Source organism: Empidonax traillii, unplaced genomic scaffold (assembly GCF_003031625.1).
Source record: "Empidonax traillii isolate 1590-97213 ecotype Southwest subspecies unplaced genomic scaffold, ASM303162v1 scaffold65:size4453928, whole genome shotgun sequence".
Taxonomy (NCBI): Eukaryota; Metazoa; Chordata; class Aves; order Passeriformes; family Tyrannidae; genus Empidonax; species Empidonax traillii.
In genome coordinates, this window is record NW_020955258.1 from 3,416,971 (window position 1) to 3,489,059 (window position 72,089).

Consider the following 72,089-nt stretch of genomic DNA (forward strand, 5'->3'; position numbering starts at 1 on the left):
AGCTAGGTGGCAGTGCGAACTTAGCAAGCTGAAGAAACTTCCTGCAGTAGCAGAGCAGTGGTTTGATCCATGTTTCTGTTCAGACATTTGCCTTCCCACCCTTGCGTTGCTGCTGAGGGTGCCTGTTTGGAGGGTACTTATCTGACAGCTTCACAAGAACCCAAGCTAGCTCTCCAAATGACTTCCTTATTAAGTACTTTCAGGTAAAGGTTGGCATATGTAAAGATAAAATTTGGCCCATTAAGGTTGGCAGCTGGAGTCTCTTGGGTATGCATGTCTCTGTTTTGTCAGGTGAAGCCTTTTTTTTTCTGGGTTCTGGAAGAATGCCAGCACTAAATACTACTAGGATAAGTATTATAGAAAAATCTTTAAATAAATAAAAATAAATACTTGCTTTAAAGAAAACCCACATAGAAATAATTCATTGGAGAAGTCCAGAACATCATGGCAGCACTATCTGAGAAAAGGATGAAGCAAGTAGTTCTGTCATGTTTGCAAGTACCATGTGAAAGATGGCGACAAATTAGGATCTACAATACTTTACTCTCTACAGCTGCATATCCAGGCTACCCCACATAATTCCCTGCTCTGAATCCACCCTTCACCTTCCTGGTTCTGGCTTGCCTGGGTGTCTAAGTCTCTTCAAAGATGGGGTTGTGCCTGTGAAGCCAAAGCTTATGAGGTTACCTTCAGAAGCCCAAGAGAGCTTCTGACAGCCCTTTTCTACATCCATGTGCTCTACTTAAAATTGTTCTATTGGTTTAAGCTAATTTACCCTTGTTAAACTGCCAAAGCAAGATGAGAGAGGATTTCTTCTTGAATGTCTAATCCAAATATTATTGAAACTTCAAAATTACTAGAATAACTTATGCTAATGTGTTTGAAATCTTGACTTTTCAGGATTGGCCAAAAATTATTACTTTTAAGAAATGCTTCTTTCTGGTAAGTAATTCTTCTTCTCTTTAGTGTTCTTCTGTCTATATGAAACAATGTATATATATATGGCATTTCAAATACTACTGTGAGACTTCAGAACCAACTGTTTTACCACCTTCATATTAGAACAACAGTACTGTAAGCTGTAGTCCTCCGTACAGTTCAAGGAAATAAAGTGTGTTTTGTAAGAGCGAGTGCGCTCGAGGCCTAGTTTTCTTGTTGCTGATGCTTCTTCTGTGAATTAATCTGAATCTTAATTTCTTCATTTTAAAATCAAATGTTTATTTGCCATCTTAGTCATCTTTGTTCCCAGTTGTAAAACTCCAGCTGTCTCTTCTGTTCGTGTCTTGAGGGACTGGTTTGTATTGCCTTTTGAAAAAGCCGATCTGAAATACATAATTTTGGAATCTGTTGTCAGCAACTCTCGGTTATCAAATCTAAACCATAAAAGATGAATGAAAATAAAAATGCATATATATGGCATTTATGAATTATGGTACTTGCAATTGCTCTGCCATATAAACTAATCAAGTGTTACTCATCAATCAAAAAAGTAGGTTTGCTTTTTCTTTTTTTACTTTTTGGGAGGCTAATGCTCTTCTGCAAGAAGTAATTGTGAATTGTAACAGTCCACAGAATCCAATATCTTTAAAAATGTGAAGTAATAAAGCTTTCCTGTTACATTTGTTTAATTTCTACACTTCCATGAAAAAATGATGGATGGAGAAAATCTCCATCTAGGTAAAGAAGTGAACAATCTCTTAATTGCTTGTCAGAGAAACTGCATCTCTCATAGTTTTCTCTTTCACTTATGCACAGAATTTTTTTAGTATTTATATTGCAGTTTGAAATCTTCAGCATTTTATTCTGGTATGAAATGACGTTGTAGACTGTTAGTCATCACATGAAGTGACAGCAAATGTGGAGCACCATCCCACAAAAATGATCCATTTGATATCATTAAATTATATAAATCATTTGCAAATGTGAGATGTCACATAAAACACTGTAAAAGGATTTGTGGTGTTGAATAACAGAAAATGTAGAATATGCAGAAGATAAAATAGAGAAGTACCTTTGAAAAAACATAAGTTACAGGAGGAATTATCTTTCTTTAGAAAGGACAGATCATAATAAAATGTTATTCATCCTTTAACCTGTATTAAGAGATCCAAAAATCCTCCAACAGTGTGAATTCCTGAGTTGAGAACAACTAAGAAATACTGAAAACCTACCTTCCATAAGATAAATGAAAGAAGCAAAAACAAGGTAACACCAATTATTAAGCCTATGGCAATAATTAGCACAGTAACATGGTATTTTGGCTTTAGGTGGTGCATTCCTTCCAAATAGACCTGAAAAACAGAAAATGAGTTTAGTGCTAACTGGTTATTTTTTTCGCCCCTAAAAGATACTAAAGCAAACTAGGAAAAATAGTTACATTCTCAAGTAATTAATAGTATATTCATTGCCTGTGTATAGATGTGCAAAGATTTCCACAATTTTAATTGTTATTAGTTTTTCTACTTTAACAAGTTTATCACAAGTTCATTAAGAGAATCCTTACATATGCAACTTGCTTGTCCTTATGTAGTTCAATAACTTTTGCATTTTTTTCTGGCCAGGCTGTTGCTCTCACTTCAAACTTCAATGTTGATGCATCATCCTGATTAAAAAAAAATAATTCTGTCTTTTAAAAAATAACTTCAACACGTTGATTCCTGCCCATCAGAAACAGTAACACAGCTGCTCACAGAAACAGAATCCCATAGAAACACACAATGGTGCCTTTTTCTGATCACAAAAGAAATTAGATCAGAAGCTGGAATGAAGCCAGGCTGGATTTTACTTAAGTCCACATCCACACTGCTTTTCTTAGAAAAGTACAATTATGAGTTGAAATTAAATCCCAATCCTACATAACCCAGCCAGAATAGGCAAAGCAATACATGCCATAAATAAAGTGATAAACTGAAATACATATTTTTCAGTTGTTTTCATTTTTCATACATCACCTCGAGCCTTAGCATTGAAAACATAAAATAGGTTAAAACCCCAAAGCTTTAGATTTAATCATACTGTTTGCAAAAACAGATTAATAACTAGAATTTGTATGATGAGAATACTGCAAATATGCCCTGAAATATTCCCCTCAACTATGAAAAATTAATGTGTTACCATTTCTAAAAGTGAAGGAGTAGCCTCCAGATGCAACTGAACAGTCGCTTCTTTTCCACTTTCCATGTTGCCAAGCTTGCAATGTATTTGTAAGCAAAGGCTGTCATTTTTCATGCAGTACTGTAGAAGGGAGGGGAAAGGTTAAAACTAAAGTTATCAACTTTATAATCTTAGTATTAAAGACACTCAGGAACCGAGTAAAATAAAAAGATCTATGTTTGTTCTTGAAAATGGAGGGTGTAGCTGCAGGTTGTCATCCATCACTGTCAGTCCACAGGTGCTAAAGGTACAGTAACAAGGGACTGACCCAATTGTTATAAAAAACACATAATTTTTCTAAAAAAATTCAAGTTTTTGTAGACTGAAAAAGAATGGTTTTCATAGTTTGTTTATATGTCTGGTTGGGGTTTTTTTTTGCACTGTTATTTCAAATCAGCTTTTTTCAATAATGGTAAATGACAATAACTCTATGCTATCTGGTAAAAACAGAAAAATTTTTAATAAGAACTTCCCAGCCAAAAATTATTTCCATATATTTTGTAATTCTTATGGACTTTCAGTCCCATTACCTTGAAGTGAATTTCTTGGAATTCACTTATTTTTAGCATACATAATACCCTTCAGGAAGAACTTCTACCATGAGTACTACTTTTGGGGTTTTCTTACCTAGCTCCTACTAGTTACATTTCACAGCATTTTTTGATGTATTTGATCTGCGTACTTCATGTAATTAAGATAAAGCCTGGCTTTGCCTCATGCATGATTTTCTATTTGTTATTGAATGTCCTCTGCCACTCTGTTTGCCCACTCCTTCAGTTATACACCCCTTTGGCAGTTCTTTTTAGGTGACTGTCATCCACTGACTTCAGCAACATGTCATTAATTAACCTTCTCATTTCAGTTTTCACCTCTTTCGCTAAAGTCACTTATGACTACACTGAACTTACCACAGGTCCCACCACAAATCCTTGGAAGACTGCTCTGGTGACCTCATTATACAAGATGTACTGTTGTCTTAAGGCTTATTCATACAGTCATTTATTTCCCCCTGATGCCAAAAGACAGACCTTACCATTTGTCTCTTAGTAGGCTTTGAAAAGAAAGTGACGACATCCTTTAATATATTTTCATTTTTTTCTGCTGCAGTACAGTTTCTGGGATACGTATTATAGGAGCACTGTCCAACTGTTGTCTGGAAATAAATACAGCATCATTAATTTTAGAATTTTAAATATCAGATAGTAATCAGAGTACAGATTTCTGAAAAGCTCAAAAGAAATATAAATTTTATCTTCAAGATTCTGAAACATATGGGGCTGAAGATAATCCTGTTCTTGTTCACTCTGCTTCACCATAGCTAGCAAATCAAATTTATACTCAGTACCTAGTTGGCTATGCTCTGCTCCTCTTTTTAATAGAATTCATATAGCTAATAATATATGATGTAACCTGTGCTTACCTTGATACTCAATGTGTTGAATAATTTGAAGTCCCTGGGTGGAAAAGCATTTGGTATCATTATCTCTAAGTTAGTGTTTGGAGACATGCTGGGTCCTGCACTTATAACCTTGTGGGGAAAAGTGTTAGACAGTTAGAGCTTCAGTGGTAGCTATTCAAGTAACAAATATATATATATAAATACAAAGAACTTCACAGAATAGGGTAGCACCTGTGCTGTTATGCTGTCATGAAAGTGGATTCTGCTGGGAGTTCTACCATTTAGTTTCATTCATTCTGAACCCTTCACTCCTCCAAAGCCAATGAGTAAGTAGTGCTAATCTGTGATGACTACCCTGAGGTCATACAGCCTGTTCCAGGAGAATATGGGAAAGGAACTAGGAGGGATTAACGTCTAAACTCCTGCTTTTAATCCACTGGACACAAATTTGATACCTACAGATCCTCTTATAAGGAGCTCCTAGTTCCTTACTGTAAGATATGCTTTTTAAGTGTTTCTTAATAGAAAAAGTGGCAAGTCAGAACTGCATTACCCCTTTTAATCCTTCTTGTGCTAAGAATTTTTATTCTGATCATTCAGTGGAAGATTTTCCAGGCCAAAAAATGTGTTTTAAGTGGGATTAACAGCAACTTCCCACCGCCAATGCATGAGCTACTCACTGTGCCCTTGTGAGTAAAAGAGAACTTAAAAAGTTCCCCTACAAGTTCCCTTCTGACTGCACAGACTGTCACTAGATACACTGAGCATTAACCTTCAAAACAAGGACAACAGCATTTACAAAGGAAAACTCTTACATGGAAAGTGAAGTTGATATTCTCCTTCATACATGTAACTGGTGAATCCTTCTCTTCTGTTCCATAAATAAACAAAGCTGGTGACACAAACCTGCAAGGGTTTAGAAGTTGTTAAATAATGGAATTGCTGTATATCCTTAGCGTAACTTCCTGTTCCATGCTACCTCCATCCAGTAGGATTAGTTCTAAGAAAATACCTAAGTTTGCATTTGAGTAAAGCTAGGAACACAGAGTAGAAATCCTCTACCTTTGGAGTAGGAATTATTCACATTTTTACTCTTCCCTCTTAAAAAGGCAGATGAATCAGAAAAAAATCATAAATCCCCAAATCCCAAAACTATGCTTAATGAATGCCCCACAACAAACTAGAAGTCCATGTTAAGCAAGGAATCTGAGCATCTGCTATACTCTTATTAAATACCTCTTTATATATATTAAAAAAAAATCCCTGTCTTTAAAAAATATTAGTCTGTCAAGAGACAAGTTTGAAGCACCATAGATCCCAATGGGGTCTCATCTCACAATTGTGAAAACAAAATCTTAGAAGTGTATGGGTCAGACCCCAGGATGGCTGTGCCATGTCATTCCCAGCATTTTTCAGCCACATCACCTTCTGCTTAAAAACTTTGTGAATTTAGAATAGTAACACAACAGTTCTATGGATGTGCAGGTATATCAACAGCTGACTTACCCATGAGTATTTAACTCAATCTCGTATTTTAGAGGTATAGCTAAAGTTAGTGAGTTATCCAGCAACATGTTTTCATCTTCATTTTTACTATAAAAACACAATGAGAGAAAAATCTGTGTTGAAGGAATCATCATATGCTATGCATTATTTCTGTAAACAAATACTAAACAGACCTTTCAGCTTCTAAAACCCAAAATATTTTATTGGTAACAACACTTCAGACACTAAAACCCCCCACATTTTGTACAGGCAGAAACCTGCTGGTTATTTAAATATCTATTATCTGGTTTTTTGGATCATTTCTCTTTCTCTACAGATAGGCAATCATTGTACTTTCTTGCAATTGTGATTTGCTAAGTCTTTCCAGTGTTCCCTAGTCTGTTTTCCAAAGCTAGTAGTATTTTTCATTGAGCAATTTTTATTAGACTTTACCAGGTAGCATTAACAATGATGTTGAGGTCCTCCTCTGCTTTGGTAAATGAGCTTGCATCCAAGAGGAAACTATAATCCAGCTGTAGAACAAACAAAATTTTGCTTATATATCATAATACAGTTTAAATAAAAGTATTTTATTAAACTAATTTATAATTTCCCGCTCTAAAAAAATTGAGAACTAAGAAAACGCTTGCTTTTTGTGTCTTCTACTCCCTTTCTATTGACTTTACATATTTGTTTGTAGCCTTAGTCAGCTCACTGGTCTAGAACCCAAGCACAATCGGTTGATACATAACACATTGTTGTCCCTTAATGAATTATTCCAGACACTGTTTAAGCAATTAATTTTAAAAGTAGCAGGAGAGATACAGATACCAACATGATAAAATATGTTAGTTGAGAATGAAGAAGAGATTCTGAAAAACAAGGTGTTTTTTTTTCCCCAATCATAAGTCCTCATAACATATTTAGGGTGTTTCTAAGGCCAGGAACTTCACCCATAGCTTACCTTTGATTTTTGATCTACATATAAATAACCAACACTGCACTCAAGTTTTACTGCATGAATTTCTTTATCTAACACATCACAGTGTATCTGTTTTTCTTCCTAAAATAAAGAACAAATTATTAGTCATTAAAACAAAACAGTTTTTTTTTTCCCAGACATTTAAAATTACATGCACACACTGAAATTGGGTGCTTTATATTTTCCTGCAATACACATTTGTTATTTCACTGATGCAAATACACAAGACATTCATATCATTCACAACCACTTTAACATAACATTTTGTATGGATTACTGTATCTGGTTACTTCGTCTGCTGCTTGCTTATAGTGAAGCTAAAGCACATGCATCAGACTCATGTTAAAAGCAAATCTCAGAAAGGTGGATCAGGGGAATTCTACACAGACAATCGTTATTTTTAAAAGGTAGAAAGAGTACAGTTAGGTTTGTGACTTCTTATAAGTCTGTGTATTTGTGAAAAGGACAGATTCAGGGAGATCTTTGTGATCAGTGAGAACATGATCATCAGACAAATAGAAGCCATAACATCCTGAAATACACTTATAAACATCTTTTTTATTATTCTTTTTGTTACTGAAATTATTTATGTCATTGCATTGATTAAACTGCACTTGATTTAGGTAGCTACAAGTCTGAGAACTTAAAAACTGGTGTTTTGTCAGCTTTTTTTTTTTGTGTGTAGATTGTCAGTATCTAAAAAAACTCAACAATCTATAATTTGAAAAATGCCTAGCTGAGAAAGAAAAATATCAAAGGATTACTGGAAAAAGACATTCTTTTTCCTTACCAATTCTAAAACTCGAATGAAATAAAGACCTTTAGGGATCTGAATGTGGAGGACAGTTTCGTATGCATCATCTCCAACATTAAGCAGAGAAATGTTCAACAATAAAGTCTTCATACTTCCAACAACAAGATACGTTTTCTTATCATGAGGCCTGAAACATAATTATCATAATATAAATTAAAAGTAATTCTATATACAGGTTGTTTGCAAAAATTTTCCTTTGCTGCCCTTTTAATTACTTTCAGCTGGTTCTGACAAAGCTCTGTTGGAGATGTAAGGAAAGGTTTTACTCAGTCCAGTAACTGAAGGTACAACACCAGTTAGAAGATGGTCAACCCCAGTACTGTACCTTTTAAAACCTGAAGTGGTTAATGCGAGAGCAAGAAAATTGTTACCAGCCCAGTTGTGCTTCTGGCCTTTACAAGATCAGTCCTTCCCTTTACAGCCCAGAATAGCAATGCACCACTGCTACAGTATTTCCAGACATTACTTCGAAATTCACTCTTTGCACCCAAGATATAGGATTGAGTTAATATGAAAGTTGTCACAAAGAGGGCAAGTGAACATGCCTGGCTTATGATCTATGTGATGTTCTATAATCATGTTACAAGTACAGACATCCTATGGGGGGCTAAAAGTAAACTTCAGCTTGACATTAAAGTTTAATTAAGACTTGTAGAAAGGCTGCCTAGAAATAGACATTTATCAGATATTCTGGCTTGAAACCAAAGCATTAGTCACTGAACACCTTTGGGAAAGAAGCTGGCACTGAGAAAAGCAACAGAAGGCAAAAGCACTGCATAAGCAGATAGGTTCCAAGACAAAAGCGAATTAAAGAAAAACACAATGTTAACATTTCGGTAGCTTGTCAAATTTAGGTTAAATTTTAACATTGTTTTACTAGTTATATGCCTACCATTCCGCCCTTTTCTGTGTGTTAAAGCCAAGCTCTCATTAACAATATGCTGTCACAGAGATGCCTCCCAGCTTAACACACAAGAACACAAAAGCACCAGGTGCACATCTGGGACTACAACAGAGCTGAACTAGAGCTTTTCCCTGGTAATCATATTTCATTCTTCATTAAAAAAATGCATGATGCCGACTAGAAATTTACCAGGCCAAAATCTAAGCAATTTAAACAAAACATGATCGTGTGTACATGAAGACTTGTAACTCAGTAAGGAAAGCATTACATTGCCACCCCTATTTGATTTCATTCTTTTAAAACCAAGTGTTTGCTCTGCTCTTCAACGATAATGAATGCATTCTGTCTAGACAAAATAAATTAACGCTTCACAGCTAACTAGTTTTTAATCGAGATTCTAGGGGCACAAGGTAATTTAAGGTGATACTTCACACTTTATCAAGATATTTAGACTATTTATTTACACTGCAAATCTGCTACTGGTACCTAATGTCAAGCAGGTTTGTTGTAATCTGTTTTCCTTTCTTTGAGTTTTGAAGTAAAAAAAAAACTGCATTGCTAATTTCATGAATGAAAATGCTGCATAATCCTTCTTTCTGAAAAGTTTATGAGCATTCAAATAAAATAAACATCCAGCCTAAGAAAATTAAAGGGCTTATGACTCATGCTACAGGCCATGTGTTAAAGTAGGCAGAAAGATACTTATCTTACTCTGAAATCTATGAATATGAAAAAGCTTGTGCTCAGGATCACACAAGTGTGATTAATCAGCATTATATGATTGTCATCTTTCAGTGTCATTTTAGGTTGTTTAACCTAGTATTTTGATTCAAGTAGAATCAACTTTAAAAGTGATAAATTACACAACAAAATCCAGGTCACATACAAAATACCTAACTAACTGAGATTCACAACAGGTACAATTTCTCTTTTTGCGCTCTGAACCCCCACACTTCTTACTTTAAAATAGTCAATAAAGACAAAGGTTGTGATGATAAAATATAAGTTAAAATAATTAAGTGGCTCTTTTTCCTCATTTATTTGAGAATAGTACATCTTCAGTTTTATACTGAGACTTTGTACAGTGAAAATACAATATCTTCAGAAGATCAGCAGAAATAAGCAATAGCTTGTCAATTTCACAGTAGTTATGATGACTGCATATTGAGTATGCTCTGTGCAGTGTATCTTAGCCCAGTTATATATGAAGTGCGGAATACAAATCTATGTTTTTGGGAAGAAGATATATGTTGAGCTGTAAAATTTTCTAAATATGCAGTAACAGTTCTTCAATTATATAGACTTCTGTCACATTTCCTGGAAGATTTACAGTTTAAAAATATTCTTCAACTAAACACAGCTCTAATCCTTGTATTTTCACAGGGAGTCCACAATCTACTTTTGCAAATTAATGTTATTTATATGTAAAAGATTAATTAATAATTTAGATAAAACCTTACTGAATCCTTCTCCAAACAGTGAAAGCTACATTATACTTACTTTGGAAAAACAACTTTTCCAGAAACTCTTAAGTCAGCAGAACAATTTTCTTGGGAGCAATGTCGTGCAAAAATAAACTGTAGAAGCCAAATTAGAAAAAAAAAAAAAGAAGAAAAAAAAAAGGCACTTCAGTGTATTATGCTTATTATAATCAGTAACAGTATTTAACAGAAAGAAACCTATCATCTAGTAACTAAGTATCTGGAAGTGTCTGATAGCTCTTACTCCTAAAAGGCAATTCCATGAGTCTATGATTTATCATTCTGTGCATCCAGAATAACAGTGGAGAGGCTTTCCAGACTCAGCCTCTCACAGTCAAACCAGTGGGTGTATGGTCAGAAAAATTTTTAAAAGTAGTACATAAAGAGAGCAGAGTGTTTGAAAAGATCCAGAACTGATGTCTCTGCAGTCTCTCCTTTGACACAAGATTTTCTTTACACAACCTTTACTTATCATACTGTCAGTAAGGTTTGATCAGAGTAGAGACATCATGAGTTGCATGTGTCTGTGCCTCACTTATCAGTGTGCTGCTACAGAGCATGTTTATGTCACTATATTCAACAACACCCTCTTTATTTCTCTATAATTCTGAGGTTACTAAAATAAAATTTTGAATGAAGATGAAAAGGCAAAGCATACCATATAAAAGAAGCTTTCACATACCTCTAGAGTTCTGATGGCCAACTCTATCTTAATTACATTTACTATTTGTGAAAAGTTATAATATGTTTATGACCATTTGGTAGTTAAAAATTCAGTGCATTCTGGTTTTTGCTAAAGTCAAAGTCTATTAACTCTCAATAAGTGTTTTTTTTTGGGGAGGGGGAAGTTAATTTCATATTTATGAAAGGATACAGAATATACTCTTTTGTTCCCCCCTCAGACTGTGTTTGAAAACTTGCAATACCTTCAAAGAACTAATATTTCGGCAACATTTCAAAATTCAAGATAAATACCAACATGATATTGTGTATTTAACACAGAATTAATTTGAAAGAACTATTTTATACTGGAAAGTGACTCATACAGTATAGTTATGAAATAAAGCATATTTCAAAGAGTGAATTTCATACATGTGTGATATGGGGTATATAATGTTATATATTCAGGCAAGTTCTCTGCACATACCTTTTATTTATTTTTAAATCATAATGCAGATTGTATACAAGTTCTGCAAACATTTTTTCAGCAAAAAATTAGGCATTTTTTTAGCATACTAGTTTATTAATTAAGATCAAGGCACTAGGTGTGGGTCTGGAAAATGCATTCCTGGAAAATGCAGGCTATGGATCTGTGAAGCACTATTAACTGAAGACTAAAACACGAATATTTACTTACTGCATAGAAAAAAAGAGAACTCATACACTAACCTTGCTTTTTATAATATCTTTTTCCTTCCTCCGTTGAAGAACAGGTTGAAGTGGTGAAAATTCTTGAGCATTTCTTTTCTGTAGAATATGATGCCCCAGACGATAACTTGCTTCAACATGTACAGGAGTCAAGATATCCCTTACATCTTTCTATGAAAATTGGAAACCTAATGAGTTAATCATATAAGACAAGACATGTATGCTTATGTTTTAAAGTTATAAGGTTGCCTAGAACTCACTAAAACAGTAACACTTATTTTTCACATGTAAAATAATTCCACTTGACTCATATACTTCTCCAGACATCTCTGCTGCTGAAGGAGTTAATCAGAAACACAGAAAAGTGTACTCTGTTCAATGACAGAATCAGGCTTTTCAGAACGGGAGATTCTTCTGTTATGAGAAATCTTATCTAATAGTGAACTTACTGCCAATAATACTGCCTTACACATCTATGAAATGCTGTACTGCCCAAGCAGAAAAATAGGTGAGAGTTGGCTAAAATGGAGAAAGCCAAGCAGTGGGATAATGCCAGACAAAACCTGTGGGTATTTCTGTATGAAATCAAAAGGAGTTCTCCAGTGGTACCACTAAATCAGGGCTTGATTGCATTTTATTTTTATGCCTCTTTATTTCTCATTCTGTATTAAAAAGATTGAACTCCTCAATAAATGACTGTTTTGTACATGAAGCCTTGACTGCTTAGGAATGTTGCAGATCGGAGTCCAAACTACCTACTTGTGAAAACTGAACAGCTTGAAGCACCAAGTACTAGCAATAGCAAACCTGATTAAATTATTCCCTAAGTGTAGGGGATAGATAGACACTGATTGTCCCTCCACATGGCCACTACTTTAATTCTTATCTGCAAGCTTGTGTTAGCCAAATCACATATTATCTAATTCATAATAATTTTCCACAAGGTCTTTCTCTGCATCTGCTTTATATTACTTCCATTATACTAATTAGCTATTAATTAGCCTTTACGCAAAATACATAAAATTTATATTGTCTCTTGCAAGGACTGTACTTGACAGACATTCACACTTACTTAACTTTAGGAGCTTCAGTGGGTGGAAGGAGATGCTTATAATGCTATTAATTAAGAACTAAGAAGAAAATTGAATTATATGGAGGAAAAAAATACTAATGATAGACTATAGGAAGTGATGAGCCAAATCAATTCCTTCCTCCTACACAAATGCCTCTGATGCTGGTACAGCAATCTGTACAAGGTTGGCTGTCAATCAGATCCCTCTTAGTTTACAAAACTCTTATAAGTAAGTGGCAATTTTCCATTGCTCCTGTAAGAAACATTCACTTAGGTGCCACTACCAGTTGAGATGCATCTGGGCAATTTTCCAGTAGACAACACAAGCTTTCCTTTTTACCCAGAAGCTTTATCATAAAAGAATTGGCTTCTATTGGTGTCATAAACAAAAAGTAAGTGAAAGGAAGGAAGAAGAAAAATACATGGAAGAATTTTTCCCTGCAGGTTTTTTTGTAGCTGTAGAAAATTAGGTCTCTTTTCCAGCCTCTGTGCAGGATCAACTGCATCAGTCACACTGATAGATGTTTGTTTCAAAAGGTCACAGAATTGCTACCTTGAGGATTTTAAAGAAAAGGCTAGGCAAACTAGTCTATTATTTTATTACCCTTGTTTCCCCTTACATCTAAATAATCCCTGTCCTTAGTATTTCTTTAAAGAATTGTTTTTCCCCTTAGATAAGGTCTTAAAGCAAATAAGTCTATTTTTTTCTAAGCTTAATGAAATATGATCCCTTTGTGACCGTTGGTTTTTATTGTTTGTCATGGTTTAGGACTTCCAAGTTCTTCCCATTTATTCTCCCAATTTTTTGTTGGAATAGACAACCTTCTAAGATGTTTGACAGAATTAATCACTTTTACTCTTCCTTCTCCATTGAATGGCCTTAAAAATATTATATCCTTGTCCTGATTTCAGGGTTTTTTTTCCACTTTCAAGACAAGTTCCTCATTCATCTTTCAGAGGGATACATCAAGCATGAATACGACATTCAATCCCTCCAGGGCAACAGTGACTTTGAGACTACTTTGCAGTTAAGATCTTACTGACTAGATTCTTAATAACCTATATCTAAGTCAGTACCATACCCAGTTTGAAAGGATGGTTGCTGTTGAATCAAACTCTACTTCTGAAACCAACAGCCAGCTTCCTGCTGCTCAGCAGCTGTGCCATCTCTGTTACTGGTTGGGTACAGGCCTCCCCGGCCAGCTGACACCCTGCAGATCTCCAACAGCCTCCTGCTCAACACCCAGTGCTGTGGCAGCACTTCTACCTCAGTGGCTTCTCTTCTGAAGCACTTCTACCAGCAGATTTCTTCTACAACAAAGTTGCCTCTACACCTTGAGACGGAGAACAGTAACTTTGTTCACTACAAAACTCATCCAGGAGAGAGACATATCTGTGCAGGCTTCACATTTGTAAGCAGACAAGTAGAGAGATCATTTTTTCAGCACAGTGCACATTCTTCATATTGTTCAGATCTAAATTCATTAATGAGACTGTCATGAGTGCTCTTCCTGCTCCATTTCCATCTTTAGTTTATGTGAATATTCCCCTTGCTGAGTGCTGCATCCCTTGGAGGAAAAAGATCAAACAATCCCAAGCAAGTGCTCTTCTTCACACCCTGCTAGCCTTCAGCTCCTTGCAACAAATTCACAAAACAGACCACACTATAAACCTTGAACCTCTTTTATAGGAATTGCCTTCATTTCAGTTCCTATGGATCAGGGATGGGCTCTTTTCTTATTAGCTGAGTCTACCTTAATTTCTCACAGTAAAAACAGGACACATGTTCTTTGAAGTAGTTACAAATACATAACAGTTACAAAACATAATAAAAATAACAAGTTTTAAGATTTTGCACTGAGGAGCTCATTGGAAAGTTCCATCAGAAATGTTCACAATACACGTTACACTGCATCTTCTTGGTTGCTCCAAACCAGCCTCACTCTATGATCTGTCATTTATAACAAACGGTGAAAAATGTCAAGACTGCTCATGTCCTACTTCGTCACTGTGATTGTTATCATTCTGCATGGTCTTACCAACATAAGAGATGGCAGACCTGCTAACTTCTCTACAGAAAGCTGAGAAAGCATCAGAATTAGTATACACCAACTGTGGAAGTTATGAACACAAATATTTTACTTTCAAAATGATGTGATGCGATTGCAAACAAAATAGGTTTCTTTGCAGCAGGTGTGCTTTTCAAAGGAGACCAAAGGATTTACAGGACAATACACACTGAAAATTACATTACCCTCATAAATGCTGGATGATCTTTGCAGGCAGTATTCTTGCTGTAAATCTTTACTTTTCCTGAGATTGTATCAGATGTTCCATTGGAGGAAAAATAGAACCTTGCTTGTGTATCCTCTTTTCTGGTCACGTCAACACTCAGATTATAAAGCAATACTGCAAAATAAAACCCAGGGAAAATAAAGGTTGTAAAATTTTTAGGTGTTTTGATTTTCATGAATTTATGACAGAAATTACATCTTCTGACTCATTTCCTCAAGGATATTCTGTAACATCCATTTTAAAATGCTCTGCTTAAAAATGCTCTGACATAAATCCATATCTAATGAAAACTTCAAGTACTCTGAAAATTGATTGCTTCATGACTGTTCCCTGATACATGCTTTTACATCAGGGATAGTTTTATCAGGTTATATTTATAGTTTTCTACCAGAATCTATTTAAAGAAAACCCACTTCAGTTACTTGACAAATTACAACAAACTGGCAGGTAAACAAACATTGACAAATATTGTGGAAATTCACAGGTTCTTCTATCTAAGATAGAAGAAATTGCTATGATAGCAAATTGCAAATGAGTTTCAGAGCATTACTGATTTTTTATTTAATCTTTGCCAAAAGATGAGTTAGATTATCTACAATTTCTGCTAGTTTTTTTTATTGAAGTTGAAGAGTCTCATGTCCAAGTCCACCAAGGGTGATCCAGTCTGACTGCTGGTCTTGCAAAATGAATATGAATTTCAAAAAATCTGGACTTGCAACTTTACAGTTCATCTTTGCAATATGTTCTCTGTAGTGTGTTCCTAAAGGATATTTTATGTTCTCACACAGAAGAGTTAAACAATTTAATTTTATATCCCATGTATTCGCAGGGCTGTTTGCAGTTTACAAATAGCACATGACAAGTAGGTTAAAAGCACCCAGGCAATACCAGTCAAATTTAGGCCGTAAATTATCTTAAATAAATTCACCATGAATATTCCTTCCGATAGATATTGCTTCAAGCAATACTGGTTTCTGTCAAAAGCAAAATAGGCATTATATAAAATATAATACTAGACATATTTTTCAGTAATTTTAGTGGGACTCCCTCTCTTTCGTATAATGTTCCACAATGGTATGATCAGGTGCTTGAGCTGCTTTAGGAAGGAATTGTCTTCTCCTATTGCTAAGTGGAAGACTGCATCCCACAGCAGTCCCATGTGGTTTCGTCCCTGCATGGGAGGAATGCTTTTAGAGGACATCTAAACATCACCATTTTAACATGAATGTCTCTCCTTGGCCATGTAACTAAGAAAGTCCTGGTAGGGATGTGCTGTTACTCTAAACTGGACAGAAGTGTAATGGCTTGATGTCATGGGGGAATCATGAGATAAAAAAGGTATCCATGTTATCAACTTTTCATTTTATTCTGAACTCAAGATTATTAGTCTACTAAATACCAGGAGCATTGTTATGTAAACAGGTGCATTTATATTGAATACATATACTGGATTTTTTTTCCCAGTAGCTTACCAATATAACCAGGTACCTCTCGTCCTCTGTAGCTAAAGCATATCTTCAAATTCATACAGGTGGCAGGCTGGTCATTTTCCATGCAGTTTAAATTAGTTCGATTTATTGAATTAGGATGTTTTAAAGAAGCTTCAACAATTATCACTGGTTTCGTTCTAAGAACAGAAAAGAGTATATGCTCACAAATAATGTTCAGAAATAGCTTACACAATCTGTGCAAAACTAACCATTTCTGACAAGATATTTTTATATTTTAAAATCATAATTTTTAAGCTATCTGCAATTTTTAGATAGCTTCAAATACTTGTATGTGCATTATTTGTTGCTTCAAGAAGTTTCAGAACGATATTTTCGTTTTCTTCAAGGTGTTTACTTAAATGTTTTTGTAGAGCACTCTAGAGCCTAATGACTGATGTTCAAGACATCAGGAAAAATATAATGAGGTTAAATTATACTACTGAGTTTTATTAAACTGCACTAAAAAATAGAGTTAAATTGTATGGTCTTCAAAAGCACTGAAACACAGCAATCTCACCTCAGCACCACAGCAGAATCAGAGAAAAAGGCACCAACTGCTACATCTGTACAAAAAAATGTATCAATAAGCATAATTTGTCAACAAGAATTACTTCTCAGGTACTAGCATTTTGTAGCATTTTCACCTTTTGGTCAGCATTAAAACACCATTTGCCCTTTATTTATTAGAAGGGATATGCTGGTATTCAAAGGTCTAGACAACGATTCCTGAAACATTTGTCCACTGTCCATTAACACTGCATGCTCATTTGCTGGACTTGCAGATATTGATACTGTTATGATTGGATTTCTATTCCATATTTAAGTGGCTGATACTGAAGGACAATTCAGCTAACCAGGAGGCACTCGCCTTCTTTCTAATCCAGATATTCAAGACTGCTATACAAACACATATATATAGTTATATATATATATAAAACAAGATGAATTGCTTATGTGTATTATATGAATAAAATTATACATCAAGAGAAAGAGAAAAAATTATTTAATTTATTCCAAACTAGCTGAAACCTATTAATGTACTAAGGAAAGAAATATACACAGTATATATACACACCTATCAAATGAGGTAGCAAAAGTGAATTGTCAGATGACTAAATGATACAAGGATCTGAGGATATGACTTACAAATTAGTAAACAACAGGTGACCTGAGAGCAAACTACTTGTAAACTATCTTTTAGCCCAGCATTACAAATTAACCAGGGTAACATTTCTATGGGCAGAGCCAGAGCATACATCATGTAGTTCATGGTAACTTTGTGCTTTTACATCCACAGGGGAAGGACAGACATACTTGACCTGATGTGACACCAATCTGCAAAATGTTAAAATATTTTGATGATATGTATAAAGCAATTAATGTATACTTGGAAACAGCTAACTTGTTTTACACCAAATTAACACTACCATGTTGTGCCCACAACAACTCCACATGTGTCTTATTCAATGCCGTGAGCCCTAAGAGGGGTTCATGTGTTGTTCACACAGAGTCAAGGAGCTCATCACTCCTGGCAAAATCCAGACCATGTTAAGGCCAGTAATATATTTAGGTTGGCACACTAATCTGCACAAGAAACATGAGTCCAGTGCCCAAACCAGTTCATTGTGACACTAGCAGATGAGATAGCTTTAAAATAAAAAATTATGTTTTTCTTCCTCTTGCGCACTGTGATCTTACTATTGCATTGTTTTCAGTCCTTAAATAATAGTTAGTGACCGTGAAAACTGACTGCTTGGCCTCAGTTTTACCTCTTCTTTTTTCTTTCCAAAATACAAGATGTGACATATTGTCTTAATAACAGATGTTGCTTCTGTTAAAAGCATCAAGTAGCACAGTAGGGTTGTTCCCTATGAATTTCTACTCTTTTAAAAATGAAAAATTAAAAAAAAAATTGTTTCATTTACCTTGATATCCGTTGTTATCTGTGTCAATGCCACTTGCTATGGATTGTCCAAACATGCTTAAAGAATTACTGACTTGATGTCCTTGTATTCTCTGAGAAGGAAAAGGTAAAAGAAAAAAATATTCTTGGAAAGCTAATCTCTGAGCTACAGTGTTATTCCTGCAAATGTTAAATCCCATAAACCCTGTCTAAAGCCCCAAACCCAATTTATTTCTCTCTTAGAGTACCAGTTTTATTATGACTGGAAATCACAGACTACGTAAAAATTTTCGGAAGTCTTTTACAGTACTTCAGGCGGTCATGGTGTTAAAGGGAAAACCCTCTCAGATTTAAACTTACTTTTTTTTTTGGATTGATTATTTTTCATTGAAAAAGCGTACCTGTGAGAATGATGGCGTTATTCCGTCTTCCCTGCCGTTGTAAATATAAATAGCCCCTTTTAGATTATCTTCTTGTGGAGCCCCAATTGCCACATCTGTGGAAAAACAATTTAGCAATGATCAGCTAACTAGGAAATATGAACAAGGAATGGTTAAAGGAATGCAAATCATGATGCATGCAATGCCAGACCAAATTTACTTGACTGAATTCAAAAGCAGTGCTGAACATAGACATAAAGCAAACAGAAACAGTACAGAGCAGATCAGTCATCTGACTCTACTTGAATTGCTATGTTTCTGGAAAACAAGGGTCAAATGCAGCTATTTTGTTCAAGACAAAGTCTGTTTCTAGCAATACTTATTTTGACCCTTAAGAAGTTAAAAGGTTACCATGACAACAGGCAAAATTATGATGGTTTTTAAAAAAAGAAAAAAAAAAAAAGCCTGGTATTCATGGAACTGTGATGATTTTCCTGCTCTTCCCACGTGGTTTAAATCACTGAAACACAAGAAGCACTCTTGTTACGCTGTCTGAAATGAACCATTTACTTTTTCATGAAATGTGCACAACAGTTGATAACAGGCTTGGAAAGGCATTTAGGCAGGAAGTGAAGGTAGCTGGTTTGTAAAAAGGGATATATTTTATGCCTAGATGATTTAATCCCAGAGCGGTGTGGCAATTCATAACAAACTGAATGAACCTAGCCACCCACCAATCCACCTCAACAGCCCTTACCAAAAACTCCCATGGTTCAGAGGTTGTTGACCAAAGAGCGGAGGGAGGGGGAGATGAATTACACCATCTCGAAAGTCACTGTTAATAACTGTAAATTTGCACTTACAAATAAGGAAAACTGAACTATCTGCAAATCAGAAATACTGATACACCAAACCAAAAATCACAAGAAAAGCAAAGCTCTATTTGGTTTTACTGAACACTTCTCTGACTGAATCCACATTGACTGAATCTATACTGTGGTGACTAAAATACACAAAATATGTTATGTCTCTCTACTGGTGTGATGAAACTAGTACAGTCAACTTGTACCTATTAAAATAACATACAATGTTCTTGATGAGGTCAGATTCTACAGTAGCACACACCCATTATCTTCACAGGGCTAATACTGATGGTTTAGATCACTGAAGAAGTTTGTTCTGCTATTCCTTTTTTATTACTTACTACAGAAGAATGGTTTCTAGCACCCAATTTCTCTTTATATTTTGCTTCTATCTTTTTTTCTTACAAAATTTCTTTTCCTACTGCCACTCTCAACATTACTTCAAAATCTTCTTGACTTGTTTGCTCCTCCTTCCCTCCAGTTTAAGGATGCCCATTTTACATTATATTGTGTCATACATCTGCTTTGCTATGCTGCAATTAATTTGATTTTACTTTTCTGTTCCCCAGCCCTATATTGGGATTCAGTTCTCTTTTGTAGTAAGCAAATGTTTTAGGGCAAAACCTGAGATGTGTATAAAACTATGAATTCAGTGCTGGGGCATGGTCATTCATATCCTTCCCTTTGTTTTCTATTCACTGGGGGCACATACTAGGAAATTCATGAGTCACCTGAAATCATAGCTGGGAAGTAGTTCCACAATAGTCTCCCAGTTTGAAGGTTGTTTTCAATATCATCATATATTTAGTACTTATGGGTGACACAGAAGCAGATCTAGACTCAATGTCGAATTTTTATTTATGATGTTACAAAACTGCCAAATTGTTCCCTAACCTTTGTCTCAGCTGTCTAAAACAGGATTAGTTTTGAGGTCCAGCACCAAAAGTTACAGACTGTTATCACTTTATTCTCATGCTCTTCATTAAAGAGACAGAACCTAATCCTTGGTATTACAGCTCATTGACTGTGAAGCAGCTATATTTCAAGTCAGAAAGAAGAGGTCAAGCCCCAAACCGAAATTATTCTGAAACTTCCAAAATCCTCCTGTCTAACATGACAGCCCACTGATCTAGGAGAATGAAAACCAAGGGGTTTTATTTGTATTCTTACCTTCAAAACCATCATTATCTATGTCTCCTAGATTGGCTATTGCCTCTCCAAATCTCGCTGCATATGAGTCACTCCCGCTGAGCTCTATGTTCAGTTCAACCATCTTTGCTTCCTGAAGGACATCAGAGTCAATGGCACATTAACAGAGCATCTTCCAGGTGGCATGGAATATTACTCAAAGTGTTAAAACTGTCTTGAATACCAATATATCATCCTACCAAACTCCTTGCTGTAGAAGCAAGCACTATCAAAGATATTTCACAGTATTTAGTGTAAATAAAGAATAAGTTGCTCTTTAAGAAAGAGAACAACATGTTCCCACAGCAAGCACCTGTTAAAAGCAGCAAGCTTACATCAAAATACAGGGCCTTACTGCTCTGAGAAAACTGTGCGTGCTAAAAAAGTAGTAGACAGCAGCTGCTTCAGAGCCATTGTATGTGCCTTAGTGAGTTTTAGGTATCGGGCAGTGACTTAGTTCTCTGTAAGAAAAAGTTAAGAAAATGTTAATAGCAAGCATGAGAGAGTAAATACATATTAGCGTGAAAAGGAAGGGAAATAAGACATGATGATATAATTTGCAAACCCAGACAAATTCAAAAGCACACAAAAATAGTGATTACACTGTCACTTCTGAACTCTTAGAAAGACTAAGAAGCAGCTAATTCTACTGCATGATCTGTCCAGTTACTTTAGGTGCAAAACTGAGGACTACCAGAGCATACAGTCTCTTTCCTGACCCATACCAGAAACTGCATGCAAATTTTTCATTCTTTGTCTGTTTCTAAAGCACTTAAAAAGTTGCTCTTCACATGCCAGTTCAGTGGAAGCACAGTAATGGAGGAGAGCTTGCAAATGGGCTACAGGGGCAGGCTGTCACCCCGTGAAGCTACTGGAAACAAACCCAGCCTGTCTTCAGTTTTAACACTCTTGCAAGTGACTGCATTACAGCTGACACTGCTGGCCTTCAGGGTACGCTACACACACTCCTGCTGGGGTTGTCATCACAGTTCTACAGCTGTTTTTCCTGTATCTTGAAATATTGTATGATAATAGAGAGGAAATCTCTTCTTAGCCTCTTATATTAAAATGGCTGTGTTGCCATGTGTTTCTAAGAGAAAATACTTACAGAACCTGAATTAATATAAACATAAACTCTTCCTTCTTCTCTGACGGTACTTTGCATTGGAGCACCAACTAGCAAGTCTGAGAAGCCATCTGAATTCAGGTCCACAGCACAAACTGCAGCTCCAAAGTAAGAACCAAGCTGTGTAAAAGCAAGAAATCATTACTATTTTTGAATTCTGATGAAAACGTGCTAGAAGTTATAAGGTGCAGAAAAGTAGTATGAAATATTTACCTTTTTACCTCTTAGTTCAAATAGAATGTTTAGTTGCCTCTCAATGCTAAAAATGTAGGCCTAAAATGAAAAGAAAATACAAGTGGAGTTCAGTAAACTGTAATCTGAAATATTTCCCTCTGCTTTCTCTACAGCATGTGCTAGAGAATCACCAAAGCAACACACAGTATCACAATCTAGAGCTATTTACTATTTCCTATCTGTATCTTCCTTTAACACCATAGTTCACGTCAGCGTTATCTAGACCGTTTACCCTAATTCCTTCTTTTAACTTTTCTCCCAGTGTGAAGTCCTACCTATTGGATACTTGTCTCTAATATATTAATCTAAGTTGAAAAATCACGAGTGGTTTTGTGGGTCTATATTCTTCAAACCAATAGTATAGACAATCCCTTACTTTACCAGTCTGTTCCTGCTGGGGAGCCCCTCCAATTACTTCTGTACTGGCTGGTGTCAGAAAATGTCCAGCTCCAACAGCATATCCTGTAAATTAGAAATGCACTATTCAGTACTGGAAATGCTACGCAGAGAAAAAGAAGTGGGAGAGTGCCACATAAAAGCTGTCAACACCACAGATTATTGTGAGTCTGACATTCAGACCTCATCTAAGTTAGCAACGAAAATAGAAAAGAAAGTTTTTGAAACAAAAGCAAAAGGTTAATACAAACATTACGTTTCAGCAAGCAGAAACAAGTGCCAGAAACACTTATTTTTCCCCAGGAACTCAATTATCTGCCATACTTTAAAATCCAGTAAATTGCAAACACCTTCTGTTAATGCATATTCTGGAATTGTTCATTGAGTCCATATTGTATTACCAATAAAAACGATCAAAAGTCCATTCACTGCATGGTGGAAATGCTTGATTCAATTGTTACTCTGACTATTGTAACTGGACTGCAGCAAAATTATATGTAGTGCTACTTATATGCACGTGCACATACACACACAGCACTGTGGACATACACAGGGAAATGTCAGGAACAAAGTGGAGCAAAAGCCTGATTATGTATTAAGAAAACATTACATCAGCTTTTGTGAATGGATCTAGGTAACAAAACATCACTGTATGTGTAGACAGATCCTAAACAGGACCACATTTTGGTGCAGACATCCAGACATGGAATTAAGAAATGAAGGCTCACTGCCTTAACCTGTAGCTGCACAAGTTATCCTTACTCTTACCAGTATACATTACAGATAAGTTGAAACTGGGAAGATAGTTAACATACTCTGCTACTCTTGCATTTACTGAATGACTGCTGATTTTCACAGCGTGCAGAGAAACTGGAAAATCATCTTGGATTAGATGAGAACAAGCCTTGAATCTTCGTCTGTGAAGATAACTGTATAGAATTCAAGTTCTCATTAAGCCATCATTTTGTTTTAATTTTTTAAGCTAAAAAAGGTGAACAAAGCAATTTATCATTTAAAGGTCAACACCTAGTTTTTATTTATTTAAAAAAAAAATTAAGCTGAAACAGATGAACCTTAATTTACCTCCTCTGACACTTATTTTCTAGTTATTTTTGTTTTGCGTAATTCTTAAGAATTTGAAAAAAAAAAAAAGCACCAAACAGACAAAGAAAATACAGTAATCACACTGTCCTCACTTTTATTTAATGGTATTAAAATGTTGGGGGGGGGGGAATCACATAACTGACCCTTTAAGGGCATAGATAAATGAAATTTTACTTTCAACTCCAGAATTCTCTCCTCTTTTCTGACAAACTTAGTAATGGTAATGTTATTTGCCATTCTCAGATTCCTAAAAGAAACTGTCTTTTACTCTGTGATTTCTTTAAGGCAGTTTGTTAAGACTGACTTACTGACATAATTCCTTTTAAAGACATCAGTTATTAATCTCCAAGATACTCTGAAGTAGTCAAGGAAATACTACCAAGAGTTATGTATTACCAGCTTCTCTTTCTAACTTTCTTCTTTCTTTCAGTTGTCTGGTACTTAAACAGCTTTGTTTCCTCTGACTTATGGAAAATGTTATGATGCTTTTTCACTTCCTACAGTCTCTAGTTTCTTAATTATTACTTTTTGAGAGTTCAATGAAAAGCATGTAAATAAAGATGCCAACTTCTCAGTCCTTGCCAGAAGAAGGATAAAGTAGATAAGTATGTCTAGTCATGTGCTTGAATTACACTTTTGTCACAATATAATTCCACCACTTGGCAGGGGACAAGCAGACTCAGACTTAAAAAAACTTTGGTAACAGAAAGGATTTTTGCCTTCAAGAATTACAAAGATGGAACAGAACAGAAGCTGAGGGAGGGGAAGGTAGGTACCTTTATATTCTTTAAATCACATTATGTATTATTATGATGAGGGAACAAAGCAGAGGTTTAAGGAGCATGAAACAATGCAGAATTTAAGGTTTATCACAGTTGCTACTGTAGAGACACACAGATGAGCTAATGGCCCATTTCTTCACTTCCCTGTAGAAAGGCCAAGTTTAGAAGACACAGGGCTCTGCCGAGCCAACGTGTACCAGGTCACTAGAGATTTGTGAAACAAACTCCAGCTGATTTCAGGTCCCGGACAGCAAAGGAAACTAGGAGAGACCATAAATGTGCATAAAGGCTTTCCCTATACTCGCCCCAGCACAGTCCTTATACAAGCCCTTACCCATTTGCCTGTATCTGGCTTCTGGCTATCAATGATTTGACTCATTCATTACAGAAATTCTCATACTTGTAGGAGCAGAAATCTGGAATGAGTTTTTTCCCCCCTGACAAGTGCAGTACTTTTTCTGCTGTTACTGGGAAGATGAAGCAAGCATTCTCTGAAGTTGTTTTATTTGTCCTCTGAAAGGTTAGAAATGTTACTGCTTGACCCTAGCAATCTGCATGTCAGATTACCTTTTAGCACCCAGCATCTCTTTTGTTTGTTTTTCCTGCAGGGTCCATCTGCAGCCTTTGCAAGGCTCAGTACTGAATTCTGAAGTGTTAGTTAGCCATTCTGTATTTCATAATAGCTATTTCATAACATATGCCTACTTCCTATTGTCAAAGAAGTGGAATTAGAAACAGGAAATGTTTATCCACGAGAACCGGATCTATGAATGGGAAAATGCAATGGTCACAAGCAAAAATACCCTTGCTCAGGAGTTTGGGAAGGACAGATGAGCTTTTCTTAGTGTGTAGTGAGAAGACTGAAGCTGCTGATGGTTTTTGGCATAAACCTTTCCAAATGGTAGCACTAAATTCAGCTAATTACTTGGATATAGGTACATGAGTAGGAACCTCATGGCCTTCTTTGCAGACATTCATAGACAAGGTTTGCCTTCCCACATATCCAGACCAAGATAGGGTTGAAATAAAAAAGGAAAAAAAAAAATCACAATTGCAGGCAAGTTTGTCTCTAAAGATCATAGCATACTTCCCCTTATTGATAATGCAATTAAGACTTGCTTGCAGCTTTCACTGTAACAAACTTTCCATATTTCTGTTATATATGAAATCATTGTCTTTTTCTATGAAAGTCCTTTTTCTATGAAAGCAGCATTTCAGACTTTGGAGTGAAGTGCAAACCATTACTAAGCATAAGCACATCTCTACCTTCTAAATCAAGAAATGATTAAAGTTCAGCGGAGAGATGATAATAACAGAAATCCAGTGTTTGAGAAGTTTCCTCGTAAAAAGAGCAGAGAGGAAGTCTTAAAATAATATTTAACAAAATCAGAACACATTTTTACAACTGCCACTTCTGGGATTAATAATGGAAGCACTGAAAATCACTGTGCACTCACTTCAAGACCAGTTATTTAGCTTATGTTTTTGTAAAGTATAAAATATTTTAAATACCTAGGTAACTGCCAAATTTCACTTGGTTATTTGAATCTGTGTAAGCATGGATTGTATTCGCAGTTGTATTGTATACAAAAACAGAACCTGTCCAATAAAATGATCCAGGGGCTCCCATTATAATTAAGTCCTAAAAGAAAAGTAAAACAAAGCCATGTTATTGATATATAAATATTCATGAAAATAAGAAAAACAAATCAAATGCTTTTCTTTAGATCTCCTTTGAATTCTACAAAATGTTACTGGAGATGCATCTGGCTCAGTGCTGGGGTTCACCACTAGATTACAGACAATATTTTCCAGACTTTCTAAAAATACAGTTATTAAAAACTTTGAGCTGTAACAAAAAAACCAGAGTAACAAACAGAGTAACAAACATTCTCTTCTCAAAAGAGCTTTTTTAAAATTATAATCTTAGGGCGGAATGGAGACTGAATAATATAGAATATGACTCTGTAAAGCAAGAATGTAAGCACTGAGTGTTAATTTTACATCAAACAGACTAAAGAGAATAATAAAATTTCATGCTCTGCTATATTCATGCTCTTTTTCCAATGAAAAGTAATTTTGGATTTAGTACAACGTAAAAGTATTCTTGGGAATAAAAAGTAAAAGTCTTATTTGGGAATTATTATGTAAATCTTAACACCATTCAATTTAAAAGAAATTGGAAAAGTGATTTTTCCCTCCCACAATAAACGACAGTGTTGATATTTGCATTTACATGTACACTTTTATATATGTATACATATAAATTAGCAAATAAATAGAGAGAAGTTTGGTATCTTTAACACACACCTCAATATAAAAACTAGAAATTCCAGCCTGGCACGACCCATAGTTTTCTCCAAACTTTCGTGCAAAATCTGTAAATGGGCAAGAATATTATAAAGGATGAGAAGCATGTACTTTCAAACTTTTTTACCAGGTCTTTTACAGAAGTTGAAACAACATAGAAAATAAAAACCTCCCCAGCACCTCCCCTGCCCCCCCCCCCAAAAAAAAAAAAGAAGTTGGTTTTCAGTTGTGTAAGAAAACTAAAACCACTGGTTTCCACTATATAGCCTTTAGCTGCAATATAGTACTGTAACAAACTCAAAGCACTATGTATCACTTGATCACACCTGCCTTTGAAATATTGTGACTTTAAAGACTATATCTTTCTTTTAAAAGTGAATGAAATGGCACTAATAGTTTGAGCACCACATCTGGATAAACTTAACTCCTCCACTCTGAAATTTACGTGTAGTCTGACTGACAGGCTTATGTATCTTCATAGCATTGCCCTGATGCTCCCCTAGTGACATGAAGGGCTTGTGTTATGGTTGTCTTAGATATATTGGTATCTATTATCCTTAGCAGTTCTATTTACATCCAACACTCTCTCCCAGCTCTGTTTTCCTGTAATTCTTTGCTAATTGCCTTCCACCAGGGTTCCCTTCATCTCCTGCATGGATTTGTACACTTAAAGTCTCTGAAGATAAAAGCATGATTTCACCAACGCAGGTAACAGTCTCCAAGGCCAGCAGTGGGACATTTGATGGCATTACTCTGTTTGCACACAAAGGCCAGATTGTCAGCTGATCCTTGCATTGGGAAGGCACAAGGTCATGAGATTGTTCTCCTGGATGGGAGGTAGAGAAAGGGAAGGCATGGAAGGCATGGATGGAGTCATTTGATATCTTCAAGTCATGACTCTTACTCTGCTCCTGAAGTGCTCAGAGGAAGAACCAGTGAAGGTCTCATGCCACAGCAGCCTCCTCACCAGAAGGAAAGTAAGGAAAAGGACACGCACTATGAGGAGGCACCACAGCATCTTTGTATCAAAGGATAAGGAGCAGATGGCAACAATCACTAGCAGGTATTTCTGCTGCTCTGCTGTGTGACTCTCTCGAGCAGAAAAAGTAAATGACAAGAGAAAAGGAGGGGAGGATGTCCTCTACTGGACTGTTTTCGAGAAGGGCATATCCTTCAGTGATCCAGTTCGGAGAGCAAGTATTCTGATGCCCTGCTTTAACTGATTTTTTGCCTGTTGAAAGCAGTTTTTCTTGGCGTGATAAAGATCTTGCTAATAAATTTGCATCATAAGCTGGACTCTTATCATCAGCACTCAATCTTTAAACCTTTGCTGCAGAATGCCTGCTCAGAGCAACACAGGCTCTTCCAAACTCTGCATCATCCAGTTATACATCTCACCCTTCCCCATGAAAGGACCCAAGCATTCTTCTTACCAATATAGCAGGGGCATATTCTTCTGCTCAGTTCAGTTCGAAAGTCAGAAGAGATGGCAAAACAAATACCATGTGGAAGCTTGTGTTCATTTTTCATGTAAAATATATTTTTCCATCTATGTCCACAAGCCTATGGATATGAAACAAACACAAAATTTGCCACAGAATCATAAGGAAGGTGAATGCAGTCTGACAGACAGAAACGCAGATCCAGCGGTTGATACATACAACGATAGATCCATTTTCTTTTGGCTGCCTTGACAAGCTGACACCCAGCCACTGATTATCACGCTCTTCCAAACAAGTCTTCCCACAGGACTCTCCTCTGGGGTTGCCTAGGATACAAAGACCAATGCTCTGAGCAGAGGGACAAGGTGAAGAGCCATGTGGTGGGTAACAGGAGCATCCAAGAACTCCATGGGGACATTGCAGAAATTTGGATTTGATGAATGTGATCTTTGTCTTACATAGGTCATGTAGATTTTTAACTTTTTTCTTGAAAAAAGGTACAATTGCATATAGCCAAAGGGATTATAATGGTTCTGAACCAGATAGGTTGGCAGTGACGATCATTATGAAGATAGAAAGTGACATTTTGGTGAAGGGCTGCCTTTGTAAGTGTTCTTCAGCCTAAAAGTTCATGAGAAACTCAAGTAGTACCCATGAGTGCTACCTAAAATCTAGTCTAAAGCAAGCATCTCTCCAACTGTGTTTCTATTGGAAGCAGACCCTAAAACAACCTCTACTGCTAATGGCTGTCAAATAAAGGGTGTATAACTGCAATGTCTACTGGGGATGTCAGATCATTACATATGTATGTCCTGTGTACTCCTTGCACTGTCGCAATTATTTAGCAGCAGCTCTTTCTGTTTGTTCTTAAGGAGAGTAATTTTTTAAAATGTTAGAGAACATACTAAAATTTCTTTTAACTCCGCCTTCCCCTCCTTCCCCCCCCAGAAGGCTACAGTATTGCCAAGTTAGCAAATATTTGCTTTCTTCTGGAAACCAGTAGTGTAAAGATAAAGAGAGGCTACATATTTATTCTGAGTTATACAAAACTTTTCATTTGTAAGATGTTTGCATGAATGAGCATTAATCAAATTACTGAATTGGTATTTTCTATGCATCAACATGACAGTTTATGAAAAAACCTTCCTATAAAATAAGGAAACACATTATGTCATTTGAACAAGCTCTTTTGTATAATTTTTAAGACTTTCCCAGATTCAATTCAGTTACTGGTAAACCCAAAACTTTTGAGGTTTAAGGAGTTTACCCAGAAGGGGGCGACCAATGCTGACGGGTACAATGTTTTTGTGGGGGAAAAAACCTTTAATCACCCTCCTTCTCCATAAAACAAACCAAACAAACCAAACAAAGAAACAAACAAGTGGTCACAGTAGAGCTGAAATTTATTATTGTTCAATGCATTAGAGAGTTTACAGGAATACACTCCTAATTTAGTGGACTTGCTCACTTTACAGAACATAAAACTGCACAATATTAAGTATGGAAACAGAATAAAGGGATACACCTAATCTATTCAGTAACCAGGAGAAAGATGAGAGACTGTGGGCTTTGCTACATATATTCTCATAGCCAACACTGACTTAAGTGATTTTATACTTAGGATGTTATGGATTTTTTGATAGAAAATATGAGGTTAATGGAATCGAGAAAATTCTTCATCAAACATTTGTAGGACTAAGACCTAACAACTATCCCCATTTCAGAGCTTGTTCCCTACTGTTTTATGACAGGCCTAGCCATTGACATTTGTCTGAAGAAAGTGCTGAAGCCTTGCTTTCTCCTACTCCCATACTACCCCTCCACTTTTTCCAAACATCACGCTTTCTCCCTGCTTGGATAGGGAGACCAATAGTGCAGTCCAGAACGCCTCACAATACTGCAGAAAGGATGATGTACCCTGCACACAACTGTACTCTACCTTCTTCCAATAACAACGCTCTTCACAGGGTCAAGAGGCACCTGACCCTCCTTCATCTCTTCTTTACTACTTCCTCCAGCACGTGCCTTGCCTTAAGACATCAAGGAAACAGTATGCAAAATCCAAGTAAACAGGAAACAACCTTAGTACTCACAATAACATCAAGTTCAATTGTCTTTGGGCCAAGAGATTTTATATTACCATAATTTAATAATTCCTCTAGGTCACCTAGGGAATTAACATGTGGGCTCTTCTTCTAAGACAAGCACAAATTAAAATGCACTTCTAAAATCTACTAAAAAGAAGTTGATTTTTCTGCAAGTTCTCTATTACTGAGGATTAAGTGATAAACTTTCAAAGTATCCTTCTTGGTTAATGTCAGTGAACTTCCATGTACTGAATATATACCACTTTTCAGAAACAAGTTTGGAATTTAATTTTGGAATTTAACTGTGGAGTTATGTCATGTAAAACTTCCCACTTCCTAAGGGACACATTTCCATAGTCTGCATGAATTATAGAGCACGTTAATCTGATTGAAACCTCCTCAGCAAACAAAACTCCATTACACCCCCATGTGTAATGTCCTATCCTCCTTTAAATCACAAAAGGCACTTCTGGTAAATCCCTTCTAGCAATGCCTTCCATCCTCTTATGGCAATGACTTTCTTGGGACCTGCTTTGTATGTGCATTTGCAGCAGATGGAAGAAGTAGAGAAGACCAGGGTAATAAATTTAAATCTCAAGAGGCTTTCTGAGACTTTTTATCAGTAAATCAAATAGAACCAGACAAGGATGACATGAGAGATGAGAAAGTTTGGCTTGTCTCAGTACTTTATTCCTGTGCCTCTTTCAGAGGTTTGTAACAAGAAAAATCACCACCATTCATGCTCACTGGATTGTATTCCCCCTTTCCTTGGCTCCGGTATAAGTTGATTCAGGATCACTCTGGCCCTCTGCTGACCTGCTGCCTTATGTCTCCTTTCTTTCTCTGACTGACAAGTATTTTACCACCTTGAAAATTAAAGGCCTTTGTGGGAGAGAGAAGTGTGAGTTTGACATCCCAGACACCATGATGAGTCCCTGCTCAGGTTATGACATTATAAAAGCCTTACCAAATGAAAAATTTCAGTATTCTGCACAAGCAACAGAGCAGCACTGCATAAGCTCAAGAGGACATGGCAGCTTGGTTGCCTCAGGGAAAAGGAACACGTGCTGTCATAAAGTCACTGAGAAATAAGTAATTGCCCAGCCTATGTACATCACACAGCTGGAAGATACACTTCTGCTATAATCCCCACTGAACACATCCACAGAAACACTACAGTCACATATAAATAAGGTCACAACTTACAAAGCCATTTCTAGCTTTGGCCTCAAGGACTATAATACAGATGTTTGCAATGTCATCTGAGAAAACAGTTTTATACAACTTGCTCCAGTGTTTTCCATGCCCAACAGCTTCCCACGATCCTTTTTATCCTCCAATAACTCCTCTGGTCCTGTTGCTAACTGATGAAAACTGTGAAGTCTACTGCAAAGACAGCAAGCCTTCTGATATTCTTCTCCTACATGTCAGGGCCTCATCAGTCTTCCTTTTACTTGCCCAGGGAAATTCTCTCTCTTTTCTGATAGGTCTTATTCCTCTTACATCTCTCAAATGACTTTTACCCAAAACATTTTTAAGTGACACCTGTTTCAATACCTCTGCAACAGACCTGGGTCCAGAAGGTCCCATGTTCCTTGGAATAGTGTGGCTATTTGAAAGGAGATCACTGGCAGGGTATGAGCAATGCAAGTGAGATAAAAAAGCCAAGCTCTCAAAAGCCAAACTTACTGAAATCAATATTGAACAAACACAGGTCAGCCCTTTGGGGAAAACCATTAACTGTTCGCTTTTCCATTGTAATGATTCAGCTGGGGGAGCTAGAGGGCAATTTGTTCATAGGTTAATTACAGCAGAGCCTTTAAGGAAGGGTGCAAGACTGAAAGTGCAGGCTGAGCTTTCTGGCCTTATGTTAAACTGCATGCACTGAATTTACTGTATACCTTTGTAGTTAAAAGTTTGGGGTTTTTTTTAGACTGGGTGGCAAATTGCATACATTGTTTTCTATATATTTTAGCCAGCGAATCACACTATTTCAAATCTGAGAGCAATGTTGTTGAAAAATTTATGTAATGTTTTGTAAGTCCACAATGCAATAGGTCAAAACATCTGAAGAATTTTGTGTAAATCCCTCTGCAATAATCTGTGACTACCCTAAACTAATATGGGCAAGGACTCGAAATTCAAGACTAGAAGATAGACACTTAGTGCTCCAAGTAATAAACTGAACTTGAAGCACTGTATTTTGTACTTGTGCCTAGGGTTTGATTACAAGTCTCTGCATCTGACATAAGCCATTATTTAAAAATACTACAAATGCAAATAAATCTGCCGAATAGAACATTTGACACCCTAGCCAGAAGTACTAGAATTGGAAAAAAACCTCTCAAAACTCCTGTATTCATTAATTAGAGAGAGATTTAAAAGTGCCAATGAGGGGCTGGGAAGACAAAGACTTGCTAGTTATCTCATGGCATTATATCTGATGGCTCCTTTGGCTCTTAAACCAGGCCAGGCCCCTGCAACACCTTGAACAACATGAATATTCTCCGAAGTATGTCTGAATGAGTTATCCCAGATACTGTGATGACTGCAGCAACTCTTTTGCTACTAAGAAAGCAGACAGAAACATGTGACACAAAAAAATACAACAGCAGTTTTGTGTGATCAGAGGCTTTGTAATTTTGCGTGAATCCTACATTAATTAGTTATGCCAGTTTCAAGGCCACTTTAGTGAAATGTAGCAACAAAGTGGTTTAACATATTTATGTCTCTAAGTAATTCACATTCATTCATTACAGAGGCCCAACATTTGGAAAGCCACTTCTATTGCCTGTTGTCACCTCTACATTTCTACGACTTATCCAAAACTTAACGTCTCAAAGATTCTTTTCCTAGAAAGAAATGTGAATTCAAGTATTTAAGAGAAAGAGAGAAGCAGAGCCCGTCCAGCTATGACCCCACACATTTTTCGAAGAAAATTACTCTGTTTTATAAGATCAGAATCCAAACTTGACACTAGCAAGAACCCAAGCAGAAAAACTGAGGTCACTGGCTTAAAGACTTAGCATTGATAAAACCATTATGTCCAAAGTTGCTGACAGCCTGAATGAGTTAGACAAGAGATAATTAAGTTCAGCTTTGTAATTGCAAGTTCCCTTCTGTATTTCCGTGACCACTCAGCAGGATGGCAGAGGTTTAACCAACCTCAGATACTGTCCCACTTCATTTACATCCCATGAACCACAGCTGCCTTTGGCTTCTTCATTGACCTCACTGACCTGTTTGACAATACAGCACTTCTTTTCAGTATCTATTTATCTTCAGAAATACTATAGATGAAATGTGGCAATGCAAAGATGTCATCTAGTGCTAATGGAAACCTGAAATTTGGAAATATCTGGTGTGCTATCATCAGTTTTTAAAGAAGTGCAGGGCAGAACAGTAAATTACATTGTGTAACCTGCAGCCTCTAAACCTGGGAATAGGGGCCATGTTAAATTAAGCCTTTGGAACCACAAACACTTTCATACATCTGTTGCATCATTTCATTTAGAATCCCCTAAGCTATTGAGGAAAAACCCATCAAATTACTTCTTTAGAGCTTTTGTTTCCACTGGCTACATAAGTAAGTCGAGAAGTACAGCAGATGCATGTAGTTTTGAAAGAACCTGAAACTTTCATTCCTTCCTTTCCTTCCCCCACACTGTGAAGGACTATTTTTACCTCTAATCCAGGAGCAGGGGTTTATTGCCTCCTAGCATATGCTTCTTCACCGCTTTAGTTGACTTTCTCAACTTTTTGCAAGCCTCCTCTTACAAACAAGCAGTTGGAGAAAAATAGCTCTTTGTTATATATATTTTCTATTGATCTAATATTGGAATGATATTATTATTAAAAAAAAAAAAGAATTATTTGGGCTGGTGTAAGCTTAATGTCTGTTTTTGCTAGTAACAACTGCTTGTCTTTTCCTTATGTGACTACAAGTAAAGCACCACTGAAGTATCTTAGGTTTTTGTAACTCAGTTACAAAAAATAACTTCTATTCGTAGTAAAATAAAATAGGTAGGACCTGTCAGGTCTAAGCTTTATGCACAGAAGTGCAGAGGAATAACATTTTTGTCATGGAATGCTGCGTTCTGCCCTGAAGGCCCATCAGTTCATGGCGCGCAATTTGAAAGCTCCTTCTCGCGCTTCTTATCCTTATTGGGCGGCACGGTCATAGTTTTAACGGATCCAATGGTCTCGGTCACAGCAGGGTAGGAAGTTTAGGAAACTTTCTATGCATAGCATAAGGATAGAATGAATAGCAAGGCATGCAAGGGTGACAGGAAGAGAGCCTAAAGCAGCTCACACGTGTTCATATGAACTCATTGCAAAGCCTTCTCCTTTTTAACAAGTGTCAACCACTTGGAAGTTGGATAAGTGCATCTAGTTACACCTCCAAACTATAGAGGCTGCGGATGTGGAGAGGATGAGCTGTTCAGTTAAAAATTGCTTTGTTCCCCTGAAAATCACTTTTTCAACAAAGCTGCAAGCAGGGAGAACTCATCTGCAAGACAACTGTGGTTCAGAATTACTTTAGGGTGACTTCTATGAAGGGCAGGCTTTGCAGAAGAAAAGATGATTCGTGTACATACTTAAACTCCTCCATTCCTGAGCTAATTGTATCCGGCCCGTGCTCCGAAAGCTGCACTAGCTCTCTCGAGCAGTACGGGAGTCGGACAGAACCTCCCACGGGACTTTTGACCGGCACGCTCAAAGGTGCGAAATACGGCTGTGGGAACGGGCGCTGTCACACCCAACCTCTCCCCAAGCGAGTTCTTGTGCACGTTTTCTGTCTTGATGCCGCCGTTACTGCCCTTTGGCAATAGCGCTGATCTCGCCCTGGAGCGAGAAGTAAACCCCAGTTTAACTCGGGGAGGACCCGGCACGACCCGCCCGCAAGGCAGCGGCGGAGGAACCGCGGTGAGCGCAGGGCGGGGGGCACCGGCCCTCCCCGTCCCGTCCGCAGCGGGGCCAGCCCTGCCACCCACCCCACGCCGGCCGGGGGCTCCCCGCCCACGACTCACCCAGCTGGAGCTGCTCGCACTGCCCGTGGGGGTTCCCACCGATCCGGCACCGGAAAATGGCCCCAGGGTTGACCACCGAGGTGTTGGCGGGCCAGGTGGCCCGGGGCGCGCCCGCCACCAGCCTGCGGGGCAGAGAGGGCAGCGTGAGGAGCCGCGGCCGCCAAAAAGAGCGACGGACCTCCGCAGGGGCGGCCCGGCCGGGAACTCACCATCGCTCCTCGCCGTGGCCGTGCAGGAGAACCGAGAAGCCGAAGAGGGTCCCGTTGCCCCCGCGGAAGAGCAGTGCGTGCCGGGTGTCCAGGTTGTAGGGCCGCGCCGTCGGCAGGCACTGCCACAGCAGCAGTAGCGGGGCAGCCCAGCCCGCAGCCCCCCGCGTCCTCCGGCAGCTCCGCATTGCTCCGGCCGGCCAGCGGCACACGGGCGCCCAGCGCCGGCTCCCTCTTCTCTCCGCTCCCCGCTCGGCGAGAGCCCCGCCCTGCCTTGCCCTGTCCTCCTCTACCCTGCCCCGGGACGCCCTGCCCTGCCTCTGCTGCCGCGGTGGCCGGGGCGATGTCCCCGCTGCCTGGGGTGGGGGTGTCCCCTCCGGATGGGGGAGTCGCACAGGCGCGCCGCCGCCTCCTCCAGCGCGGCCGCAGCCCCTCTCCCTCCCCAGGCGGTGGGGGTCGGGTTTCTCCCCGCCCCGTCCGCGCCTAAGGTGGGCGCAGCGGAAGGGGCACGGCTGCCGGGACCCCGTGGGCCCGGGCAGAGCACGGCACCGTGCGACGCGGCCATCCCGACCCCTGCGGGACAGAGAGCTCCACTCTCCTCACCTCGGCACACCTGCCTGTGTGCCAGGCTGGCAGAGGGGAAGGGAGAGCCAGCAAGCTTGTCCTGAAATCTCCCTCCGCACATCGGCCAGGCAGCTCCACTCAAGCGCAGGACCGTTTTCTGGGAACGGAACTGTGGAGAGAATTGAGTTTTCCTATCAGATTTAAGAAAAAATCCTAATATCCCTGTGCTCTAAGCCTTAACCCCACTGTCGCTGTGCTGACGGGGTCTTCCTTGCCCTCCCCCGGGGGGGAGATTTTACTCCTGAAACCACTGCCCCAGCAGTGGAGCACAGTCAGCTTTGCCTACCCATGTTGCAAAAGACTGCTCACTGCTGATGGTTCCTTCCTTCTGGATGGTATGAAATCAGAGCAACCCCCCATCACTTCTTCTATGTTTTAGAGTAAGTTTTTCACTTTCCTGTTCAGCCCTTCAGTTGCTGACAAAGTTACCAGCCATGCCTTCAGACAGTATGGGAACAAAGGAAAAGGAGCATTGAGGAAGAGATCTGGTATTTAGCTGGCCTTGGAAGGGCTCCCTTGGTCTTAGTGAGGAGCTTTACTCTGCATGTTTTCAGCAGATCAGTCACTGACTCTTGATTTAGCTCATACTGAAGTGTGTGCATCCTGAAATTGACTCTTTTACTCCTATGTACAAACCTTGCCTTGTTGAAGTCCTTTGAATACCAGGACTTCTCTGTTGCTATAATCCCTGTATATGGATAACCTACATATAATGGTATTTTAAACCTGAGGAACAAGAATGGAAGTACTTCTTTGAAATGAAAAATTTACTTGCAAAGAGTACTTATTGTACCTGGAATAAAATCCAGTATGATTACAACTATTGAATATTACACACATTAGAAATTAACTGGGAGATGGCAGACTAAACTGCTTGGAATAAACCCCCCCCTTTCACTTCCATTCAGTTGGTAGAAGTGTGGAAAGTTTAACACTTCTGCAAAATGCCAAGCAACTACCAGAGCGGGGCACTGAGGCAGTGCAGTAGTGAGACATCTTTGTCTTCCTGAGTGCATGCAGATGTGTAGCTCCTGGAATGAGATCAGCACACTGCAGGATCAGACAGTCATTCAGTAGCATATCTTTTTTTAAGTTCTCATCTCTAGAGCCATGAGAAGGCTTCCCTGGATGACACTGATGTGGAGCAATGACTGTTGCATGTAAAGGAATCAAACAGCTTCTCAGCTGCTATTCATCTTCCTTCCAACTACTGACATCAAAGGAGTTAAAACAATCAACAGCAGCTGTGAATCTGCATTTCTACCACTCAAGTTTTCACCCCCATTTTCAAAGCAGCAAAATAAGCATGATTCAAAACTGAAATGCTAATTGTGGTTTAGTTGGTGAGAAATTGTAACGTGGTTGCACCACCACCCCAACCATTTAGTGAGTTTTGAGTGACTTACGGGCTTTTCTGCAAGAGATTGTTACAGTTCCTGGATTAGTTTCTTAATTAATAACAAAAATGGACCCAAAGCCCTATCCTTTGAATGACAGACAAGGGAACAGTTTTCCAGACTCCTTTTCCCTTGCCAGTTTATGTCTTAAATAGCTCTGCTCTTTCTGCTCTCTCAAGACCAGTCTTAAGTCTATCACTTTACAAAAAGCTGATGCAGGAACCATGCAACTGTGTTCGTTTGAGGGATCTATTTGCAGCTGTGTTTCTAAGCATTTGGGTGAACCCACCCTAAACCTCTATTGTGAGGTTGTTTCTCACACTCTGCGTTGTAGCTTATCAATGAATATGGCAAGGGGTAAGTGTGTGCAAGCTGCTTATGGCATTCGGAGACAAATTACAGCCTGTTGAGGTCCCTGTTATTGGGAGTTTAGGAAAAGAAAGGCACTGCTGAAAGTTGTAGGGACTTTGTAGAACCTTCAGTCTAGTGGCTCCTGAGGGTGTTGAGATGGTGACAGGGTTCCTAGCCAACAGGAAAAGGTAGATTGTGGGATTCAGTTACTGACACATAAATAGCTGATTATCAGCTATGATACAAAGTTGAGAACTGTTTTCTACCTCACCTGTCAGAAGCAAATGTGTCCGTTGTCTCCTAGACTTTGCTAGAGTGAACGTGATCATGATCCACCTGGCATCAATAAAATAATTGGAAGATAAATCTATTGGAGAGTGAGAAATCTATATTTTGAGAAATATTTGAGGTTTTTAGTATCTCAGATGCATGTGCAGGTGGAGGACCAGTCAGAGAGCAAAATCAATGCAAACTAACAATATGGAATAACAGACACAGAACTTGGGTTTTATTAGGGATTAGAGAACTTGCAGAAAAGGGGGAACCAACACTGGCAGCCAAGCACCTATATTTACAAATAAAATATATGTTTATATATACACATATATATGCATAAAGTTACCCTGAAATAATACAAAGAAATTCTTCCCAAAACATCTTCCCACTATACAATCAGAAATGCACATCTCCCACAGTTGTCTGCAAATTAATAACACTAGAAGCAAAACATCACAGTGACTTGTTCTGGCATTGTATCACCATCTAAGGCAATTTCAGAGGAGCCATTGGAATTGGGCATATTGGTCCACAGTTCAGCAGCAGTTTTATACCAGATGAGTGCACCTCGTCTGACTGTCCTCATCTCTTGCTGCTCATTCTTGAATCATACTGCTCCCTCTGTTACCCTCATCCTGTTCAGTACCAGAGCAGTGAACCAGATCAGAGAAGTGATCTGGGTTAAAAATAATCCAGCAAAACTCCCCAAACCTAGGTCAGATTTGTAGCTTGTATGTGTGGCTGGCCAGTTGTATTGGTTGTATTAGTAGGGTGGTCTAAACTGGTACTGCAGCTTTAGGAACTTTCTCAGGCAACAGCCTTAACTTTCTAGAAGTAGCAAGAGTCTGCAAAATTAAAACCTACACATCTACCTTAAATTGGAGCAGAAATCCATTTCCCCAGCATTGGTCTCAAGGATCATTGGAGCTCAAAGATCTTTGTTCCAGATATTCTTCTGCCTCATTCCTAAGGAGTCCAACTTTAAAAAAAACTGTATTAGAGTAAAATGGAATTACTGGTTCATAAATGCCAACATACAATATCATTTGAACAAGGTAACCATGCAGTTCTATAAAAGGTCATATACTATCCTTCAAGATTTAATATTTTAAATGCAATTATGAAATAGTAACTCTTGCTGAGATTTTGATTTGTTAGTTTTTGCATTTGGGAGGAGTATGAGAGAAAATTGCTGGGAAAACAGAACAAAAAAAAATTTAGTTTCCCCCATAGCTGTTCAGTTTGGGAAAAGCATTGTTTACCTGTAATACATCCCCTTGCTGGTGAGAAGAAGGGAAAGAAAATCACTGTAGGAAGAACATAGTGATTCTGAAAGTCTGTCATTAGCTTTTTTCTGTGGATCCTATACTACTCCCTTTTTGATTCCCTAATTTGGAAGGCATTTGTATTAAATTAGGTTCTGTGTGTGGGCTGGTGTTGAGTAACTGATCACATGACTGCTTTTGCTCTGTTGCAAACACATGAAAGCACATGTTCCTAAAAGTCTTCATGGATATGCCTGCTTTTCAGCTGTGCCTGTCCTTGGTCTCCTGTATGTCATGTAAGCCCACTGCTGCTTATAAAAGAGTGCCTCCAAATCTACTCTCAATTAGAAATAAAAACAAACAGTAGATGTGTTCCTGTTCCTAATTAGAAAGAGTTGAAAGTTTTATTTTTAAATTGTCTAAATACTTAAATATAGGTATTTCAAATTTAAAGTTTCTAAACCTTTATGATTTACCAAAACATGGGAAATCTAGGGTTTTGGTCAGACCATAACCATATATTATGATTTACCAAAACATGGGAAATCTAGGGTTTTGGTCAGACCATAACCATATATCTTGTTTTTCCTGTAACCTTCCCTCCGGACACCCCGCAACAATGGCAGTGGGCCATAAAGTCTATTATTTGTACGCTGTCATCTGAGAAATTGTAGAAGGCAAATACACTTTTACACTTGCCCCTAAGGTTCTCTTCAAGAAACTTCATTTTCTTTCTGCTATATGATACATGCGAGCTTGCCTGAAGACGAAATATTGTCCACTGACAAGTATAATTAAGCACAGATGTCTGAGGCACCAAAAAGCAGCAAATGCTAGTGAGGGTCCTAATTTTATCATTTTGCTTATGTTCTCTTTACAAATCTGAATTTCATTTAGAATCAGTTAAAGAGGAACAAGCTTCTAGTTTAATCAGCACATATCGTCACGCTCACGTGATGTCTGCTTAGGAAATATTTTAAAGAAGTTTTTCCTCCCATGAACACGTATGCTGCTGAAGTAAAGACAGACTTCCCAGAAGAGCTTTCCAATATTTAAACATTGAATAGTGTCATACAGACAATTACTATGGCAACCTGCCTAGGAAATGCAAACAATAGCTCATTATAGTTAACAGCCGTTTAACTAAGAACTACATTTTGATTTACAGATTGGTAAGACCAGAAATTAACCATTATATATGTATGTATGATTAATGCATTGCACATCTTTTTTTGTTCCTTAGAATTTTGTCTAAGGTTTTTGAGTTGCAAAAGCAGATGAAACTAAACTACTAGTTTAGCTTGAAGTTGGGCAATAACTCTTCCTTTCCCATCTCCAGGGAATTGCTGATCTTTTAAAACTTTCCCATCTGAAATTCAAACAAAGAGTGTTTTCATGTACCATCTCTGTGTCTTCCATTGCAGAAGTCTGGATCAGCACAACTGTTTTTTTTTTTTCATTGTTATCACCTTTTAAAACAAATATTTTAGTTTGACATAGTTTCTTTGACGTGAAAAAAAATGTATGTTCAGAGAATTTCAATGTAAAAAAATTATCTAGTTTTCTTTTTTCCCCAAAATTAATAATTTCTTTAAATCAACTCTTTCTTGTAATTCATTTCCATTTCAACATATTCATCACTCCACAGAAAAAAAAATCCCTGATCATCTCTTGATATTGTGAGTTTCTAGTTCTTTTCATATTTCGGTTCTTCCATAGGTTCCACATGCCTGCTGATGAGATTGGGTGCAATGGGAATTGGAACAGAATCTGTAACAACTTTGCTTAGATTAATTTCTTAGCTGCAAAGCAAGTTTAAGTTAAACATTGGTCTGTTGCGTCTGCTAGACAAGGTAAACCGAGGACAAGGTAAAAGCACAAGCTCTGGTTATTTAACCAAGGTAGACCAAAGCAGATATTAGTTTTGCTGACAAGAAGGATCAGTTCTGTACTCAGGTATGAATTTATAAGGAACCTACCATCACTAGACCAAAATCACTTACAACATTTTACACACAAATGATAGTTTCAGTTTGTATCAGTCTTTGATTATGTGCATATGTCAATACAATGGTACCATTATGTTATAGAGGATGGCCTTAATAGTTGTTATTTTCCAAAGATGTCCATACAAGGCTACTTAAATGACTGAATATTGTGAGAGGAATGTGTGTGACCTTTGCTGTCTGTCATTTATTTTTAATTTTTTAACTTTTTTTTTTTTTGACAAAAAATATGCATGGTAAGTGATTGGTGCAAGTTGGACAATTAATAGTTTAGAAACTTTGGGTCAAATAATGCTGAAGGTGAAAGCCTTTGGCTCCATAGGAAAAGTAAACACTGTGAAAACAGCCACCAAATTATGAAGATTTTGATTGCATGTGGACCATGTCCTTTCAGCAGTGACAAGAGCTGTTTCAGATAGGAAAAAAACCTCATAAGACCCCCTTATTTCTTGAAAAAAACCCCCACCAAAACCCAAACCTAAACAGTGTTGGAAGAGAACTGTTGAAAGGAAACATCTGGAGGAAATGCCAGTCCAATTTCAATCTTGTCTTCAGGATACCATAGCATACATTCTCCAGGATGTGATACTGTGCTTCATCAGACAACATCACAATGAGATCATACCTCTGAGTATGGACTCCAGGCCACCTTTATGAAGCATGGTAATCATTATGTCTAATTCTGCTTCCTGAGAGAGTATATTAAAAATATTTCTCATCAAATGGTCATTTCTTTGATGCTAGCATGAAATCCTAGATATGCACAAAATGATTACTTCACCAGCTCCTAATCTAGGTGAGGATGGAAGCAGGCATCTCATACCAGGAGCCAGTGCGGAGATGTCAAGACTGTTGCAGAGAAGTCTAAGACGAGCCACAGCTAAACCCAGGACAAAAGAATGATAAGAAATAATTATGGTAGAAGGCAGTGAAAATTGATTGATTTTGTACAGCTGTATGCACAATGTCAGACTTCTTGAATTTTTTTAGAGTAGATGAAAATAAAATATTGTTCTACATTGTTGGGTATCTTATGTATGTATATTAATATTGTTCTGGCACTCCTTCCATGAAAGGTCCTAGTATGATTCCAAAAACCATCCATTCCACATAATGTGTCTTCATGGATTCATTAGCCTCTTTAAAAATTAAGGAAACCAAAAACTTTAAGGCAAGCTATCAAAGCTCTAGTTGCTAAAATGTTGACTTAAAATGTCCTTGGTACTTACATTACCTTCATAAGTAATTTGCTAGCTGTTTATCTGTGATTTCCTAGTAATCAGGTCCAATAAAAGTTTAGACCCTCACAACTTAAACATTAAGAATTTTTGTTGGCTTGCAGAAACAAGATCAAATCTGTATCACTGTCATGTAATTTGAAAGAGAGGTTTTTTCCAGTTGCAATCTAATATTCAAGGAAAATGTAGAAGTGCTGAGACTAGGCAGAAAAAAAAGTATATAGAGAACATACTGCGAAGAGTTCATCCACTTACAGGCAAACTTTGTTGTCCTGGTTCCTTTTTTTTTTTTTTTTTTTTTTTTTTTCCCCAAAAGAGGCTGTTTCTGTTTACCTGTTTTGGGTTTTTTCCCCTCTATATAGAATGTAGATAGTATATCTATATGGTGGGCACCATAAACAGTGTTAAAAGTTGTTGCTATAAAACTCGTAGTGAAATAAGCCAATGAACTGTGCAACTTAACAAAGTTGCTCAGTTTTCTTTGCTCTGCTTTAGCGTACTGCATGTAGTAGCTTAATATTTTGTTTTTTAGGTTTTGATTTTGTCATGTCCTAGCTCAGTTTCTTTTGGAGATGTAATCATGGCTAGATGTATTTGAAATGTACGTGGCCTTTTGTGCACTTGTAAAATCTACAGACTTAACACCCAATATACGTGTATGAACTATGTACATGTGTATTTTAATTTCATATTCCAATGCTATGCCATCTGTTGCAAAATGGACGTGGAGCACTTACTGCATACTCACACTTTTCATTAAGTTATTCTGAAAATTTAAACCCCTTATATACATAGGGATCAGATCTGAAAAATGTTGTTCTCCTTATTTGGTGAGTGCTTATCATACCTGTGCAGGTGCCCCACAGTATAGTCTATATGAGAAGAGAATACCCTGACTGCATCGTTCATTCAGTTATCAAAGAATATTGATATTCAGCTTTTGTTACTTATATATATCACTCTCAAGCCAATTCTGTGTTACAGGAACACAATAAACAAATTGCCTTAACCAACTGTGGCAAAAGAACCTTCTTATAGTAACAATATGTTATAATTCTAAGACATCAGTGATTTCCTAAGGAAAGAGTAAGATCTACAATGTTATTTCCTTTTAGAGAGATGGTACTTCTAAAAGTCAAGGAAAGGCCATATGTATGTCTTCCATGTAGCTGTGGTTTGCCTCCAACCAAGCATGCTGATCTGTCTTTGTGGGGAGACCCTCACAGACACACAGACCGGTTACTGCGCATAAATATTTACAAATGAGCATAATGCACAGTGAGACTGGCTGTTCAGTAACTCCAATAAAACAGACGATTCAGAAAGCCACTCATGTCTTTGGCCGAATCCATCACCCCTTGCAAGGAGGCTGTTGTGCCTTGAGTGAGGGATCAGGTCAGTGCTGAGGGGTCCCTTTGGGCCTGGGGCAACAGGGCCGCCTCAGGCCTTGCGGGAGGGGCCAGGGCTCCCCAGCGCGCACAGCCGGTTGGGCTCGGCCAGTTCGAGCCGGTTCCAGCCGGGTCCAGCCAGCTGCCTCAGGAGCTCCCTCAGGGCTGGGCCAGGCAGCCAGCGCTGGGGGCAGCTCCAACAATCCCCGACAAAGGCCAAAACACTGCACAGGGGGTGAAGTGCGAGGGAAAAAGAGTGAAGGACAAACGTGTAAGCACCAGGGATGTGGAAGGTGCCCCGGGGGTCAGAGCAGAGACTCCCCGGCGGCCTGGGGAGAGGGACGCCATTAAAGATATCCAGGCTGCGGCTCATGGAGGATGCCATCCTGGAGCCAGTAGATATGTCCTGAAGGAACCACAGACTGTTGAGAGCCCACACTGTAGCAGGCTTTTCTGAAGGAAACGGGCCTTGGAGAGCTCACGCTGGAGCAGAGTTTTCCTGACTGGAACTGTGGCGATGGACAGCCCACACTAGAGGTAGTTCCCCTAAGAGGAACCATGGCCCTGTAGAGCCCACACTGTAGCAAGTGGGCTACGAGTGCACTCACACTGGAGGCAGGTCCTCCTGTTGAAGAACTGTGGCCCTGAGGGAGGCCACACGGGAGCAATTTCTCACGACAAGAACTGGAGCCCATGGAGGGAAACCTGCAGCCCATGGAAAGGAACACTGGAGCTGAGGAAAAATGTGAGAAAGCAGGAGAGGCAGGAAGGGACTGTCATGTACTGACCCTGCATTCCCCAACCACTCTGAACCTCTTGGGCGTGGCTGAGGGGGATATAGGGAACCTGGGAATCAAGGAGTGAAGTTGGGTGGGGAAAAAACGGTTGGTGGGGAAGGTGGTGTTTTAATTTGTCTTTGATTCTCACTCTCCAAATCTATTTTAACTGGCATGAAGTTATTTTTCCACAATTCAATCAGTCTTTTTCATCATATTTTGTACCTATGTGCTGTTTGAGGTGGGGATGTAAGAGAGAGTCTAGGTGGCTGTCTGGCAGCCAGACAAGGTCAACCTACCACAAAGTTCCAGACCTTTTCCGATTCCACAATATTGCTCTCAGTGTAAAGGGACTGGGGCTGTAAAATCTGAGGTAAAATCAATATTCAGGGCAACATTCAAGGTAGAAGTGAATGAATGTATATAATATCATGAATATGTCCTCTATTGAATTCTCTTACCTAAAACATGTTTTGATGGGCTTTTTTTAAACTTTTTGTTTGTGTGTATGTGCAGCTTACCATGAGAGTAATGATAAAAGAAGGCTTAATCAAGGTCAAGAACCTGCAGAAGAATCAATCTAGTTCTTCACCAAATAGTAAGTAACCACAGTTTTTATTTTTACAGACTATAAAGTGATGTGCAATTTCTTATATGATGTGTAAGTAAAGGCTCCAGCTCTTAGTTATATTGGTTATACAAATATCTCTCTGGGGTTTACAGTTATTACAAACTCAGTATTACATCTTGTGGTCTCACCTCTGATAACTCTTCCCTACCATGTCTTCCCTGAGAGAATCCTTCCCGGGGCGGTACAGAGGGTTGTAGAATTTAAAGATGATTTAGGCTCGTGTCCTATATATGTGAATTTGTATCAGTTTTAGATAAGGTAAGAGAAGAATCTACAGCACAGTATTCAATACATAATTATTAGAGATATAAAAATAATTTTAAGAACAAAAGTTTTTCTTGGTTTAGGCAAAGTACAGTTGTCTTTTTAGAGCAAGGGAAAAGATTACTAATAAAACCCCATGCCTATATTTAAACATCATTATAAATCATGTGATAGCACTTAAAATTTAATATGAAAACTGATATGAGTATCAACCTACCACATAAGAAAAGAACAAAAGTAACATCCATTTTCTTTCTTGTGACATATCTGAACCACAGCTTTCTCTTTATTCTCACAGTCAAAACTATTTCATGTACACAAACTGACCATAAATGAGCATATAGTTTGCACCACAGACATGCCTGAGGGGTAATAAAACATAATATCTGTTTTGAGAAATGAGTGTTGCTTTTTAAAAAAAAAAAAAAATCTGCTTGCTGAGATCACAGAAGGCAGTTCAGAGAAAAGTAAACCAGAATTTAAGTGTCATCACAGATGGGTAAAAATAAAATGTTGAATATGTATTTTGTATAGCTAAGACGAAATTGTATGTTTCACAGAGAAAAAAATTCAGATCCAGACCTAACATATGCTGAACATCTTCAGCAATGGGCCATGTCCCTCTAACCCTCAGTAGCTGTAAAAGCTGTTTTGCATTTTACTTAATAAAGTGGAGATTTACCCATACTATTCACTATCAGACTCAGTTTAAAATTCTAGCTCTTTTAATAGCTAATAGAATTTTTCCACTGTTTTCAACTAGGCTACAATCTGTATATTTGTCTGGGACTGTGTGAAAACTTAATCATAATCATTAAGATGGAATCAGATAAATGTTTGGGGGTTTGTTTTGGTTTTTTGTTTGTTTGTTTTGTTTGGGGTTTTTGTTTTGGTTTGGTTTTTTGTTTGTTTTTTTTTTAGGTTTTCTGGATAATGAAAATGCATTTAAAACCTTCACAAAATTATAGCATGAAAATTAAATGAAAACCCTCACAAAAGTTCTGGTATATTTATTTAAAATATGATTACATAAATTCTTGGCAAAATGTATAAAAAATCGATTCTCTAGTTAAATGAGTTTTCCCAAGATCTTTCTATTTTGAAATGATACCATGTGTTATAATGTCTTTACTTCACAGTACCAGTGTCATCAGCCTTCTGTTTTGTGAAAAGATGTTACATTTTTTCTTCTGAAGTAGAAGGAAATGAAATATTGTACATCTCTTTCTGAACAAACTTTGTTTCTGCTATAAATGTATTGCTGTTACTATGAGGAACAAGTTACAAAACATCACCCCTCATGTCCCAGTGTTTCATGTATTGACAGTAAATCTTTTAAAGTCAAGATTAAAGGTTTTCATAAACATAAACTTTATGAACATATAGAATTAAGAAGGTACTCATCAATTTTTATATATTGAAAAACTTGAGATGGGTGTCACGAATACAGTAATAACCTTCTGAACCCAAATGGATCATGTGCAAAGATACCTGCATTGCTTTTCTATCTTTCTTCTTGTCTAGATTCATTTTTTCATTTACCTCTAGTTTGCAAAACCAGAAATGTCTGATTCTTTGAAATTAAAAATCCAAAACCTAGACTTGTGTCATCTCTGTTTTCAGAAGGTTTTTGAATATTCGTGTTGGATGGGCTGTTTCTTCATCTTTCATGTTTTTGCTCTTGTTATTTGATCTAGTTTGTGAAGAGTGTAAAATCAAATAACTCTAGTTTTATGTGTTTCCAGGGGGCCTAGTGTTTTGAAATTAAGGAAGCCACATGTGCCAGTCCAGTAGTACAATTCTGCTCCAAAACAGATACTTGGGTCCAGCGCTCATGGTCACTTAGTTTGATATGCCCAAAAAAAGTTAATTATTTTTTTTTAAGGAATTGCTCTTTTCCATAGAAAGGGAAATCCAATGCTTCTGAAATCATTAGGAGACTACAGTGACTGTTGGACTTCAGGCTTATTCTTCAGAGAAGAGTAGAACAATCCCAAAAGTAAATGGTAGTAGCGTCCTGGCTTCCACCACGGAAAAGAATTGTAGCTTTTCAAATGTCTTCATGTTTAAAGGAACAAGCTGACTGATGGAAATTTCAGTGCAAATATGAGTGTTCCCTGAAGTTGGTTTTATTGTAATTTTTTTAATTAATCATTGTTCATGTCTGCTAACTGTTTAGGATAAGCAATAGGTAATTATTCACATGGGAGCTTGCTTTTCCTTCATTTGCATATTAATTTATACAAAAGATAAAGCAAAAAGAAGTACTGGCATTAAACTTTTAGAGAAAAAAAAGTCATCTGGAAACAAAAAAAATTCACTTATAGTATGAATTGTCTGGAGTTTGTTGCTGTAATGAGTCATAGAAACACAGAACCATAGAATACCAGGTTGAAAGGGGCCTGAAGGATCATCTGGTCCAACCTTTCTTGGCAAAAGCACAGTCTAGACAAGATGGCTTAGCACCCTGTGCAGCTGAATCTTAAAAGTGTCCAGTGTTGGGGAATCCATCACTTCCCTGGCGAGATTATTCCAATGGCTGATTGTTCGCATTCTGAAAAATTTTTCTCTTGTGTCCAATTGGAATTTCCCCAGGAATAAATTGGAGCCATTATCACTTGTCTTTTCCGTATGAGTCCTTGTGAAAGGTGAGTCTCCGTCTTCTTTGCAGCCGTACTTTAAATATTGGAACATGGTGGTAAGGTCTCACCTAAGCCTTCTTTTTGCAAGGCTGAACAAACACAGCCCTTTCAGCCTTTTCTCATATGGTGGGCTTGCCAGTCATTGGATCATCTCTGCAGCCCTTCTCTGGACCCTCTTGGGCACCAAAACTGACCACAGTATTCCAAGTGTGTCCTGGAATCAGCACCTTCCAGGTGAAAGATAATACTGGGATAATGTGGGATAATGACTTCTTTACCTCTGCTGCTGCTGCCCTTGTTGGTACAGCCCAGCTGGCTTTCCCTGCAGCAGTAGCAGCACTGTTCACTCATTCTGAGCTGCAGGTCCACCAGGAACCCCAGATCCCTCTCACAGAGCTTCTCTCCAGACAGGTAGATTCCAGATTGTGCTGTGCTCCTGCATTATGTTTTCCCAGGTGCAAGACCTTACACTTGTCCTCGTTGAACTTTGTAAGGTTCTTGTTAGCCAACTCTTCTCACCTATTCAGGTCTTCCTGCAGGGTGGCTCTCCCTTTCAAAATGTCTACTTCCCTACTCAGTTTGGTACCATCAGCAAATTTCATCGAGGTACACTTGAGCCCATCATCAAGATAATTTATAAAGATATTAAAGAGCAATGTGCTAAATATCAATCCCTGGGGGCCCCAACTTTAAATACAGGATGATGTAGAATGTAGATACAGATGTCGCTATAGATACAGATATATACACACACATGAAAGGGAAAATAACTATCCCTTAAAAGGGTTTAAACTGGTGCCTATGCATCTTTTAAAATTACATTTTAAACATGGCGAACTGTATTTCAACAAGAGTTGTTGTCGCTGTAAAGGGAGAATGCAGCAAGCACTGTGATGCTCAGTGGGGAAAGGCCTGTTTAAGTCTGGGGTGATATCTGAAGCACAGAATCATGAAGCACAAAGGAAGTGTCATGCATAGTTCTGGTATTAGGATAAAAAGCGCAGCTCTGGATCTAATCAGTTGAGCACAAGGTCTGACTTAAAAGATCCGTGTGTATGAGTAACTGTTTGCCATCTTAGGCTGTAACAGCCAGCAGAGCTTATGGTGAACCATGACTTGTAGGAATACACTCTAGTAAATCATGCAGATCATATATTAGAAACTTTAAGATGCAACAATACAGTTTGTTAGGCATACTGCAGACTTTCATTCCATGTCTCAAAGCTAAATAGTATATGCCTGAGGGATGATTGGGGATGAGAGGTCAGTGGAGTTAGACTGATTTACACCTGCTGCGAATCTGATATGGTGAATTATTTCCAATCACTCCTTGAGCAGTAGGTATGTATTTTTATCTTCTAAAATATTTTCCTCCAAGTGCCTCTGTTGAGCTGAGGTTACTGGCATTAAATATTTGAAAGCAGTTTTGTCACAGGTAGGACCAGTTTCAGTGACAACTGAAGTTTTCCCATAACCTTTTGTGGATTATGCAATTTAAGTGGACAGAATTCAATCTTAGGTGCCTGTTGTGTTGATCATAATCACAGTTACTTTTTAGAGAGTATTTTTGTAGTCTTTGCACATATGATCTCTGCAACTCACAGTGTTTGCATACCACGCAGCATCTGGCTCAGTTTTTACAGGATCTTAACAGATGCAGTTAGGAACAACATAGTGAAGTCTAAAAATAATTGTGTTTCAGTAATCTCTTATACTATAATCACTATCCCATACAAGTGTAACAATCATATAGCATTGGAAATTACTCTGAAAAATCAGAGGAAATGACCACAGCATATAGCCACTGAATCTTTTCTTTAAAGAAGAAGAATTAGACAATACTAAAGAAAATACTTACTTAAGATAGTTACTTAAAGAAATATATGCAAATCTTTGTGTCAAAGTAGTTTTAACTTAAATCATATTATAAAGACTTTGAATATCGAATCAACCTCCATATAAAAGATGTAAATGACATATTCACTTAAACCATTACTATTTTTTGCTCTGACTATTTTATGTTAAGGAACTTACAAAATTGCTTCTATTTTCTTCATATCAAAAAGAAAGTTGTGTTTCATTTATGTCTGAAATATAGTTACACCATTGTATCAGAGCAGAAGGAAGTGTTGGGCTCATACTTCTAGTTCTTTCACAGAAGTATCATTGACTGAAGTGAATGTTTTGCCTGAATAGAAAGTCAGAGAAAGAAGGATGAAATGCCTGATGAAACAGACTGCTCACAGTAATTTAAAAATAATTATAATGTCTCACAACTGTAAGGAGCTCCAAGTACAAATCATGTGTACCCATCAGTTCCATGCAGTAGATCTGAAGTTAGAACCCATCTCAAGGTGATTGCTGAAAAGAAGAAATAATTAGGTACTGAAAAGAAAAAATAAATAGGCACTGAAAAGTCTTCAGCCATTCATCAGTAAAATCATGTTTTGGGATCTTATTTTGTTGTAGAGAGAATCATAATGCAAACATTTGTCTAGGTTTTCTCTTTCTTCTGTCCAAGTTTTCATTGGCAGGAGGAGAGGAGGATGGGTGTTTTTTGGGATTCCCAGTGTTCCAGCAGGACTCTTGGCTACAGCCTTTGGAACTAGTAACCACTAGTATAGTAACCACTACTGGGCTACACCCATTGGTCTAGTAACCACTTAGTGTAGTTTTTTTATTCAGGACATGTGTACTGAGATGGAAAATGAGCAAATTAAGAACAGTATTAGGTGTGACTCTTCAAGTTTATGCAAAGGCTGATAGTTTCAAGCCAAGCATGAAACAGGTGTCTGAATTGGTGTGCCATTGAGGAAGGATATAGTAATTCCAGCATGCACATATAGGTAATTAAAGTGCGAACAGGCTCTGGGGATAGTGTATATGACAGCATTAAGCACATCTTTCCTATTGCTTGAGAACTATATGTCAAGGAAAAAGGAAGTGAAATTTTTGTTAGGCAGCTTACTCAAACCAGAATGAGCTTTGAAATCTGAGGTCTCCATATATTACCAGGAAAGATGTCTCTAGTTAGTCAAATTTCCCTTGCAACACACAACAAAAAGTTTTAAAAATATAATAATCAAAAACTCACCCCCAAACCCAGGAATTAGATCTCTGTCTAATGACTTGGAGATTCTAAAGGTAAATGATTTTCAGGTATGCTCACTTTTATGAAACAGAGATCAACTAATTAACAGCTAAATAACATGTGACTTGAGTGATCTATCACATATAATTATGTGCAAATAACAGCCTTACATTTCAGATAATCCATAGGCAGTAATTTATTTGGACAAGTGTCAGTGAACAGTGATGAATAACAAGCAAATTGTTTGAGATCATTATTGGTTTATGGTTCAACTCTAACAGGGAAAATGGCATTTAGTAAACAGTGTTAATTTTGAATTCTGCTGAAAGATTTCTTGAGAAAGATGACAAGGTTTCAATTCTCATTTTCAGCACTTGATTTCTGTATTGCAAATAAAGCATAGATAGCAAGTTGTGCTCCTTCTAACATGAGCAACTCTAGTTGCGTGTACAATAAAACCTTCTTTGGTGACTGCATGAATCCAAAAATGCCAGCTGTACATTTTCATGTTTGCTTTTCTTGTCCATTTCACATGGTTCTAGTTTTCATGTCCTAAAGGTTTTTGTTTTCATGAGTGAGGTACTCTGGACAGCACTCCAAGTTATCTGACATCCTTGAAGTAGTGTCTTTCTGAAATTTCAGAAATTTAGAACTAAAATTGTAGAATCTGAGAGGTCTATAGTAGCATAAATTATTTGTTAATGTTGTTTAATTATTATGGGTACTGAATACAACATTTAGCCAATAACTGTTGGTTAAACCAAGTAGTGGGTTTTTGTCTTTTTTTTTTTTTTTGTCCATATTACACAAGCCTACCCTTTCATCTTTTGAATTGCAGTTCAGCTCTTCTTCAGCCATCCTTGGCTGATAGGTTGGTTGCATTATGAATATTTGCTTAATAATTTTTATCATCTTGTGTTAGAGAAATAGCAGATGGTAGGGATATTTATCTGCTCCTTTTGTGGACCCAGTTCTAATATGATCTGCCAAGGTTGAGGGTGCTCAATGCAGAATCAGGTTTTCTTCATATAGGCACAGCATTCAACACTGGAAGTGTCAGCTGCAACTCCATAGAAATGGTATTTTTCTTATCTTCTTATGAAGGAGAGGTGCTACACACTGTTGCATCTCAGTTATCAGGATAGAATATGGAGGGGATTTACTGATTTTTATACCCTAGTGTAAATTTTGTGCAGATAAATTTTTAAGCTTAATGAATTTGGGAAAATTCCTCTGAAAGAAAAAGGCTCACTTCTGCTAGTTAGTGGTATTTTTGTCAAGCCATTTATCTGTACAAAACAGTCCTTGGTTTTTCATGATCTAATTTCAATGCAGATTAGGACGTTCTTGATGTGAAAGTACAACATAAAATAAAAAAAACCCAAAGCAGGTTTCCACTTTATTATTTTCTATGATGTATGTTTTTCACTTCACTGCAAATTTATGTTTTTCCTACTCAATGAAATAAATTGTAATTCTCTCATTCTCTTAGCATATAGCACAAAACAGCAACACCAGGAAGACAAGGTATTTCAGATTTTTTTATCAACAACAAAAATAAATAATATGCATATGGGAAATATGAAAGGACTTAGTAACTTAATTTTGTATCTAAACTTAGTCTCTTAACTTTTGTGCTATCAAACTACAGAATCAGAGAAAATGAACTTGTATCTTCTGTTTGTACTGTACAATACTTTTCTCATCTGTTGTCATGCAAAGTGTATTTGAAGCAACAGAAACAAAGCTAGGCACTTACTGAATTAAGTTTGATTTCTAAACTTCAGCAAAACCAGATCCATCTGGAGGATATAATGCCCAAATACTCTTGCTTCTTTTAGTCTTCCTGAAAGTGATTAAAGCAAGAACAATTTTGCTGTGGGGCATGTGGAAAAATAAAGCTTACTCACTGCTAGGATTTTAGATTCTGGAGCTAATTTCATCTTCACTGGAGTTTCTGTAAAATGAATTTGGCAATACTTTAACCATCTCAGAGGGTAATGAGGGAGCAAATGCATTCTCAGCAGCTAAAATGAACTATTCCTACTTGGATAAATCTTTCTGGCCTGCTCAAAACAGTGGTTTGACTTCATCTAACTTAGCTCCTCATGCTCAAATAAGCATAGATACTAGCTAGCTTATGTTTCTGTGATGTGGTAGAACAAAGGCTTCTGTCTTGCAACACTTCTTTCATAATGAGAGAACACTGAATGATATATAAGGCACTAAGGAAGGTACAGGCAAACCAGCAGTTAAGCCTGTACAAAGCAGGGGAAATTGTGAAGCACCCAAACTCAAAACCCATATTTGAGTAAAGCAATATTTATGCAACAGAATTTACTGTTTTCAGAGAATACAACGTATTTTCCCTTCTTCCTTAGGAAGTTTTAATTGAAAAAAAATTAGGAGAGTTCTGTTTCCAGCTTTGGTGACATCTTCTAAGGGAAAAGAGTAGAAGGAGTGGAACATCCTTTTTTCAGATTAGTTTTACTGATGCTTCTCATTTCCTATTAGCATTTTTTTATTTTTACTGTCTTCTGACTTACCTAAAACTATGCCCTGAGAGAATATAAATTGTTCTGCCCTACAGTGTGCATAGCTCAGTGCTTCTTGAAAAGATCGGGGAAAAAGTCATTCCACTTTTTCACAAGGCCTGGGGAATGGGAAGACTGAGCATTTTTATTCTGATACTCTGATCCCACTCTGGGAGTGGGATAAAATTTTTTGAAGGAACCTGGATGTAACTGAGAGACTTTAGTTACATGAAAGAACAATACATCTGGATGGTTTGTTACAGAATAAATAATTTCTCTAGATTTTAGTTTTCATTTGATACTCTCAGGAACATAAACTCAAAAAAACCTAGGAGCTGAAAAAGGTACAGAATCCAGCTGCGTATCTTATTTTAGTTGACTTACTAATATCACAAGAATAATTTAATTATAAAATCTATTTTGTGTGAGTAGATAAATTCAAGATACTTCTTTCCTCTTTACTTTTTCCCACAAATACTTGTTTAGAGTGTTAGTTTAATGCAGTTACAGAGCTCTTTCGCAATCCAACAGCCATGCTTTGCACAAGACCTTACCATAGAGATTCTGGTAACCAGAAGCTTGATGTAAACAAAGCCCAAACAGGAAAGAGCTTTGCAAACGGCACCATTTACGTACATGGTTGGATCTTGACAGATAAAGGAAGACTTCTGGAAAGGGTTAGGGCATTTCAGAAGAACCATTATGTTTATTACTAATATTATTTCATTTAATTTGACTTGAAAAATTCTGCTATGCTATATTCCCACTTATAACAGCAATTACATTCCAGTTAAATATATACAGTGAGATTTTTTAACTTTTTGTCAACACATCTGTAGCTACTGTGAGCCTTTTGGAGATGCAGCCTAATATCCCTTGAGTATTTTTGGAAATCTCGTGTGGTTAATTTAATATATGCTTGTCTATGTCTCTACTTGCTAGCAAAACTTCTTTACAGCATGCAAACATAACATTTTGAAAAGTTTTACCAAGTATATCTGAAGGATTATTCTCTTATCACAGAGAAATAAAAGAAAATGTAACCAATACTCGATTTACTGGTCTTAGACAAGACCAATAACATGACATAAAAATACTTAACATAAAAATACTGAGAATTTTTCTTAGTCAGTGCCAAATTAATTTCTTGCTGACCATGGGAAAAGGAAGGCTTAAAATCCTTTAGATGCTACTGAGCAGAGGAAGTGCTTATAAATGAAAGTTATATATGAAGTCAATGAAGAACAGAGAGACTATTGTATGTGAGAGGTAAAGCCGGCTGAAAGGACTCGATGAAATGTGTGGGAGAATGGGGCAGAGGAAGAAGTTCAGGATCTCTGGTACATAATATTTTTTCTGGTGTGTTCAGAGGTTGTGTCAGAATTGTTGCTAGATATGACTATGGTTGCTATCAATAGAAATCAAGATAGAGTTGCATGGTCTGAGAAAACAGGAACGATTTTCTAATGCAAATATCTGGGCATGTCACATACACCCGAGTAAGAAATGGAACTAGTTGGAAGTGGTTCAAGATAAAGACTTCAGTACCAGTACCTCTGAAATGTACAGAGACATCAGATTTCATGAATATGTGGAATGAAACTAAAACTGTGCAAGTCATTTTGGTTTTGAACTGGAATAGAAGAACGCAGCTCCTTTATCCAAGAGAAATTTCCAGTTGCCTACACTGGTCCATTTCCTCTCTGAAGACAAGATATTACATAAACAATAGTTTGAGGTATGTGCATTATTACACTGGTTGGGGTAATCTGCATGATAACTTTCTACCCTACATGAAAAATATCCAGATGACATCTGCTGTAAGTATGACTCCAGTGCTGAATAGGAAACAGATACAGACAAAAGAAACCCAGAAAATGTTGAGGCTGACACAGTATTTCCTCTATTATCGCTAGCAATTTTTTCTTACCATAAACATAATACAGTAGCATAAGGTGGAAAAAGGAATGAAGGACACACAGGAAGGTATTTCATCAGCAGATGAATTTTTATCTAGGCGATAATGCTTGGCTTACTCACAGAAGAAAACCTTTAATAAAATGTTTAGTTTCTTGCTTGCTATAACAATTGTTTTATTATGTTAATGAACAGTTTTGCAACAATGAAACACTAATGAGAATGACCAGCATGAACGTTTTTGTAAAGTTACTTGTTAGGTATTTATAAAAACATACAAACTGCATAACTACTGTATTAAATTAAATTACCACAATTTGTGATAAATAGAACTTATGTAGTAATGTGATTTTAAGTTGTTTAAACAACTCACATAAATGGTGGAGGAAAGACACTACTAGAGTTTTTTCCATTGAATTCAAAAGAGATGTGATTGCTGTTGAAAAAAGTTAATTTAGTAAATCAGTGTCTGTGACATACATGTTGAAAATAATGTGTTACATGGAAAAGCTATAGAAAATCTATTTCAGTCACAAGCAGAAATTACTATATCAGGGCAGAAATTTTCTGTCAGAATCCTTTTCTGTTGAGAAATGCAGTTTTAGCTCATTCAGACTCATTGAAATTTTTAAAGTTCATTATTATTTTCACTGGGGAAATAAAAAAAAAAAAGATTAGGTTCCTTGGATTTGTGAATCCTTGCCTGGGCACACAGCAGAGCCACTGTAAAGCCAGGACTGCCTCAAAGACCTTGGCCCTGGGAGAGGTCTGTCCCCTGTGCCCTGGGGACTTCAGCCACTGCAGAGTTGCTGCCTTTCAGAGTGGGAGGGCTGGACCCCTCAGAGCTGGGTGATCTGCTGAGAAAAAGGCCCACTCGATGAGGTCACCTTTAATCGCTATGCCAGGGAATCAAATGGTTTAATAAGGACATTGGTGGCTTTTCCTGACCATCCAACTTAGAAATCAATAAATTATGGAAAAATAGTTCGCCAGGGACACTCCTCCTCAGGTCCAACCCCATGCAGAATTCTGATCCAGAGGTTGGAGTACTACATCTGGAAGTTTGGGGATGTGCTGCATGTTGGAACAAGTGTTGTGCTCTCTTGAACTGTGGGGCAAGGCCTTGGATGTTGTGTGTCTACACAGACTGTGCAGGTGTCATGGAACAGAAGTCTTACAACAGAAATCACCATGTGCCTTCTACAGACATTTTGTTTAGTAGACAAATTGGAGATTTTGTGCCACTGAGTGATGTGGTTCTGTTGCTGCTGCTACTGCTTTCTTAATGCCCCATGACAGACTGAAATAAGCTGACACTCATAAATTGAACTGAATGAACCTTCAAATGTCTTATTTTCCTGTTCAAAGTTTCAAAGAGTTCAACTGCAAAATATATTTATTCAGTATTAACAAGAGTATCTGTTAAAAAGAGAAATAAATAATAGATTAATATTAAAATATTAAGAAAATATAAAACCCAGGCAACCCAGGAAAGAAGAGACTGCTAACATTATAATTGCTTATATTCTGATCCAGAATTTTACAACTCTGCTACCAATTTCTAATCTTTGGGGGTTTTTTCCTATAATATATGAGCAGAAACAGATGTTTTCTGCTACCAACATCTGATCTCTGTGTAAAGAATTAAGGGCATTATATAATGTCAAAACAATGAATGATATTTAACCATGCAGACTCCTGTTAACCCCAAACAGAATTACAGTGGTAAGCATCTGCATATTGTTCTCAAACCCTACAGTAACCTATTATGACGGTACGGTCTCCTTAAATTATATAAAAGCACTTAAAGAAACAATGAAGCTAATTTAGATAATTCCAAACAAAGGCAAGTTTTAGTTTCCAGCAGTGTTAGAGCCATGAAATAGTTTTGATTTGCATGATTCAGTAACAATTTCAGATATCAATGCCATGTTTTAAACTTAACCTTGAGTCCTCTTTTTAACTTTTTCAGCACCTTCAGGTCCCCTCAGTTGTGCAGGCCTGCCCCAGGGTGGGCTTAAATGGCTGCTTCTGTTTAAGAGGATCACTGTCTGATATACTATTCTTGTTGTTCATAGTTTCCCTTCCTGACCTGGATCAAAGAAATTGGAAAGTCATGAAGTCAGCATTTCACTTCAAGTTTCCGCAACTACCCTGGCTGGAATGCCCAAGGGAAAAAGGCATTTAGCAGTGATAACTATGTTACTGCTGTCTCAGTACTGAACTTCTTGGCCATAAAGTTAGAATAAATTGTGGCATGGACAGAGCTTGTGTAAATCAGCCTCAGGGTTATGACAGAGCAGAGCCAGGCTACTATATCTGCACAAAGAGGTTTTAAGTAAAGTTCCCCTGGATCTGGCATATTAAATAAATATCAGATCTGATGCTGTTACTTACAAACACAAAGTGACAATGGTTTCTTTTATATGGCCTTTGTGAAAGTTCATTTTTGCACATCCAAGCATTTACTCCAAGTTCCTTGTATTTTATGTAGTCAGTATCAGTACCAACAAGAGGAAATTCCCCAGAGCAGCCAAGTTGCTTGAATTGAAAAGAATGCTGGAAATTACTTTTCTAACCCAGCATTTTCCAAAGTCATTGCCATAAATCTTCCAAATACATTCCAGACTAGTATTTTATGACAGAGTATTCCCCTTGTTATACCCAATGGGAAAGACTGTAATCTGTGTCTTCTTTGTGTTAACCAAAGGAGGATACTGAAGAATGTTAGTTTAGAAAAGATAAAAACTATACAACATTTCATATTAATTTTCAGTTTGAAGAGTACTCATATAACAAAAAAATCATAAAGAGCTGGATACATCAATGAGGCCACTCTCGTAAGCAGATGCAACACTGTAAATAAGTGATTTGTTACCAAAAGTTGCATGTTAGTCAATGAACTAAGTTAATTTGCATTATGCATTAATTAAAAAAAAAAAAAAGTTATACTGTAAATGTTATAGCCTGCTACTTTTGAAGAATCTTAACTATTTTATTTTTGGAAGAACAGAAGTCATAAAATCTGGAACACCTGTAACTTTCAGGAAAATGTGTGGCAAAGAAAGAAGATTCTGTGAAAGTGTCTCCAAAGTCACCTGGATTGTGCTCTCAGGTGACACCCTGAGCAGGTCCATTAGAGACCCAAATGGCACACTGCTAGCCCAGCTGTGTAAACCGCAGTGTGCCTAAGCTGGAAATGTTGCATCCATGTTTGCAGGGACAGGCTCTGCTCATGTCTTCAATAGTCTTGTGACCTGCTGAAATGCTTTTAACTTAGAAAAGAACGGGCTGCATTCCGCTGTTTGGAGCAATATCAGAGAAGTGAAATGAGTAGAACAACTGTAAATAAAGATAGGCAAGGATTAGAAAACACACTGTGGCCCTTGCTTTCAAAAGTGAAATTAAATGATCCAGGCATACTAACAGTTGAAGTAGGGCTTTGCTGTGTGCCCTGTGATGAAGTTCATAGTCCACTCATCTCTCAAGAATGTGAGATGCTTGTGCCTAAGGGTGATCCTGGATTCTCTACTTTCCCTCACCACTCACCAGGCAGGGCTAAGTATATAATCTCTGAAGAAGGAGAAGAGAAGCCATGGGCCAGATAATGTACATGTGTTTGATACTTGATCTGCTATAAAGAAAACAATGCTACTTGCTTTTTCAGGGCTTATGTAAAAGCCGCCAATTAGGCACCACTCTGTGAGGAGATGTGGACAAATTTCTCTCACTGGAGCTTATTATTTAAGAAAAGCAATATGAAGAACAGAGTGAGGTGATTTTATTTTATAAAGCTCTTGTCTAATAATTGCCTAGATATTGCCACTGATGACAAGAAGCAGATTTAACCACTCTTAAGTGACCCGTAAGGGCATGTGGCTGCCTCTTCTTGTCTCCCTAGGGCTGGCCCCCCATGCCATCTGGGGCTAGTGCCCTGCTTCTTCAATATGTCACAGAAGGGACATTGGACTAATGGCTTTCATTGTTTTTCCTGGAAGAGAGGCAAGTTATGTTATGAGGGTAAGCTTTCCCTTGTCAAGGAAAAACAGTGTGAAACCTCCTTCAGGGTAAAGCTTTGATCATTATTCTTCTTCTTTTGGAGTTATTTTGATGCTTTTTTTTTGTGTAGCAGAGGACAGGCAAGGCTATAACAGTCACTTATAAATTCCTTTGCATTGAGTAAATGTATTTTTTCCTGTATGCTAAAAAAATTAATGACATCACCTCTTAATCGTAGTTAATTGCCCACCCTATTATAGTTCAGCTGTTCTTGGACATTAAAGAAAAATCTGTCAGACATACTCTACTGTTTTTTTGGTGCCAACATTCTTTTCCACAATTCATTCCCCTGTGAAGTTTGCTTCAGACATTTTGAATTCATTTAGCAAGAATGGCTTCTCTCAGTCATGTACCCACCCACAGATGCATGCAAAAACCAGAAAAGCTTAGTATATGATGTACTAGGAGATAGTGAACAGCAGGCTACATTCCTCCTTATGATGCAAGGGATCAATAGTTGGGGGTCTGTACTAACTGGGTCATTAGTAAATATCTTCCCAATTGAGATTCCAGTTTGTGTGTGTAAATATGCTTTACAAACTATCAGCAACTCCTTTTCACTCTTTTCTGAGTTAGCTTTAGTGATAACTTCGCTTATGATTTTTAATTTTCTCATTTACAAATCTGCATAAGTGAGGTTGTCATGGTCAAATCAGTTTCCAGGAGACAGTTTTAAATACAGTACAATATCATAGCAATGGCTGTCACTGCACCATCACTGTCCCCAGCTCCACTCTCTTTCAAATGTACTTTCAGACATGGGTGATGTAACCCTAATATGGGTACTTTAATGTGCCATAAACTTAACTCTAAACTCAAGAGAAACTGAGCCTAAACCCATGAACTGGCCTGTAGCTAAGCAGAGCCACACATAAATCCCTAAGCAACGTGTTAAGTTAGAGATCTCTTGTTTATCCATTTCATGCTTTTTTTAACATTTAATGCTCCAATTAATTTTTCTCCATATTAATCCACATGTCCTTTTTGATTCCCTTGGATTATTTTTCTGGATTTATTCTTTCTTGAATTTTTTTTTTTTTATCTGTAAAGTATAAGATCTTTTTTCATCCTTGAACAGTATGATCTCCACAGAATTATAACTATCATAGTTATTTCATCCCCACAAGACTAGAGGAAAAAAAAATTTTGGCACATGTAATGGTTGTAGCATTATTTTTCTACCATTTATTTCTTTATTTAATAGATTATAGCAAACAGATGTTATGTATTTCAGCTTGTATTAAAATTTGTTGAACACCTTTAGCAGTACACAGAACATTACAAGTAGCATATGCTATCCCATAATATTTCTTTTTGTACTCTGCCCATGGAAAAATTTGCATATTGTAAACATTCATTTATTAAATGTTAGTGAATGTTAGATGTGTGATGACATATTTCTCTCTAGCTCAGGGCCAAAGGCTAGTGCCCTATTTGCAAGATATTATTTAGCTCACCTAGTGAGTTCCTAAGCCATGATCCATTTAAGTGAAACTGGTATTATTTTAAAATGTTTTTCCATATCTATTAAGTAAAATAATGGACACAAAGGAAACTTTCAAATTTTGGAAGCATGCAAGTGTTAATGCAACAGAATTCATGTTCTTAGAATAATTTTTCCATAGGTCATATGTGTACCTTTTAAGCAATTACAGGAAAAATGTTTATCATGAATTTAGAAGTTCTTAAATTTTTCATTCTGTATTAGTGGTACAAGGATATGTCTTTTTCAAGTTTTACATTGCATATACAGTGCACAGCAGAGGCTTAAAGACATACAATTAATATGAAAGAGTTTACTTCTTAAATGTAGTAGCAACTTTCATAGCTTCATATCCTTTATTTGGTATTTTTGTATTACCAGAAGTAACTTGAGCAAATTCTAGTGCACATTCAATCAGTCTTGCTTAGTTCTACCTATAACATGTACAAAAATATAAGTGTAATCATAAGATACTAGTAACCATGACATTTTTCAGCTTTAGCAAACTGATTTTTTGAAATATCTTTTTTGTTTAAAATTGAGATGACAAATTCATGTCTCAAGTTTCCAGTCAGCAATTTGATCTTACAAAGCATTTCATGATAAAACAAAGGATGCAAAAATCAGGTGGCATGAACTTACGTAGGCTGTAGTTACTGAGGGAAGGATTTGTGGGAGGATAAAAGGTACTGTATAGGAAACATCATTGCTGATCAGATAAAAAGGCTTAGAGTATTGCTCTAGTGTGTAATAAATGAAAACCCCACACATTTGACTAAACAAAGGTAAGCAGAAGGAAAATGTGTCCTAGGAGAGCGTGAGCGAGCCCAGACCCAGAGGCTATTCCAGATCTGTTAGCACAACTGCCTTTAGACCTCACCATGCAGCCAGATGTTGCTGATAGAGCCTTCCCAAGCTTGGCATCTGGGTCCTGGCATGCCCCGGGAACAGCCCGGAGTGCTACCCCCTCACAAGGGTAGGTGCTCAAACATAAAGGCTGAACTGCTTCTTTTCTCAGCTGAAAGATCTAATCTACTTCGGACTGCATATCCTGTAGACCACAAATGTGAAATATTTGAGTAAAAGTGCCACAGATTAAATATTTCTCACTAAATATAACATTGTGTAAACCTATTACATATGAATTCCCTTTCTTCTATTGACAAGTTTTTTCTTTTTTTTTTTTTTTTTTTTTTTTTTTTTATTCCCCAGGACTTCAGGCTCAGTGTAGTAGTACTTTTTCTTCATTTCTAGTAATTTGTAGTGGCATTCATGAGGTTTAAAAATTATGTAAGTTTTCAGGTTGAATCTTATGAGGCTCTCGTAGCCTTTGCATGTGAGATATCGATCACTGGGTGCCATATCCAGTCCTAGACAGATAGGATTTCACCCACACAATAGGGCTACTGAGCAGTAACTGTAAGCCAGATCTTCAGCTGGCACAAGCTGCACTGTGCCTAATCAACTTCAGTGTGAAGCTATGCCAGTTTATACCAGCTGGGCATCTAGCCCTTTGTCTGCCCCCACGTAAAAACTGTGTTTATCTGCTTTTATTGGAGCTTTACATTTTCCATGTGAGCATAAGTAACATTTTCATTTTAGAGCCAAAACTGACTTTTTATTTCATTTCCCATTTCTGCTCCATCTCCATCCATCTTGAGAATTAAGTGCACACAGGGGAGGGTAAGTAAACTGCTTAGGAACATCTGGGATGCATAGAGTCTCTGTTTCAATCTCCAGAGAGAGGAACCCATTTGCCCAGCATGTCTGATGAACATACAGCTATTACTGGAGTCAGTGGCTGCTTCACAGATTTAACGGGATATCCAAATCTTGCTGTGCTCCCTTCCCTTTAACTTCAGCCTACCTTCAGTAGCTACTATCTGAGCCCAAATAGGTCAGTGATGGACAGATGCTATATTAGGAGAACAGGCTTGATCTTTGGGGCAAGATCCTGAAATAGCTGTGTGTTTCCAAGTTTCTGCATCTCCCTGCTTCAGTCTGAGTGAGTGCTACAAAGACAAGTCTGCTCGTGCAAACCTGAATACATGAGCAATCATGTATCCATCACTGCTATTGATTTCAACTTCACTGTCTAAGTGCTCACCACATGAGTAAGGCTTGAACATAATAGGCTTCTGATAGTGTTCCAAGTTTGGGGGGATATATGAAGGTTAATTGAAGCTACAGACTTGGCAACTTGCCTCAGATGGCTGTGTGCCATGGTGTTTGGGGATTTTAGCTGTTTTATGTATAAGTAATTGCTCTTTACCAAATGCTTTAGGGAAAAGAAAAAATCGCCAAATCTAACAATTTAACACATAAAATTCTCCATGCAAAAAGCTATAGCAAACTCAAACCTTCAATATATGTAAGGTATGTCTTGGCACTGGGACTGCTATCTAGCCCTAAATACCATGTTCCTGCTTCTGAAAGCGTTTATCAGCAAATCATTGACTGAGTAGATTTAATCTTGCTGTACAACAAAGGTATTTATGAGAAGAGCCAGCCTCATGTTGCATACCTGGAGACCTGGCATGCAAAAAGGCAGCAGACAGGCTGAGTCTTTTAAAGCCATTACTTTTCCCATCTGTCTGTCCTTTCCCAGCACTGAGGGTGACCGGCCCCACACCACTTTAGCAGAACAAAATGTGTGTTCATGCACCAGCCATTCTAGGGGAGGGTTTGATATCCAAAGACTCAGCAGATCAGCTACGCTGGGTTAGGCACTAACGAGTCAAGCTAAAATGGAGAATTATGAATTGTGAACTGTGAACTGAAGGAGCTGGGAAATGTTCATTTTTCCCACCCCTGCTATGCAGACCATAACCTCCAGAAAAGGAATCAGGTGGACAGACAGAAAAACAGTGTTTAAGTGGCTGATACTAAATCCAGCAGAGTACATTTATTAGGACCCTTAATGAACATTGCCAAAGAGAGTAAGTTTACGTTTACGTGGTAGGCTTTATACCTAAGTAGCTAAGGCGGTAGATCTTCTCTAGACACTGCCTTGAAGCAAAGGGGCAGAATGGATTTTTTGACTAGGTTATTGTTGCTCATGGTTGAAATACTTTCAGTCAAAACCTGATCATTTGATAACATATAACAAGAATACGCTGAATGAAAGTATTCTTGTTACTGCAAGTGGAGATAAAAGGATCTGGTTTGGGAGATAAAAAGGGAGGTTTTGAGTTGAGACTTCAGAGCAAATATTAATTCAACATATTTTCAGGATTTAGGAATATTCTTTGGACTCTGGCATCAGTAGAATGCTATAAAATCAACTTCTGTCTCTTTCTGAGGATGGCAGCATTAGCTCAGCTGTGCCAGTCTGACTGCAGCAGTCAGCAGAAGTTGTGTATGCAGCCATAGAACTGCAACAGAGTCTGATCATCATCCTGATGAAATTACACTGATCTAATTTGCACGCTGTGAAGACATTTGGCACTGGCTGGATCTGAGCCGTGACATCTTCATTGGAACTAAAAGTACACTAAGAAGTGACATTACATTTCATACTCTTTTGTGCCAGACTGGGGCATTTCTTCCTCTTTAAAGGCATTATTTCAAGAACATTTAATTTGGCTTTGATATGTCTGCCATTTTGCTATGCAGGAATGTACTGAGCCAGAAAAGCTCAGCTGTAATAAAGTTTGGCACCATCAGCCCACCATATACCTGCACCATCCTGTGCAATTTAATTGGCATTCAGTGGGTTGATAAATGGATTGGCTTAATGAGACAATATACGTGACATATGCAGGACTCTCCTGAGGAATAAGATTCATTTTTGCACTTCACACATCAACATGCTACAGATACCAACACAGTCACCTCCAGCAGCTGTGCTATAACCAATGACATGCCTTCCACTGTGTTGACCAATATCTCTGCTCTCTCTCAAACTAGCTTTACATAATTTTCTGTTTAAGTGTTTTTTTTTCCTTTCTTAATTTTTTCATTATCTTTCTGATTGCAAAAATAAAGCAAGATACTGTAACTGCCTTTAAAAATTTCTGTATTGTAGAATATCAACTTTTTTTTCTGGTAGAAATCAGCAGCCTATCTTCAAAGCTCTCTGAGCATTTGCCTCCATGTTTAGAAAAAAGTTTTAGTTGTAGTTTGAGTATAGTATAAATAAAAATACTCGGCAAATATCAGTGTTATGTAGCTTTAAATGGCTATTAGTAAGCATGACCCATTCTCCTCAAAGGCTATTTGCAAGGATGAATTTATATTAGAGCCATCTATGGATCGAGTGTGGAGATGAGGATCTCTGGAACTTGCAGAGTAGCTGACAAAGGAGAGCATTTCAGTGCTATTACAGAACAAATAATTGCTGACTGCTGGAAAAGTTTATTCAGACATTTTTCAAAACAAACCCAATTTTGCCTTAGTCGAGAATGAAAAAAATAATATCAGTTACATCAAGGATCTGGTTGAGTGTTTAAGAAACAGTAGTTTTATGTCAGATCTTGGAATTCTGCCTCTCATATGTAACTATGAATGTAATCAATGTTCTTTGATGTTTTCCACAGTCCTGCTTGTTGGGGTTATAGATCTTTTAAGCAATCCAGAGAGCTAATCTGTCTTGCAAGGACAAGAGAGATATGCATCCAGCTTTGTGGTATTTTACAAAGACTTGGAAAACAGAGACAGAAAACATTAGCCCACTTACACAAGACATACAACAGACTTAGTTTCTTAGCTTAAAAGAGTGCATACATTCCCTCTTATTCTAGAAAAAAGTTCAATATAATCAAATCCTCAGTTATCACTGCCATCAGGATAACAAAGATAAAATGCAAATAGTTTTATTTGTCTTTCTGCTCTGGTGCAATTCTGAAGGCCAGATTCAGATGTTTTAAGTGAACAAGTTGTTTATCAAAATATGGAAAGGAATCACTACCAAAGAGCTGGAAAAATTTTTCAAAATCATATAGGCAATTCTCTGTATTCATGAGGAAAACTGAGAGCCAGAGCACTCTTTGCCTGTCTTGCTCCTGAAAAACTGTGTAAGGATTTTCAAAGGAACCTTAGGGAATGAGGAGCCAAACTCCTGCTGAACGTACATGCATATTAATATGTTAAATTCCGTGTTTCTCTTGGAAGCAAAGGCTAGTCCACATACCCAAGAATGCACAGAATACTGTGTGGGAACTCTGTGGAATACACACTATGGGAACAGCCCCTGCTTCAGCCTGGAAAAGAAAATTTGGCAGAGGCAAAGAGGTGAGCAAGGCTGCAGCTGCTGCTGCTGAGCTGTGCTCTGGGCCGTCACAGTACCTGCCGCTGGCTTCTTGTCCATGAGGTGGAAGAAACCCACGTGTCACTGCCTCGGATTTCAACTGGGTGCCAGTTTGATGCTTGCAATTCTGCTCTAAGGAAAGCCTCATACATGCAAATAAGCCCAAGGAAACTAAAAAATGAAACGGTGTGTGACAGTTTCTAATTACTGCGTAAAAACAACATATGGAAACTTCATTGTCCATTTCATCCCTCAACATGTACTATCAAGTTAGATTTCTTTTGCTCAATCATTCTCTCTAGAGCATTTGGAGCTATTTCACTTGTATTATATGAAGAAAAACAGCACTTGATATGAGCAGTGTGATGGTTTTACTTTCTCTGTCCAAGCTCATTAATCTCATGGAGGGTTTAAAAACCCCAACAACCTTGCTGGTTTGGCAGATATTGAGGTTTTCCAAAAACGGAATAATTTCAAAATTCTTTTTCAGAAATATTCCATTCATTGTAATGAATCATATTTGAAAGAGTATAAACACTGAGAAACAAGAGAATAACTTAGTATTTAAACATAGCCATGGTAAATGCTAACAAGTAGAGAAGTAGAGAACATCACTTACTGATTTGTGTTGATGGGGTGAATTATTGTAGATCTGTGAAGGAATCTTAAGTAAGACTGTTTGCTATGTACAATTGAATAGGAGGATGTGTTCTTCCAAGCTTTTAGGATTTTAAAATGAAATATTAATAATGGAAGCATAAGAGAAAATTTAAAGGATATGGTTGGGTCAAAGAAACAAAGCATACATTGAAGTCCCATTTACTGTGAGCAAAAGTCTTGCAGCCTTCCCTATCAAGCCCTGTGGCCACAGAAGCAGAGTCAGTTAATGAATCAGAAAAAAGCTGGTTACCAGATGTCCTTACTTATTAACACACACATCGCATTCTGTAATGGCATTCACTAAACAATCTGTGTGGAGTAGACTCTGTTTAAAGTCCCTTTTTCAAAAAAACCCCACTTCTAACTTTTCTTCCTCTGTGATTGATTTGAGGATAGCTGTTGTTTAAGATGCTGCCAGGCATTTTGTCTAATTGAAATTTCTCCAACTTTCTGAAGGTTCCTGAGGTACCTAGCAAAAAACAAAACTGTTTTTAGCACTTATTCTTTTACCCTAATTTCTAAAATGATAATGAAATAAGATAAAATAAATAAAAAAAATATTAACTTAAAAGCAAAGCAGGAGAGAAACCAATTCTCTTTGATTGGTTTCCACTGCTGCTAATTTTAATGCCACCCATTGTTCAGCTCTGCAGTCTAATTTTATGTTAATATCCTGAAAGTTGTCAAATCTTGGCAAAACCTATGCATAAATTACACAGAAAGTAGCTCACAGGAGGGGGAAAGTAATGACTGTCATGGTTAGCCAAACCCATTAATAGTCTGACAAGCAATAACCCAAGAGCTCTGGTCAACTGCTGCAGACATCTGTGAAACTTTTGCAATTAATTTTTTTTGGAGGAGGTATCAGCTGTGAAATAGCACATAAGTGACTGATTATTATCAGCTCTGCTGGTGAGGGCAGAACCGATCAACTCCAAGCATTCATCCTTCTACTACAGACTTACTGTTTTATGAATATAAAAGTTTTATTTTTCTAAATTTTTTGAGGCACTCAAATCTCCAGAAAGGGAGAAAGAGGGGTAGTTGTACATGAGTAGCACTTTACTTACACATAATCTTTCACATCAGCAGTTTCCAAAGAACTTTTCATAGGTCATTAGCATTATCTGTCTGTAAAGTGGAGAAACTGAGTTAGAGGTAATGTCTGTGTGTTCATGCACATGACAGAACATGAGAGAATCTGAGAAATGAACAGAGAGACTTCCCTGAAGTCAGATATTAAGCCAGAGATGTCTCTGCCAGGTCAGGCAGTGCTCTATAAAACTGTATGGTGACCTATTTAAAAGCTGGAAAGATCACACTGTGATGAAGAAAATGTAGCGATTTGGTCAATTTTTTGATCAAATGCATTCCCCTGAATTCTTGTTTTTAGACTGAAGCATCAGCTGAGATCTGTTCTATGATTCTTCATGAATCCAAAATTCTCATTGGCACTAAGTCTTTGGGGGAAAGTGCATTATAATTGGGCTGACCTGATAGAGGTCTGTTGCATCAAACTGCAGGCCTGTTCAAGTTAAAAAAGGAATATATTCTAGTTTCTTCATTAATCCCTAACATGACTGATGTGCTCCCAAGTAGCAAATGGATCTGGAAAGAAGAGTGAACTTGCCCTGTTGCATTATTGTGCCTGGTTTTTTCTTCTGCTTTTTATACACTCTAAAACCCTGATAAATGTTTGTCACTGGTAAACTGTATTTTTATCTTTAGCAGGATACCATTACTGGAAGCTTTGACTGAATTAAATGCTGTGTACTCCCTTAAAAGCTTTCTCTTGTGCAAAAATATTCCGTTTTTCTCTAAGTAGATGGTCTGAAATATTGTCTCTGAATTTCTCATTGTCACTACAATACAAAATAATCCAGTAGATGCTAAAACTAAAAGCAAAACCTCTAAAAGTCCTCAGGCACCATGATTTATATAGAATGCTGTACCCCTAAAGAAAATAATTGCTCTCACCAGTATTAATGAACAGATAATTAACATGATAAATATATGAGGCATAAAAAAGTGCAGCAATATCTTAGTTTTGACTATGATACAGACCTTGTGTGCTGCTGTAACACAGCCATTACATTACAAATCTTTCATTTTTATACTTTGCTTTTTTTATTCTATATTTTGAATTGTGCTAAAGTTTAGTGGACAAAACAGAATAAGCAGACATTTTAGGATGTATTCTGAGAAAAACACAAATGTTATTCAAAGAATGGGATTTTTTTAAACCAAACTTACCTTGGAAAACACAAGAAAAAGGGACATGCTAAATGTAGCACATAAACTGATGCCTACAGTCTGGAAAACAAGTTTGCTACTGCCTTGGGACACATAATTTTTAGAAATGATGGACCATTTGGCAGTTCTGCACATGTCACCAAGCATGCTTGGAAACGCCATGGGCTTTGCTGTATTAATATACATGATTTGAAATAAATTCCCTCTGAAATGATAGAGAAATCCTCAAAACAACTAATTCATGTGACCTTCCTTTATTTAAGACAACCTTAACACTCAGGCTGTACTGTACTCTCAACAAAGATAGATATTAACCAGTCTACTGTTTTTCATCCCCAAACTCTGGTGGAAAGCAGTCCTTTGGGATACATTGCAGTGCATAGATGGGAAACTAGAACTGGGGATTTACTTGGAGTGATGCATCATTCGAGTTAGAAGAAAGATAAAGGGAAAATAAATCTTTGATCTTGTTTCTGTAGCCACTACAAACTGAGTTTAGCAGACCTTCCCACCTCAATGAAGCTGTTTCTAAGAGGATATCACTTTCCACAGTGCTGCAGTCAGTGCGGTCCTGGGAGTCCTAAAGGTGAATGTAATCAGTACAGGCAAAAGAATTACTTAGGTGCCAGAATACTCTGCTTTCTAATTCCAGCCAGATCCATGGTGCAGTAAAGCGGATGAGAGGCCATACCCCCTCTCACACATAATTTCTAGGAGCTTTAGCCCTGTGGAGTCCTGTCATTCCATGAGTACAATCTTTGCAATTGTGCTCGGCCCTGCACAGAGACTGAATGCCTGAAGGTGCCCTTCTGCCCTTATGTATCTCTGCAGACATGGACACAATTTAGCTTTTAGTTCCCCGACTGAGCTGATCCTTGTAATTCAAAAGCATCCTTTCTCCTGGCCATGGGTTATTTGGAGGAGAAGGATTTGAAGACCCCTCTTTTCTGTCCTTTGGCACATAAAATTCAATAGGATGTTTAGGTTGGACAAGGGCCTGCTCAAAATTAATGCACTTTTTTTGAGAAAGTTATTAATAAATTAAACATATGCATTTTTTCTTTGTTAGTTAATTGGTATGTAACTACAAAGCAGGAAAATGAAGAAATGAGATAAAAATAAACTAGCATGGACAAGGGAAGAAGGAATATCAGCTGTTCCTAGCATTAAGAGAAGGGGATATTACATTTTAAAAATTCTAGTTATTTAAACTAGATAGTTGTTGTTTTCCCCATTTCCACATTTCTTTGCTTTCTTGAAGAGAAAGTCAAAACTTGGACTTTCTTTTTTTGATCCATACCAATTATTTCTACATCAGTAAATTAAACTTTCTTGCGACTGTTCTTTGGCGTAGGGTGGAGACTGGCCCATATCCACCTACGAAACTGTCTCACTGTCCAAGGGGTGTTTATGTTCACACTACCTATGGGGAAAGGTTCTTGTGAATTGTTTGGAACCACTGTAGCTGGGAAAAGCCAGGAGTGTGTCAGGGACTCTTCTAACAATTTAACAGTGTAGACAATCAAATTCCAGTGCCCAGCAGCATTTCCCTGGCTCTTTTAAATCTACTTGTCTAGACACAGCTAGTTTGGTCAAAATCTGCTTCCCCTCTTCACGTAAATAGCTCCAGTGAAGTCAGCTGTGAGATTGGCTGTAAAACAAGAATTCTGTTTTGCAAATGATTTCAAGCATTTGGCCTTCCTTCTACATTGGGGAAAAAGAAAACAACCCGCAACCTTGAGCTTTCAAATTTTTAAAATTTAACAACATAACTGAGAACTATCCAAATAACCAAGTGGCCAATATGTTCATCTACAGTGTTGAAATCTCTATCTTCTCTAAGTGAGGAAGCCCTGTCGTATTCCTGATGAGTTTGGGAATCCAACATATCAGGAATTCAATACATCAGCAATCCTGGCTCTCCGAATTATTTTCTTTCTTATATTAGCAAGAAAAAAAAAAATAGAAAAGCTGAAATATCAAGGTTACATACATTACAGATAGAATGAATGGAGTGTCTTAACACAATAGCACCCTAACCTTTTGATTTTCTTATTTCACAAATAAAGATGCATTATAATGTCTGGATTGATTGATCAACTATATTGATTGATTCATAGTAACCACCTCTAGTAATAACTATATAAGTATCAGAACTATTTTTAAATTTTCAAAATACAGCTGTCAGGTATATTTTAATATTTAAAATACCTGATATCAGGTGCTTTCAAGTACTCAGCCTCAGTCTACTGCAATTCAGTAATGTTTGATTAACGTACAACATGACAATTGAAAGTAGAATTGTCTTGCTACACAGTTATATACTTTTTCTTCAAGCTCACGAATGACAAGAAAATCAAACTAAGGTCTATTTCAGGCTTTATTACTTAACAGTAGCTGCCTTGCTTACTTTTCATCCCTCCTGCGAATTCTCATTTATTTCTTCCATCTATCTATCTATCTATCTATCTATCTATCTATCTATCTATCTA

At 37.6% G+C, this 72,089-nt stretch overlaps 1 protein-coding gene across 1 annotated transcript; it reads right to left on the reverse strand.

The window, feature by feature from the left end:
* Positions 1-238: 238 nt before the first annotated feature.
* ITGA4 (integrin subunit alpha 4) lies at positions 239-35,682 on the reverse strand. The gene is made up of 28 exons (XM_027880243.1): positions 35,498-35,682; positions 35,289-35,410; positions 28,391-28,497; positions 28,163-28,292; positions 26,730-26,797; positions 25,932-26,061; positions 22,514-22,599; positions 22,117-22,176; positions 21,886-22,023; positions 20,760-20,871; positions 18,748-18,842; positions 18,369-18,459; positions 16,961-17,006; positions 16,426-16,580; positions 14,913-15,067; positions 11,608-11,757; positions 10,238-10,314; positions 7,810-7,960; positions 7,002-7,100; positions 6,491-6,570; positions 6,059-6,145; positions 5,368-5,458; positions 4,574-4,681; positions 4,187-4,306; positions 3,115-3,234; positions 2,504-2,602; positions 2,172-2,291; positions 239-1,322 (listed from the first exon to the last, which is right to left on the reverse strand). Exons 1-28 carry the CDS (start codon positions 35,680-35,682, stop codon positions 1,230-1,232), a joined length of 3,075 nt encoding a protein of 1,024 aa, XP_027736044.1. The 3' UTR covers positions 239-1,229.
* Positions 35,683-72,089: the final 36,407 nt, after the last annotated feature.

Bases quoted from the DNA above. Each gene is read 5' to 3' on its own strand.
- ITGA4 (XM_027880243.1), bottom strand. From the start codon at position 35,682: ATGCGGAGCTGCCGGAGGACGCGGGGGGCTGCGGGCTGGGCTGCCCCG. The intron at 26,798-28,162 runs GTAAGAAGAATG...GCCCATTTACAG, and splicing joins AATATGCCCCTGCTATATTG to ATTTTGCACGAAAGTTTGGA. The intron at 1,323-2,171 runs GTAGGTTTTCAG...TATGTATTTCAG, and splicing joins TTTCATTTATCTTATGGAAG to ATCGGCTTTTTCAAAAGGCA.